A 60,948-nucleotide genomic window follows, 5' to 3' on the forward strand; every position below is an offset into this window, starting at 1 on the left:
GAGCCATTGGTATGGCGTAAATAACACTTCGCCCCGGCTTCCAGGCCCTGCTTAGCGGTACCGAGGCCGTACCGTCCGCGGACACACAGGTGAAAGCGGCGACATGCAGGTTTGCGAAGCGGACTCCTGGGGATCTAACACGGAGGAGTGGCTGAGGCCCGTCTCTAGTCGCAGCAGTGCATCGGTTTTAAGGACAGCTAGCAAACTTCTAGAAGCTTTTAACCGCCAAGCTTTAGTCAAAACTGTTATGTTATTATAATATAAAAGGCGTTTCACGAATTGGCAGTTTCACACTCGACCCTTCACCTTTTTCTCATCATCCCTGCGAGATGAATGACGCGTTTTTCTTTATTTCTGAGATTTTGCCAATTTTCCCGCCCGAACTATCTGCAAAATCCACACCGTGGATTTCCAAGTTGTCTGCAGAGAAGCTTTCGTATAGATCAACTCCCCCTTCCACCAGCGCCAGGAATGATGATATTCTTACTAAGTAATCTTACAAGCAAATCGAGTAGAAATCAACCCGCCCTTGTCAAAAGCAAACAATTCAGGGAGAATTTCGTTAACAGCAGGAAGCCCCCACGCCCAAAGTTGAAGCAGAAAGCCGGGGGTCCTTTGCAGAAAGGGTGACACATTCTCTTTATCTTCCTAACGACCACACCAAAGAGAGCAAATTCATCCCATCGCTTACGACCGTCTGTACATAGAGAGGCATGTCATTTCTGCAACGTGCTTTGGAGTTTTTTTTTTTTTTTGCCTTTGGTTCACGACTGAGCATTTCAGTAAATTCTGTTCACCGAGTCCTTGCTCGCGTTCTCGTTCACCTTCTCCCCTCCTCTTCCCTGCTTTGTTATTTCCATTTTCTCACTTTCTCCCCTCTTCTTCTCATTCCCCCTCAATATGTTCACCTATTTCTTCCTTTTAGCGGCCCTTTCTTCTCGTTTGACGTCTTCTCTGCGGGAAGCCATTCCTCAGTGTTTGGGTGATTTGCACCTCTGTGTCTCTGGGCTTTTGTTTGTGGGAAGGGAGATAGGGTCGGAGCAAGGGAAGGCATCCTTATCTGCTTGCCCTCGGGCGAAGGTCCTGGGTTCCTGCCGGCAGCGGCCGAAGTCACGTTTCCTGTGGAAGTTTGAACATTTTCTTGCTACTTACCTTTTGGATCTCTCCTAAGCAGGCTTGAATAGGCTGTTAGATATGGAGGTGGTCAAAAAGAGGTGGAACTCGGGGTAGGAACCCCACTTATATAATCTCTCTTGCTCTTTCTATTTTTGGCAGGTGATACCCACTCCTCACTGGTATCAGATATTCAGGGATTTTGGTGGCGGTGTCACATTTATCTTTCCCTTAACTAATCGAGGAACACTATTAATAATCCTTGGCGCTCACCTTCCCCTGGCTGTGAAAACCCATTACCTCGGCAAACTGGCGGTCCGCTCGAAACCTTATTGTTAAGGGGAGAGGCAGGCGGTATGAATGAGCTGTCTGGGGGCAAATAGGCGATTCATCTTCCATCCGATGAAGGTGGCGTCGGGGAGATCACGATGAATCAGGAAGTTCAGTTCGAGAGATGGGACTCTGCTCGGAAGGAAGGGAATAGGGAGATGCAACCTCCTCATCAGTGTGAGGGAAAGCAAAGACACGCTCGGGGTTTGTCCTTTTCTCCCTTTAGCCCTGGCAGATACCACTCGAAACAAGAGAGAACAGCCCTAAACTGCCTCCAGCACCTAAAGCTGCAACATTGTGTGTTACCTCTTGGCCTTGAAGGAAGGCAGAAATAATTTTTCCCGCAGGCAACAGCAAACTCAGTTGTGTAATTCTGCTTGCTCATACTTACAGGGGCATACAAAATCTCCATTCCGCGCCCCGTTGGGCAAGGTGCTGCAGAAGTCTAAAAAATTTACAACCTGGGGTTTCTTGGGAGAGGCAGGGCATTGTAAATGAAGAGATACTATATATACAGTCATAATACATTGACTGTAACCTTTTCACAATATAAATTCTCTTTATGCTGACTTGCTCATTCCAGGGAAAGACGCTTTTGAAGACACCTCTATTTTTACTCTGTCAAGCAATAATAACAACAATAAAAATGCCATTGAGACCTATTTGCCATTCTGTAATGCATCTGGGGACACTTTTCCTGATATTTAATGTTTTTCTGGCAAGGGGAAACATTTTATAAAGGACTATGAATCACATTTATCTGGAGTATATTTGTGAGTAAAAAAAAATCTTTTCTGTTTCAGGACCTGAACTCAACAGTTCTTAAGTCAAAAAGCAACCAAGGCTGTTGTGATAAAACTGAAATTATGTTTTGGGAAAGACAGGTGCTGCAAAAGTGAGATTTTATTTTTCTAGCTTGATTAATTGATCCTAGAAGGGAGGAAAGATAATTGAGGTAGGTATGGGATAGGAATATTTAAAAATATTTCTCTACTGCCAGTATCATTTTAATGTCGAGTTCTGTGATAAACTGGAAATCCTCCAGCAGCTTTAGATAATTTCTAAAGAGGAATCGAACATGACAAAGGTTAATTCAATCAGTTTAATATTCTCTCTCTTATTTATTTTTTTTACACTTCCTGTAGTGGTTTTTGAATTTTCAGTGTGCTACAGTAGTAAGGGAAGTAATATTACTTCGCAGGCAGCCTCCTTTATTTCTCACAATCACTGGGCCTGTGCCCTGGCCCCGAGCAGGTAAGATTCTGTATCTAACTACAGTGTGAGATAGGCAACTCTTTGGGATCCAAATGTTTCAACCAACTGGTGTATTGATGGTGGAACAGTATGATTCGTAGTACACTGTTCGCTAGACTCAGTGATGTGGGGTTTGTGTTACGCTTTCACATATTATATACCCTTGATGTAGTACCAAGATTAGATTCTGATTTAGAAATACCAGTATCTCAGGGTTGGACGCTCTATTTCCATTTTGTAGCTGGCAGAACAACTTTTCTCTTTTACCTTCTTTTGGCAGCTTAGAGAGGATAAGGATTGTAGGACTGTCTTTTTTGGCTATTGGAGTGTGACTTCCATTTCTGTCTGCTCTATTGGAATGAGTGTGTTTGTCCACTGGTGAAAGGAGAGCAAGCGCAGGGCTAGTCATTGTGATTCCTCTGTGTAATTCAGCCATGTGAAAGCAATCCTGATTAGTGGAAATCCTTTCTTATCCTTTTAGTTAGTTCCTACTAATGCTTATTTACAAAGAGAGAAGCAGATTTATGACCTCATTGGGCATATAGTAAGGTCTCTGCTACATGTCAAGTATTTAATTAATTAAAAGGATTTTTTTTTATTGGGACTTTTTTGTAGTAAGAAGAATACAATCAAAATCTGATACTTATAGGTTATTTGTACAAATCTGCCTGAAGCTGGAAGACATGGAGTGTTGTGGCAACAGGATCACTGAGAGTTCACCTATGTGAAAGGACAGAATTTAGGGAGAAAGTTTGTGTTATTGATGTTACTAATCAGTTTCAGTAATGTCATTACATATTTACTGTCATCTCAGTCAGGTTCATTCAGGAAAAGATTAGGACTGGACTTCCCCTTTAGGATACATATACACAGCAGAGTTAATGGGGATGCTCATCCATTATAATTTCTTTTTCTCTTTCCCACCACACATAAATAACTGTAATCTGAATAAGAAGGTGTTTCAGGTCCATATCAGCCAATGTACCTGAAATTTTTGATGTTATCATCATAGTGTTAGCATAGCACTTTAAAAAAGGAGGCTTGTCCTGCTGCTGTCTCCCATGTCTGGTACATGTGTTGTGACAAGCAACTTCAGTCTTCAGGGATACCAGTCAGCCATTTTTCACTCACTCTACATCTCTTTTCTTACTTATTTATTAAAGAAGACATATGACTTCCTTTATGTGAAAGCATATTCTAAAATTTAGAGGTTTCACTGATAAGAAACGATTCTTGGTTGCCAGTTATAATTTCTCTTATATGTATTTTTATCTCATTAATATCTCATATAAGTCTCTGGGTCAGCCTTCTTTTTCACTTTCATCTTGGTGCTTAAGCCTTTCATTTGATTTTACCGTTATGATATCCTTCAGCCCTTGGGTTAGCCAAGCTATAGAGAATTATTTATTTTACATCTTTTCTCATGAATCAGCCTCTCTAGACCTGTAACAATTTTTTTTTTTACTTGTTTTTGGTATTCTTCTGGTTTTATTGGCATCTTCTTGGTATTGTGGTGCCCAGCAGAATATGTAGTTACTTTGCTGTCTGACATTGTAGAGTATTCTAACGGGTGTCCAACCCGTTACATGAATGATAAATCAGTTTCAATTTGCTGGAGTCCAAGATGTATGTACAATCTAGTACCCATCCACACTGCATTTAGATAGGGAAAGAATTCAACGCAACAGTTTAAAATATTTTAAAAAATATTTTGTATACCTGCACCGTATTTTGGTTAAAACCATTTTGAAGCATTTCATAGCCAACATTCATTATATGGGAACTCCTTAATTTTCCTTTAAGGCAAAGCTCAGTGCTGGTCTCACCTATGTTTAGAGGCAGGATAGGCATCCTTATGATGGCAGTATTTTCTTTGGTGTTTTGCCTGTAAGTTATGACATATGTATGTTTCTTCTTCCTGCTCCTGCTATCAAACTTGCCCCTCCTCACAAGGTCCTAGGTATATCGTCCTCTTTCATCTTACTTCTAAAAAAAGGAAGAAATACCATATTGTTATCCTTCTTTGCTGCAATGAGATGCCTTAAATGCTCCATAGAACCAAAAGCCATACGATACTGTGATTCAGGATTCCAGAAACCCTGTACCAAAGTCTTTTGGAGAAGTAGGAGTAAATATGAGTTTAAATTAATGTAACACAATTGGGAATTGTTAGGAATATGAAATGTCGATACCTACATTAGAAATTGTCCAGAATTTTAGGACAAACCTCTGCCGGCGAAAGTACCACTAAGTACTTTCATGTTGGTGAGTACAACTTGTAGTTTTTTCAAAAGATATATTTACATCATAAAGAATGTAGCACCTATTACATTTAGTCTGCCAAAGATGTTGTGATGTTTAGAGCTTTTATGTGTTGGGGAGAAGAATGGGCAAATTCGGGAAAGAGAGACCCATTGAAGGTTTCCAAACTCATACAGACCACATCCAGCTTGTGAAGTTCCTGAGCTAAAGTGGTTGGGATTTGGGATAGGATTAGGGGAAAGTGTCATAAGGCAATTGCCTTGTGCTTACATTCTTCCAAAGGCTTTTGTCTATGTCCACTGTTGGAGACAGGTTACTGGGTTAGTAACGTGTGAAAAATGGAAGGATGAGGTGGACAGAATGTATATCAAAAATAAATCAGTTGAAAGAATGACTCACATACAAAAAAAATATTTTTCTTCACTAATATAAAACAGGAAACTTCAGTCCATGTTTACCATGACTCTTTGCTTATATGCTGCTCTTGAGTTCATACATGCCCTCTTCAGGCTGCATATGAGCATATTTGTTCAGGTATATATATATTTTATGCTACTACCCCGTGACTGAAAATCCTAGTTCTTTTGTACATACTAATTACCATTTCCTTCTGCTAGGTGGAGTATATCAGACTGATTGAGGCTTTTTAGGTTCCATTACCTCTTCATAGTCCATGCAATGGACTATTCTTTAGTTTGCCTGAGAGAAGTCTCTATTCCTAAGATCAAAGCTTAGTGGTTCCCTTTTACATACCACTCCTCTGGTAATTGTCTCAAAAGTTGGAAATAGCAAAATCGCTACAAGAGATACCCCAGAGGCTAGAAGTAGGTCACTAACAGTCCATGCTACCAGTGGGCTTTGGGGACTCTCCAGTTTGTATTGCAAATGATGTAGAAGACAAACGTCTTGAACAGTATCACCCAAAGGAGATAATACAAATGAAAAACAGTGATAAGTGTTTCTGTGTAAACCCCTGGTGAGAGTTAAACTCAGATTACCAAACAAGAAAAAATCTCACACTGAAAGAGTAGGTCTGTGTATCATAACACCTCCTAGCAACTCTCAAATGGATACTTACAGCAGGAAAAAAAGCTGTTAGTCCCAGTGGGAAACCCTGACCCCAAGGTTAAGAGAATGGAAACAGTTGGTTTTCTTTACAACAGACACTTGTGGGTATCAGACATTTGTCATAATTGACACTCTGGTGTTGTTCACACTGGGATGGGTAAGCCCATGTAATTATTACCACAGGGGTTATATTCCAGAGAAACCAGCACAGCAGAAAGATGACTTCATTACTTATTCCCATTTGTACTAGGCTGCTGGTAGGAGAGCAGTGAAAGCATTTAGATCAGGGTAAACATCTTTTGGGGAAATTTGACTTCAGTTTTAGCAGTTGGAATCCTGTGGTAACCCAAATTTGGATATTATGTTATTCTTTAACGAATCTGGTGCGCTTTTTTCTCCTTATGCTCTTATAATTTGTTTCAGAGCTGTTAGTGCACCGTGAGATGGATTTAAAAGTCAGAGGATTGTAAAGGAGTCATATTTTTCTGGGGAAACAGCGAGTGGGAAGAATTTTTATAGCAGTGATGCTCAAATGGCAAGTTGGGGCTTTTCCTGCCAACCTCCCAAGTGGAAATTCTGGCTAAGAAAGTCTATAACTAGTAGCAGAAAAGGAGCAGAGTTGTGTCAGCTGTTTATTTATCGTTAGTATTTCATTAGAAAACAATTCTTCAATTTACAAGATTGGGAGATGAGATAACTTCTCATTATTTGAATCCACCCAAGGAGAATATCAGTAAATAAAAGTCATTATTCTGTAGTATGGTTTCAGTCACCGTGATGAAGTAAGTTGAACAGCCCCAGTTCAGTTGTTAATAAACAGATACACACAAAACAAACTTACTGGCACTAAAAGAGTATCTCTGTATAGTTCATGGCCTGAATCAGACCCCAACACTGAATTCTCCTGTACTTTCTCTTCTTTATCCCTTTAAGTCACATAAAGGGAGGACTGCAGGAAGGAAATCTCTACTCTTGTTACCTTGTGAAGAAAGTGGACAGACATTCAGGCATTAGCTTGTTCAGCAGCGTTCACTTCTGCTGCATCTGGGTAAATGTCAAATTGAAAATTTGAGTTTATATTTTGTAACATCCTTATCCTGTCTTCTGGATAGAATTTTATTAAAGAAAGACTCCCTGGCATATTCGTAAAGGAAGTGTATTTTCCCTGCCATTACCAGTGTACCACAACTACTTCTTACAATTCCCTTTTAGATATTCCTTCTGATAATCATTATCTTGTTCACAATCTTATGTATGGGGTTTTCTTTTTTTTTCCTAGGCATGTGAAAAAGTTTATTTCTATGATTTAAAACAGTATTTTCAAAAAAATAATTGGTTTTATTGGACTAACCCATTTTATAGAAACTTACATTACATTTTTTTTGTATTCTGAATTGATGCTTATTATGGGCATACTTTTTTTTCTTGGATGTTTGCATTTTTTCTCCTTCCTAAAAAGGTTCACAGTGGTGATCTGTTACATAAACCACCTTATTGCAGGGCCTTTTTTGCACTCCTCCTCTCAAACCTTTGTGAATATTCCTTGTGTAGGTAAAATAAATGTTGTAATCCAGAAGTGGAGCTTCAACATAGCACGTGGTACAGATCTGAATGACACGCAACAGCAATTTTAGCTCATGCTATGGTACTTTGACAGTTATTTGTAAGAGGTAGTAGCTCCCAGGCACTTTGAATTTTGATCCCAGTGGGACACAGAAGTTGCTGTCTTGAAGAAGAATGAGATATTTCAGTAAATTGATCATTAATATCTTGCTTTTGGATGAAGCAGAGACTCGCAAGATACAAGTGATGTGCTGATTGGAAGTGTTTTGCCTCTTTGAAATGTATCAGCTCTGTTATTTTTCTGCGCTTCTGTTGACATTTCTACCCTCTAATTTGGGAAAGAAAAACCAAGTAGCAGGTCACAGTGAAAACCTTGTTGATCTCTGAGGTAGTGTACCTGCATGTCTTCCATTACTGTCGTCTGACTGTCTTGGGATTTATTTTTCAAACAACACTTTTTCCTGTTAAAGGGCAGACAGCTGAAACACCAACAAATCAACTGTTTGCATGAGACCACACAGTATAGTGGCTTAAGAAATTGCATGTTGCATCCTGTCCTGGGATAATATCTTCCAATCCTTTTCTTTTTTGTTACTCTAGATCTTGATTATGAGAAGTATAGTTTGCGATAGCAGTTTCAGTTGGGTGGAGCAAAGGGATCATCCCTTTCACAGAGATGATCTGTTTGTTACTTGACCTCTTCTTTGCTACCAGTTTCACCCTGTGTATTGCACAGAATGTGGTTTCTTTTTCGGTTGGGCTTCTCTTACCCTTTCTTAATAGAGCTAGATTTTTTCCCAGTTATTGATACTATTCATAAGTGTGTATATGATAATAATGCTTAAAGCTATAATCACAGGAGGTAGGGGAAGGAGAGTGGCTCTTCCTTCTCCCAGGAGAGGGAAAGTTTGCTAATGCCCTGTGAGGGAATGACAGATGATTTCTCTCTCAGGTTACATACGCTCTAAATCCTCCTCACCGTTTCTCTCCAGCAATGAGGCGACAGATGCTACTGTAACAGCACAGAACTTGTGTGAATCCCTTACAAGGACCCTTTATTACTGCTATGAGTAAAAACAAGTGACTTGCTTAGCCTTTCATCCTATTTTTAGAGAGGTTTACATTTCTGAAGGTCATTTGATTCCCTTACATGGCTTTGGCTATTTTTTTTGTTGTTGACTTCTTTTTTTCTTTTCTTTTAGTGTGATATGGGAGGATGAAGGTGGGAGAAAGCAAGCGTCTGTTTCTCTGAGCTGTTGTGTTGGAATTTGTTGACCTGACATTTTGTGTGCTGCGATGTGCCCAATTCCCTTTCTAGCTGTTTCTAGTAGCCATGGGGATACAGACAGCAGAAATCACACTTCTCACACACACTTTCTCTCCTGAAAAAAAAGCTGGTGAAAATGATAGACAAATTATTTTGGAAACAGATATTTGATGTGTCCTCAGAGTGAATGCTATGAAGTCTTTGGAGAGGAAGTTTGGTTTTATTTCACCAGTTTACTGTAACCTGGTTTGCAAGAATTGCTTTTACATCCAGAGAGTTGTAGTCTCAAGTCAGTCATCTTCTACAGTTGTCACTGGGACTTCTTCTGTTGTTTTTAATGGAGATTTCACCAGGCCCCTCTTCTAGAGCTTTTTATAGAAATTGCGAAGAAACAGGGATCAATTATTACTGCTGAATAATTACTTCATAGAGAGAAGGCAAATCTGTTAGGAATTTGATTGTCACCATCGATCTATGTGGGTATTGATCTCTTGTTAGATATCTGTGACTTCTGAAAACTACTGATGGTTTAGACTGCAATTACTGACCCACAGGTAAAAAATCTGTGTCTTATGCCATTTCCTCTTAAGCATCCATGTTTTTCCATATGTATTTTTCTTTTTAAGAAAGATTACATACTAGACTGTCCCTTTTAATGTTTTGTTTGTTGTTTTTTTTTTTGTGGGTTTTTGTTTTGCTCTGGTTTTGTGTGTGTAAGGATAGATAATTGTCCCTTTTATGACATGGAAGTTCACAGTTCTGGAATAATAAGGGATTATCATATATTGTCATCGCAACTAACCAGCTATTGATGTTGACATGCAAATTATTTTAGACCCTGTGTATTTTACTACTTACTGAGAGCATGAGTGAGAGCAGGAGGGATATCTGTTCTGATAATTACTGATGAATGGCAGTGAGAGAAGCAAACAAGGGAATGATTGATTATGTGAGGTACAAAGACTGGGGAACAGATACGTACATACATATATATACACACACATATATGTGTGTGTATGTGAGAGAGAGATATATATGTTAATAAATATCTTTTCTCCTTCTATGTCAGTTGGAACAGATGTCTCAAGCATGCATGCAGCCTTAACCTAAGTATGTGTGTACACATACCTCCTCCATATATAATATACACACTTGTAGAGGAAAATATGTACCTGTGTGTAAATTTGTGTGTATCTATGCATGCACACACCTGATATGGAGTTAAATGACAAGTTGTAACTTGTCAATAGTTGAGTTCTTGCTTTTATCACAGAATAGTAGGGGGTGGAAGGGACCTCTGGAGATCATCTAGTCCAACCCCTCCGCTAAAGCAGGTTCACCCAGAGCAGGTCGCACAGGATCACATCCAGGCGGGTGCTGAATATCTCCAGAGCAGGAGACTCCACAGCCTCCCTGGGCAGCCTCTTCCAGTGCTCTGCCACCCTCAGGATAAAGAAGCTTTTCCTCATGTTGAGGCGGAACTTCCTGTGCTCCAGTTTGTGCCCGTTACCCCTTGTCCTGTTACTGGGCACCACTGGAAAGAGCCTGGCACCATCCTCTTGACACCCACCCTTTAGGTATTTATAAGTGTTGATAAGGTCCCCTCTCAGTCTTCTCTTCTCCAGGCTAAAAAGCACCAGGTGTCTCAGCCTTTCCTCATGAGAGAGATTCTGCAGTCCCGCAATCATCTTCGTAGCCCTCCGCTGGACTCTCTCCAGTAGTTCCCTGTCCCTGTTGAACTGGGGAGCCCAGAACTGGACACAGCACTCCAGATGTGGCCTCACTAGGGCAGAGTAGAGGGGGAGAATAACATCCCTTGACCTGCTGGCCACACTTCTTAATGCACCCCAGGACGCCATTGGCCTTCTTGGCCACAAGGGCACATCGCTTGCTTATGGTCAACTTGTTGTCCACCAGGACTCCCAGGTCCTACTTTGCAGAGCTGCTCTCCTGCAGGTCTACCCCCAGCCTGTACTGATGCACGGGGTTATTCCTCCCCAGCTTCAGGACCCTACACTTGCCCTTATTGAACGTCATCAGGTTCCTCTCCACCCACCTCTCCAGCCTGTCCAGATCTCGCTGAATGGCAGCACAGCCTTCTGGTGTGTCAGCCACTCCTCCCAGTTTAGTATTGTCAGCAAACTTGAGGGTGCACTCTGTCCCTTCATCCAGGTCACTGATGAATATGTTAAGCAAGGCTGCACCCAGTACTGGTCCCTGGGGAATACTGCTAGCCACAGGCTGACAGCTGGACTCAGAGCCACTGATCACAACCCTCTGAGCTCTGTCCTTCACAGAATCACAGAATGTTAGGGGTTGGAAGGGACCTTGAAATATCATCTAGTCCGACCTCCCTACCAGAGCAGGAACGCATCCAGGTGGGTTTTGAATGTCTCCAGAGACTGAGTTCAGTCTTCAGCCAGTTCTCAATCCCCTTCACTGTCCAGTCCTCTGTCCCACACTTCCTAAGCTTCTCTATGAGAATGTGACGGGAGATTGTGTCAAAAGCCTTGCTGAAGTCAAGGTAGACAACATCCACTGCTCTCCTCTCATCCACCCAGCCAGTCATGCCATCTTAGAAGGTTATCAGATTGGTCAAGCATGATTTCCCCTTTGTGAATCCATATTGACTACTCCTGATAATCTTCTTTTCCTCCATGTGCTTAGACATGACATCCAGAATGAGCTGTTCCATTACCTTTCTAGGGATGGAGGTGGGGCTGACTGCCTGTAGTTTCCTGGGTCCTTCTTCTTGTCCTTTTTGAAGATTGGAGTGACACTGGGTTTCTTTCAGTCCTCAGGCACCTCTCCTGTTCACCATGAACTTTCAAAAATGATGGAGAGTGGCTTAGCAATAACATCTGCCAGCTCCCTCAGCACTCTTGGGTACATCCCATCAGGGCCATGGATTATAAAATCAGGGAAATTGTGGTGACCTTGAAAAATGTGTGGAAGTTTGAGAAACCTTTAGAGAAAAGCACGGTTCTCCTACCTCTTTGAAAGTGGAACATTTGGAGCTTTCTGCTCCCACCTCCCTTACCAGAAGTGCATCTGATACACTGTACAGGGATTTCAATGTTTAATTTAGCTTAACTCTTGGCTGCAATCAACTGCTGATAAATTTAGTTGGGGGATTAGGGAACCTTAAAGACTAATAGCTCCTTAAAAGGAGCCTGAAGAAGAGACAGCAAAACAAAAACATCTGCTAAAATCTCCCTTAGAATGGTAGCATACCATACAGTCTTGGTTTAGAGAATTAAACAGGTTGTTTTCATACAGAAGGGATTTTTGTAGATACAGACACTTGGAGAAAGAAAACAAAACGTGTAAGTATTTAAGGCACTTGTTTCCTTTACAAAGTGAAGGAAAGGGTGTCCTGGATGGAATCAATAGCATATAGCAAATGCCCTTCTCCTGTAGTTCTAGATAGTTCGCTAGCCCATAAAAAAATAGCTATTGTTAACTCCTTTTCCCCGTTACATCTTTTTTATAGACTGTCATGTTTAGATAAAGTCTTTGCACTTCTGTGTCAGCATTAATTCAAGTATGAATTCTTAAGCATGGCTTTCCCATCTTCTTAACACTGCCTGTGGATAGTAAAGTAGATGGGTTGGCCAGTGCTTCATATGGGCAATCAAAAACAGAGACTCAAACCAAATCAATACAAGAAAACTCAGTCAGATATTTATTTGGAGAATACTAATTTCAAATATTACTAGAAGTTTCTTTTTCTAGTTGCTTCTTTCTTACTTATTTTTAATACTGCATCAGATTTTGTAGATCCAACTCTAACTAGGGCCTTTCATAAGCATTGTACTTATATATCTTACAGTGAGAAACAATTCTTGTGCCAAAGGCACTGTGATCTTGAGCCTCCTGCTTTATACTTAACTTTTAAACTATGAATAGTCCCTCTGTATCCAGATTTGGAGCCTAAATGAAAATCCAGTAACTATTTAATGCCTTTTTTTGTTCCTTGCTTTCGTCTGCTAGCCTACAGTTACATTTATAGTTTTTCTATTGCCCAAGGGCCCAAGAAAGGACTTAGGTGAGAAAAGGTTAAAAAAATAAAGTATTTGAATAATTATTATTCAAATTAAGATGGAGTAATCATTTGATAAAATTTAAATCTGCTTAAGAAGAAATGTCCTTTCATAAGTGTTTAATTATCTTGCGGGTTTAGCAGCTGGATGGCTATTATTTCAGCAAAGAGTTTATTGAGATTTGAAGAAGGATTATATGTGAAAGCAGAGTATCTGCTGTTAGCCTGACTAAATCTGATAGACTTTGAAAGCATAAGACAATCATCAGTAAGAGAACAAATGCGAACTACATTGCCAAGGCAAGCAAGTGTGGTTTGTATTCAAATTTTTTTTCTGCAGCATATGAAATAAAGCACTATTGGAAAGAAAGTAGTCACAGTAGGAATATAGGTCTGCTCTGATGAATCAAAATATAGATTCAAGAGTGAGAGAAACTAATAATTTCTCTAGTATAAAATTTTCTGTTGTTCATGAACTCTTTGTATAGTTACATCATGACATAGGTGAACTGGTAAGCATTATGTCTGGCATTCAAACATACATGAACATTGACTCTTCTGTAACTGAGAGCACAGTTACACTGAATTTTCAAATTACATCTCTGAAATACCAATAGGACTTATGTAGTAGTTAGATGGTAAAACTGTTATCTTCTGTGATTCTTATTCTCTGAACCAGGTATTTTTGCAAAACTCTGCAGCCTTTCTGATTGCTCACTAGTTAGTGGTCTTAAGAGTTCAATTTCAAGTTGTGTAAATTTTTCTTCAGCCTTTTTTTCACTGTGTCAGACATATAGTCAGGCATGCTAAGTTTCTATAATAATTTGATTTCTTACAGTAAGTCTCTTGGTGTCTAAGGCCACAGCACTAAGACAAAAGAAAACCTGAAGAACTATATTTTTTGCAGGTCTAGTGCTTGTGTGGTGCAAAAGTTTAGTCTCTCTATTAATTTTCATGGTAGCCATGTTACCCTCCTCCCTCCATTTCCAGCACTGAATACTTGATGTGTCAGGCAACAACTGAAGGCTGCTCTAACGTCCTTTAGGGATCAGACTCTCTTGTTTATTCTACAAAGATCAGTAATGCAGACCAGGCTTTCCCTGGCATTACCAGATCAGTTTATTGGTTTCCTGGTTGTTCCAGAGCTTCCCTGCACACTTGATGGACCTGTTGACAAGAGAGAGCTGACAAAGTAGGAGCAGACCCAAAGCCAAATAACTGGCTGCTCTTTCGGGGAGGAGCCTTGACGAATTCTTTTCCAATTCAGGATCAGAGATTTACTACTAGAAGAATAAAGTGTGAGACAGAGATAAAAAGGGATAAAAAAAGGTGATCTGGAGAGGAAAGTAGGTTGAGGAGAAAGATGGGCCTGGAGAATGGTGAGTGCCACAGGGGGAAGATGGTGAGGAGGGAAAAGTCGGTGTTCAAAGAGAAAAGAATTTGCAGATGCCTGAGGCAGGTAGTATAAGCAAGGCACAGAGGTCAGCTGATTGCTTCTTCCTGGCAATCCAATCTGAGAATACTCATCAATATATTTTGCTATGAAGTTATTAAAGGTCATGTTTTAGAAGTCTTGATTTTCGGAAGACTTGTGTTTCCTCCTATTCCTTTTTTTTTAAATTTATTTTTTATACAGGAAATTTAATTTTTACAGTACTGTACTGTAGACTGCCTGAAATGTTCACAGTTGCCAAATGCATGTGAGATTTTAGTTTAGGTCAAGCAGATTGTCTTGAATAAGGTGACCAGTAACTCTGATGGAGACTTTGGTTAGCTGAATACAGCATCTAGTATCTGAACATAGAAGAAATAAGTTTAGAAGGAGCCACTGGATGTCATCTATGCAATGCCTTGCTCAAAGCTGGGCTAATATAAAAGATAGGTCAAACTTGTCTAGTCAAAGTTTGCAAATCTCTCTGAATGGAGATCCCACAGCCTTTCTGAGCCCTTGTTCCAGTGTCATGTTGAATTATTTTTTCTTACATCCAATGAGATATTTCCCTTGCTGCAATTTGTGATTCTTGTCTCGTGTCCTTTCATTGTCCACTTAGGAGAAGAGTCTACATATGTCTCCTCTTTAATCCCACTTTGTTTAGTTGGATTAGCAATTAGAACTCCCTCCCAGTCTTCTCTTCACTAAGCTAAACAAACCCATTTACTTCAGCCTTTCCTTGTATATCATATGCTCCGGCCTTATTTGTCCTCTGTTGAACTCTGTCCAGGTTGTCAATGTTTCTCTTGTTTTGGTGGCTCCAAAACTGGTGATAGTATTCCAGATACAGTCTTATATGCATTTAGTAGAGAAGAAAAATAATTTCTCTTGGCCCACTGGCTACTGATTTGCTAATGCAAAAAAAAAAAAAAAAAGTATATATATAGAGAGAAAGAAAGGAGATAAGCAATGAAGATATATGACAGAAGAGGAAAATGCAAGGATTTGAGCAAAGCTTGGTCAGCAAAACTGCAAATATCATGGATCTGAAAGTGTAGTTGTGCTAGGCAGCCATGCTGTCAGGCAGTGGAAAGAAGGCTCTGATCTACTAGCTTTTATAATAGAGATGTCTTGGCAAGGAATATTGCCACCTCAGGACACCTGCAGATTTTCAGGTGCCAACAGAGCATATCCCAGGCAGTGCCCTGGAGGGCAAGGGCAAGATTCTTACTTGTCAGTTTTCCCTTCCTCTCTCCTAATGTAAATCATCTTGGCTTATCTAAGAGAGATAATTTATGGCCAGCCTGCTGGCTGGTCAGCTTCACGTCTCATAAATTAGATAGCCAGACACATGTGGGTCAAATTTGGAAATGCAATGCGTGCCTTTAGAGGAGGGATGGGCTCTTCCCAATCCTTCTTTATTTGCTTGTTTCCATACATCCCTATTTTTTTCTTTTTATGTTCCACTTTTTCTCAGCTGTGCATTGTCCCTATTTTTCCTCTCATTCTCTTCTTTTTCTCCAGTTGATCATGTTGATGGCTGTACCAGATCAGTGTATGAACTCATCTGACTTTTATGCATAATGTTTTGTTTATTTCACACCCCTGATACGGAATAAAGGACTATGTTTCTCTTCCCAGTCTTTCCTCCCTTTTTCTCTCTACATAGGCATGTATTTCATGATGAGAGGAATGCAAAGAAAGTTCTCTGGATGTCAAAGCTCATGATGTCCTGTTGCATCTGAACAGCAGTAAAAGTCCCAGCTCTTCTCAAATGCTCAAGAAAGATTTTATTTAGTGTCAGATAGGTCTGTGGGCTATAACAGCACTTGCTGTACAGCAAGACCTAAGATCCGTTTTGTTTTTTTTTTTTAAGACCAGGTCTGTAGTTAATATTGCTGGTCAACATAACTATAAGAGAAGAAGCATTAATAAGGAGAATGCTATACGATCAAAAGAAGTCTTTAGACAGTGAGGTTTATTTTGTTCTGGCATGAAGTGTTTGCAGTAGGAGAAGGTATTGATATAATTCTGTTATCAAAGTTCTTAAAGTTTTGTTTTTTTTTTTTTTTTTTTTTTAACCTGTAGTTCTCTCACTGTCTATTGATTGATACGGTCAAGAGAAAGAAAAGTTGGAGTTGGTAGAAGACAGTGGTATGGGGTGTTCTCCTGTCATTATCAGCACCAGGGTAGAAGTAAGTAGTACTGAAAATTTGTCTAATGTGATACTTTTTCTACTACGGAAAGTGATGATTCCACTCAAAGGTTTTAGCAAAAGTTGGTCCAGTTAGCTGGAAGCAAAGAGGGGTGTCTGGCACAAAGGCTTTTCTGGTCAGTCGATGGAGATACATCCAGAGATACATTCCCCTTTTGAGTATGATCAGGCCAGGTTTTGAAGGTTACTTGTCCATTCTCATTTTAGTGGAATATATTACAGTGCAGACTGTCTCTGTGAGATGTAGAGATGCTAACCAAGGTGAGGAAAAAGACATGACAGTTTATCTTTTAAATCCTTGATTATAATCTTACAGAAATCACTTCTTATTCTGTTTCAAGGTAGTGTTAAAAGAGCCTTGTGGCCAACAGCTTGATTTAGTATCAGAGGCAGCCAGATAGAATGTAATATGGGAAAAAAAGGGAAAAGCGAGCACCTTGACTGAGTTTTTGTAATTTCTGGCAAAACAACTGGACCGGTATGTTGACAAACAGAACAGAGAGAGCTGGAGACAGATCCCTGCTAGACCTGAGAGCCAAAAATCGCCAAACATCTTGGACAAGTTTGGAAGCTTGTTTCTTGTTTCTTGTTTGGCTCATTTCCTTCTCCCTTCCCCCATATCTCTGCAGCAGAAGCAGTGTTGAAGGGTGTGTATTCTGTCTGGCAGGCTGTTGGAGGAGTCTCTGGCCTCAAATTACACAGCATGAGAACTCTGTGCATAAAATTAGCAGCAGAGTTCTGTGTATTAGGCGCCAGGGAAAAATGTCACATTCAGCAGAACTCAGAGGCGAGAGGTGGAACAGAAAGAACTGGAACGGGACATCAGACCCCCTCTACTTTTTACTGTTTTGTGGCAGACATATCTGAGAGTGTCATAACCAGGTGGCTTGAAGAAAAGATTATTTGGGTAGTAAATAGATTTTATTGTATATCTTAGTAACAGGGATGTTTGATTTTTCTTCCTTTTTTCCCACCTTCACTTGCTCTTTCATTCTGAAGATTTCTTAGTTTTTGTCTTTTCACAAGGAAATTGCTTTTCACTCATGAAGTACTATTGACATGTAGTTCTCTGCCCTCCTTTCTACCCTCCTGTGGTCTGATTCCTGTTGAGAAACCCACTGTAATGGCACTACATTCAGATTGTGCAACAGCTTATACAAGTTTATAGTGAAATCTGGAAAACTAAATAAAGTGCTGACAAACAGGGCAAAGGCACTAAAGCAGAGAGAAGCAGCTATTCAAGGTCTGGATTCTTTAAATACTATCTCAGTAGCAGCTATCTCATTCAGAAAAACTATTACAGAAAAGGTCATAGTTTGAGGGTGTGTTTCAGCTCCTTCCTTGCATCATAAAAGCGGTAAAATCCTTGTCCCACTCGTGTTCCATTGCCGTGAAGCTGCATTAGCAACCATATGTGGAGATGGATTGCCAAGAGTCATAAATGTACAGTTGCCTGAATTTGGGGATGTACATGTGCACACATACATTCACTGTGTTTTCAGAGTGCTTTCGTAAGACAAAGTTGTCAGGCAGCAATGCTGGTTTAATGTGTTTCTCCCCGTTCATTCTCCATATTGATGTCTGTGCTGTGAGCTGGGCTGGGAAATTGATCCATGGCTTAAAAAAATGTTTTTACAGCTGGATTAGTTAGCTGATGTATTTTGCAGCAGGGCCTCAGATGTGCCATCCTGTGGGGCAGGAAAAATCAGGATTATGTGAGAACAGGGAATTCCCTAAGCTGATATCCTCACCATATACTTATTTCTTGAAATCACAACTTCAAAGTCCCCCATTACCTTTGTTTGGCTCAGATTATTGAAGCAATCTGCAAGCAAGATGATGTTTTCCAAGATTAGATAGCACTCTGGGACAGAAAGCTGTTCTTCATTTTGTTTCCTTGCTCTTTTCCTTAGTAGGGCAGGCCCATTTGCTACTGCTGTTTAACATATGTGATAGTTTAGCAACTACATTCTTTTTTAAGGTTTGGGAATCAGTTCTAAGGCCTGGCATCAGAGCATTACTGGCATATTTTTAAAGAGCTACATTTTTATATTGTTTCCAGTTTTCACTGTAGGTGATATTGAGTGCAGGTGGGTTGCTAAGGATAATGGCTGTAGTTTCTTGCTTTTCACATGACTTTCCCGAAGAATAATACCTCTATTGAGCGTTTTTCCTCCTTGCTCTCTCCCCATGAGAAAAGTATTACTGTCAGCCTCATTTTACAGATGGCAAAGCTGAGGCATAAGGAATCACATACCAAGCCAGTCGCTGAACTGTGTGCAGTTAATTTAGACGTCTCTTATTTAGACCCGGCTGCACATAAAAAGGCAGCCTTCTGCCTGTTGAGGTATGGGAGACACAAACTCCAGCCTTCCACACTTGAAATGGACAAACTGGCAGCTGGCTTGGGATCAGATTGCTTCTTGGTACGGTAATTGATGGTCTCATTCCACAAGTTTATCTTTCAAGGAATAATGGCTGAAGTAATAGAAGGCCAGTAGGTGAGGCAGCAGGTGAGACAAGCTATAAGTGTACACTGTGAGGAATACTGACAGAACAGAACTTTGAAAATTACAAGTTCTTGATACTTACTGCCTCTATATTTTCCACTCGCCTGCCTCTCCTAATATCTAGCCCCCTTGCCCCCCAGTTTTGTCATGGAATATTGTCCCAATTTATGAACCATTAGAAAATAAGCCATAAACTCTCTGTAGTGAGCAGATTTGATATGTCTGCACTAGAAAATTGTGCTTCTTTGACTATATCAGTGTAGCTTAAGTAGTACAACTCCCCTAGGGTAAAGACAATTATACCAGTGTAAAAGTGCATATCCAAATATAGCTGAGTCCCGAATGGGAAGGTACCTTTATACCAGTCATAAATAGGTCCACAGTAAGGCACAGATTTATTTCCTTAACTTTAGGAAACTGAGATGACAAAATTGGCAATATAAGTACTTTACAATTCATGCATGTTCCAAGGAGACAGATAAAACCTTCAGATGGGGAGTTGGCCCACTTGAGGTCTGATTTACTGGCCAGTGGTGCCTGTCTTTCTTCCCTGTCTGTTCAGCACTTGACTAAAGGCACTTATCTAAAGTTTCTAAATTAAGTAAAAGGAATTTGATCACAGGATTTCATCAAATAGATGGGGAAATTAAACTATTAGGAACAGTGTAGAATGGTTTGAATGCAGCACTGCACAAATTTTAGCAAATCCCAACCTTATTTTGAGATTTGGGAAAGTTCAGTGAAAATTTTTTTTGAGTAATCTTGATAAGCCTTTTGAACTTGTGAAACAGGTGAAACAGGATTTTCTTTGTCTTGAGTAGCAATAATTCTGACAGATTTTTGACTCTCAAGGTGATTAGGAGACTAAAACACAGAGACACTCCTATCACAAAGGGTGACTGCTGCTATGCACTTAAAACTAGGTTTTAAGCTTCTGGGCAAATGGTTGTAGGCATAGTTCACTCAGGAGTTCTTGGATGGAGCTATCCTACTTCTTTGTCTGCAATGGCCATTTACCAGATTTTGACATTGATAGTTGACTGGGGCATACGGGTCCACCTCGAGTCCACATCTGTCATATACAGTAGCAGTGGCAAGCTCTGCCCTGTTTCTTCCTTATTTGCCTCTTTTATTCTGGAAGTGATATGCTATCTGGATGAAGAAATGTTCTGTTGCTGTTTCTGAGCTTCCATTTTTCTCACTTAGCCTCATCTTAGGCATCGATGTCCATCTGAGCTCTGCAAGAATAAAAAGCCTCATTGCTCATCAAGGAGAAGTTATTTCTGTTTTAGCAAGACTTCTTCTAACTCTTCCAATCTTAAGTGACCCTACTATATCGAAGAGAAATCCTGTTTCTTTTAAGAATATTTTTAAAGGAAGTAGGTTTATTATAAAGGAAGAATTGTTTTCTACAGAGAGGAAGATCATAATACTGCTTGTGATACTGCTCTGAATAAGAAAAGCTGGTAAGATCAGGCTATGGCATCATGAACTAAGAAAACCCAGAATAATATTGTTGAATGCATATTTCCAAAATAGCTGATAATGACTAAAGAAAAACCTCACTTTTTGGGGTATTTTTCCCTGCAATTGTTCCTTGTTTTGCCCAAGCAATCGAGGTGCAACAGCAAGATTCAGTTACGGGATTTAGTTTGATGTCCCAAGAAAAGCATCATTAAAAAAAAGGCTGCTGTTTCTTTAATATTTGGTTTCATAAAGCCCTTTCGTATTCAGTAGTAATTTATTCTAGAATTGACACCATCAAATTCACTGTCAGTAACAGTGGTAGATGCTGACTTTTAAATTTCTTTAGTTTATGATGGATTGTTTAGTCATGTTTTTTATCAGCAGGGCATGGTCATAGTCCTTTTCTGCAAATGCCTGCTAGTTACTTTTCACCCTAAACAAGCAGTCATTGAAACTGTGTCCAGGTTTAAATCAAAGCAAATTTCCAAAGTTCTATTTATCCATACTCCTGTGCCTTTTTTCCTCCCAACACAGGGAGGAGGAGCATCCATGCACACAGCCAATATGGATTGAGCCACTATATAATGAACAATATAAAACCAATATCAGCTCAACTTATCTCCTCTTTGATTTTTTTCAAGAAGTTCAGAAAGACAGAACAACTTCAACAACTTTTTTTTTTTTTTTTTTTATGGCTTTGTTTTCAACAGTCCTGAAAGTATGTGTGAAAGAAAGAGGGTCTCATTACTTACTATTGGACCAACTGCCTTCTAGGGATTTTGTAGCACTACCTGCAAAAGAGCACTGAAGATTACAGGGCAGACATGAGTAGCTTATCTTATGTAACTTTTGTCCAAAAATTTTGCAGACCTGTAATTCATTATTCATGTGCTTTATAATAATGACAAGGAGTTTAAACATAACTATTTGAAAAGAAATACTGTAAAAGTGTATTAAAGCATTCTGTAAAGCTGATGGTAACCATAAAACCAAAATGTATACGAGTATGTGATATGAATGGAAAATGGAATATAGCCCCAAATAATTTTTCCCAAATCAGTTACCAGTTGCAGCTCAGTGGCAAGCAACCACAGAAGACACTCAACTGCTAATGATGCGTATGCTACAGAAACAAATATTCCACATAACCTCTGGAAACAATAGGTTGAATAAAAGTATCTTGCAAGCCAGCTCTGCTGTATGTGTTTCTATTTGATGTTCAGCTTCCTTACAGTGATTGTTAAAATGTTATTTCCTTTACAGATCAATCTGTGATGAGACATCTTTTAAGAATATTATTTCTTCGCTATATTCTGTCACATAACAAATTTATTCTATGGCTGGTGATTGAACATAACTATGCAGCACTTTTCTAACATCAGTTGCATCAGAGAGAAGCCATTATTCTAGAGTGTACAGACATGCACAGCCAAAATGATACAGTAGCTGCTGCCCTAGTAGACGTGGTATGTAATGCTGCTATCATAGAATCATAGAACAGTTTTGGTTGGAAGAGACCTTCAAGCTCATCGAGTCCAACCTTTGTCCTAGCTCTATCAACACCGCTAAACCATGTCCATAAGTACAACATCCACCTGTCTCTTAAACACCTCCAGGGCTAGTGACTCCACCACCTCCCTGGGCAGCCTGTTCCCAATGCCTGACAACCCTTTCAGTAAAGAAATTCTTCCTGATATCCAGCCTGAACGTCAGAATTGATTCAGCTGAGTATTTTTGCTGTGTTCCTTTGGTTTGCCTTTTATTAGTTGTTAATGTAACTTTAGTGATTTGGGACTACATTCCCATTTTCCATTAAAATTCCACACTTGCTCTGGCTGATTGGTTATAGCTGATACTCTTAGATTTCCAAGATGCTTTGTATCCTTGTAAAAGTATTTTCTAATAGCACGTAGATTAAACAGAAGGCCACAATTTCACAGCTCACAGGCCTACACAGCCAAATAATATAGTAGGTGCTGAAATGCGAAAGGTACGTAACGGTGTCAGCATATAGTCTTGATTCAATCGTCTAAGGATTTTCTTAGTAGTCTCCTTTAATTAATTAATTTGTTAGTATTTCTTGCACCTGGATCCCTACTTTCTCTCGGATAAGGGTCAGTGCATAGTGCCATAATGACCATGCCACCTGTGCTGTATGGGTGGGTTTTCTCAAAACTGAGAGCTGATCATGTCAGCTGATGAAATTGGATACTTTCCTAGTGCAGACCTATCTCTTGACTTGGGTACTGTCATTATGGTGTCAGTTTTGTAATGGACATTTATTTCATTCATCAATAATAAAGTAATTATTTGAGCAGAGAGGGAATGTGGGTTTGGCTAGTCCCAGACTATTTTCTCAGCCCAAATAGTAGAAATTGCTATTTCTACTATAGTAGCACAATAGTAGAAATTAAGAGAAAACACCCGGTAGTCAAGACACTGATTTGGCACGGAAGAAGACGGCAAAGCAGCGTAACCAGTCAGCTATCCACTCTTCTGAGGTAAGAATCTGCCTCTTCTTCAGAAAAGAAGGTCTTGGTTTTGGTTTAGTTCAGAACATGAAAATATTGCAGAATCAGAAACTTTCTTAGCAGGTTTAGCATTATCCTGTCAGTTTAGTATTATTACTGGCTATAATCTCTAGTAGAGAGTGGTGGAATTAAGGAGCTGCTCTCAAATTCTTTTACTCAGCCTACAGCAAAGCGTAGACAATTTGTCTGTGAGGTTGTCTGTTGACTTGTTCTTGAAAAGACACGTCTCCAGGTAAACAATGAGCAAGTATTTTTGCACTATGTCATATCCTCTGTCTCTTAAAAAATGTACCTGCATAGTATCTAGATTATCTTCCAAGAGATTGAAAATATTAGAGTATCTTTTTTTATGATTTTCTTGTCAAAACTATGATATGCATCAAATACAAGCAGCTACCTCAAAAATACTTCTCCAGCTTTTCTCTTTCACTTCTGTTAAAGTTTGCACAGTTGTTGTGCTTTCCAAATATTTTGTATGTGTTGGGAGGGCCCCTCTGAATTTTCATGCATTCATATATATTGGTCTTGTGACTAAAAGTTGTGGTCAAGGTGATCTGTTTCTATTTCCTTCTGAAAGTCAGGAGAAAGCAAGAGGATTGCAGTTAGAAAATTTGATTATTGTCTGTCTGTTCAAGGCAAAGCGGAGAGAATAATGAGCCTGACTTCAAGTTACATGAGGACCGAACATTTAGCAGGCCTAATCAAGAAAATGGGATACACAGCAGAGGATGAAGGTCTGGGGACATACTTATATCCAACATCAGCACTTAAAACTATTCTGTTAAGTCTGTGTGGGTGGCACAGAGTAGCAGATCACTCAGAAAATACAGTTCAGAATTTTGTAGCTTCTCCTGGTCCCTTCTGATCAGGAGACACTATATCCCCTCTCAAATTCTATACATGTGCCTTCAGTTATCCACAGAAAAGAGGTGGGTGAAGAAATTACTTTATTAAAATGACGTGAAATGCAGTTCACTTTCAAGGCTGATGATTACGGTTGTAGATGAAGTTTTATTTTGAAAGATGCTTGTTGACTTTTGCTCCATTCAGATGAGAATTTTTGTGCTTGACAGCAGGAGGAGAAGAAGGAACTAAATAAGTATTGAACATGAAAATGGAAGAGAGTCAAAGACTGAAATGGGGAGGCAAAGATACTACCCATGACAGCTTTTGACTAAGGCAGATAAGCTATGCTGCAACTTATCCGCACTGTTAGGAAAGGATGGTTTCCTCGTCACCTTCTTCCTTTTATTTTCATCTTGAAAGATTGTCTTCTGATGTTACACAAATGCTATATCCCTACCCTTTGTGTACAAGTCAGTGCAGTCAGGGTTTTCTTTGGGTGAGCCATTACCCTGTCTTTGTAGGTGGCAAATGTGGATTGTTTTGAGCACATGAAGCTGAAAAGACCTCTGCTGTTTCACTTGCATTGATCCATCCTTCAAAATTAATTTCCTTATCTCCTGTGCCTGATACCCTGATGCCCATATGTTTGACAAGGTTGAATTTCCTGACCATACTTTCTGCTCCATCTTGAAAATTTATTCTTTAACTCCACCTCCTGGCTCTTGGTCCATGGAAAGGAGGATTCTCAGGAATCATAGAGCCTCGAGAAGGGATCTGAAGCATTCATCCTAGTTTACAAACGTTAGTGTAGAGGTGTATATGGGGACATTTTACTCGGGGCAATACAGAATTTGTTGAGCTCACTCATTCTGGCTTCCACAGAGGCAAATGTTTTAGTGAAGAGGTGGACAACGTATTATGTGGCTCATAGTTGCTGGTTCTTGTTGGGCTTTTTGTTTCTCAACTGCAGCAGTTTCGATACATGACAGACATCACAAAACGGTCTTTATGACTGTTTTTTCTCTAGTACTTCCTCAATCTCATGGGGGTGGGGAAGTACAGAAGAAATCGTCTGACACTGAAACATTAAAAAAAGATCTCTGAGGCCTTGCAAAGGAGTCTTGATTCGCTCAGGGAGAATTGCTTTGACTGTGTTCATCCTATTCAACCAGGAACTGCCCAAGAAGTGGAGGAATAGAGTTTAGTCATCTGGATTTAGGCTGAAAATCATGTCTCTTCCCCGACAGCTGCGAGAAAAGAGGTAATGTGTCTCTTCTTCCTCCCGCCCTCCCACAAGCCTTCATGTAACTGCTACGATCTGTTAATTTAATTTGGATATGAGCTTCTTTGATGATTCTAAAAGGCTTCTTATTATTGTAGCTTCCAAACTATTAGGCTACTCAGAGTGGAGCAGACCATTTCTTAAGTTGGAGTGGACTTTCTTCTTTTTGTGGGGAATATTCATCACCTAGGACAATAGTGGGTCATTGTCCTCTTTATAGCTGCAAACAGTTTCCCTTTTACTGGGTTTGTGATATGAGTGTTTGTGATATGACTAATTATATCTCTTGATCTTCATAACCACATCCCTCTTCACAGTAAGTGGTAGTATCTACAGCATTGTGGGTGGTGCTGATTCATGGCGTTCTCGTACAGCAAGCTATTGCAACACTTTGCATCATTACTTTAGCCTTCCGGATAGGCTATGCATTGTGGAAGTCCCTGCTTGCGATATTGTCCTAGCAGAATAAACTGAGCCAACTGCCATGTTTTTCATATTATCAGAATATGTAACATTACATCAGCTTGGCATTTCTTAGATGATCCTTTTAAAAATTTCTCTTTCTCTCTACGTCATTTGTTATCCTTTCTTCCTCATTCTTGATCTTTTTTTACTTAAGTGTTAATATAAATACCACTCTAACAACATTGAGTTGTAAGATTGAAGCAAAGGTGAATTTGTCTTCTGTTTGTCAAAGATGTTGTACCAGGGAGAAGTTACCAGAGGAAAAAGCACCTGCCAATCCATGCTGGTTTATTGTGTGGACAATATAGACAAGAAACATGAGAGCATGGCCATATGGCTGCTCTTTAGGTGCTCCTGCAGGGATCCTTCCTTCTCTCTTGCTTAAAATCCAATACTTTCTAGAATCTGCAAAGCTTATTCTAACCGTGCCCCTACTACCATGTGTTCCTTCACACATTTTTGACATTTTCAGACAAGTATCTTTGTGCTTGCTTCAGGTTATCTGCTGTGACTGGGAGGTCTCCCTCTACAAATATTTGCTAGGCTACTCATTCTTTTTTTCAAAGCCTCTTTAAGAGTCTGCTTTACTGTAATGTTTACAAGAAAACTTAACATTTTAACAGCTGGTGCAGACACCACTAGTTATGATATAGAATAATACTATGTCTTTGTGTCTTTGCTTTTTTATTCTGTTTGTGCTTATCCTTCTGTTGTTTCTTATCTTATGTGTATAGGGTATATCGTATGTATCATACACATAGAGTGTAAGGTTTTTAGGAATTAGCTTTGTGCTGTCAGTTTCTACAGCACCTGGCACAAGCAGCTCTTTTCTCAGTATGGTTTCCTATTCCCTACAGTAATACAGTAATAATAACAGCATAAATCATGGTATATAATGATGATCTCTTTAGAATAAGAGATATTGCTGCATTTATTATTGCAAGTCTACTGGATGTTGTAGGAAGGATTAAGAATGCATCCACAGTTGATCACATTTCTCAGGAAAAGCTTACCAGCTTATGTGTTTCTTTTGTAGTCCTGCTACTCTAGCAAGTCTAGGAATGATAGGGATGTTTTTCAGGCTTGATGAGTCTTCACAATGGTCACTGACTTCTGCTGAACTTACAGAAATTTGACATCTCAAGATCAGACATCCAGAGGAAGAGAATGACGCCACGAGTTTCTAACTTAATGGTTTTCATACTAGATAATGTGATGTTGCCTAACTATCTTCGTTCTGTATGGCAGAGAGACTTCTGAGGGCTGATGCCAGTCTGAGTAACGAGAATCTTTTGTTCTTGTTTCACAGTGACTTTGATCAGCTCCCAGATGATGTACCTGTTTCAGCTAACATTGCAGATATTGAAGAGAAGAAAGGCTTTACTAATTATTATGTAAGAAGGGAGATTTATACTGTCTCTGTATGCCCTTATCTGTGACTGGTTTGGTTGTGCGAAGCAAAATTCAGTTAATCTGTTGTAGTTGCTTTTTGGCATGAATAGTTCCATGCAGAGAACTTCTCAGTGCGTCTTTTTTTCTGGAATGGAGGTTAGTCTATCGCAGATCTAGTCAAAAAATTTGTCTGGGTGAAAGGTGACGGAAGTATCCTCTAACATTGCTTGTTTTCTAAAATCTTACTTAATTTCTGAGTTATTTCCTGTGCTGTACCTTTGGTGAAGATAATGGGAAAGGAATTAAAAGAGGGTAGAAGGGCAGGGTCTTGTCTTCATTATTGCATGGTACTGGCAAGTTAGACACTCCCATCTCCACAGAAATTATCATATTAATAAGTCATGAAAGAGCACACAGGAAGGGAATAGTAGAGAAAAGTATTGTGAGATTTTCTGAAGAGGGGTTTTGGATAAGACCAGGTCTGACTTCTTCAGGGAAAGCTGTTTTGACTGGAGACATTGCTCATAAAACCTTCTCACTGCAGTATGCAGGTTTTACTCTGGAATATAGTGATGTTTGATTGCTCTGTCCTTATGTTTTCTGAAGGATCTGGCTGCAATGTGACTCAGAGGTCAGTGCATGGAAATTGTGGGCTCCTTTAGAGCAAAGCAATTTTGGCAAGAGATAAGAAATAAGCTAATAATTGGAGGAGATCAGACCATAATTTCTGAAATGGTGTACTTTAGAGTCAAAAAGGAGTGTGAATGCCTTCAACTCTGAAAATCAGTTCATTTAGATGTCTGTCTATAGATTTAGATGTCCAAAGCATCCTACTGTAAAATATTTGTGTTTACCTCCCTAATAGGTTTTGTTTGTGTTATCATGAAGTAGCATCTGGTCATTTCAGGTTTCCTTTTAAGATTATGTAATAGAAAGTGGCCACAGGGACATGGTCCATAGGAAAGCTGGACCCACACATACACCACACTGTCTGGTGATAACTTATTTTCTAGTACTTGAGTCTGCAGAGGCTTAGTTGAAGGCTTGCTTTCCACTCTGCCCCTAAGACAATATTCGCACTACCAGAGCACTGATCTTATGTTCCTATTGTATGCCTCACTTTCATTTGGTAAGTATTTATAAGTATGAACATTAGCCTGAATGCCTCTTCTCTGTTTCAGATGTTTGTCATTGAAGTAAGGGTTAAAGGTGGAGGCAGATACCTGATTTTCCGACGCTATCGTCAGTTCTATGCCCTGCACACCAAACTGGAGGAGAGATATGGGGCAGAGAGCAAAAATAGCCCTTTTACCTGCACACTCCCCATATTGCCAGGTAAGCTGTCAGTACCAAATCTGTACATGATTAGCAGATTTCTCAGCCTCAAGCTGTCCTAAAGAGGAGTACATTGTAGGGAAATAGTTGTGACAAGGAACTATTACCTGGGTGTGGATGCTGGAGAAGTCAAGTTCCATTGGCAGTCCCTCCATTTGTGGTAAAGTTCACTTAGAAACCTAAAATCCTTTAGAAAATATGGATTTTCTTTGGGATCCTATTTTCTTCTGATTTCTCTGACAGCCTCCATTTATTTTTCCTTCAGTAACTGTCACATATTTTCCAGGAAAAGTTTATGTTGGGGCCAAAAAGGAAATTGCTGAAAACAGGATTCCTATCCTAAATGTCTACATGAAGGTAAAACTTAATTTTAAGGTAGAGATTGCACTGAGCACTGCAGATACTTACCCCTTGAAATCAGATAAAAGAGAGACAGTACTGTTGTAGGTATCTGCTTCTCTCTGTATTGTTTTTCCTGACGACACAGTGTCCATACTGTGGGACAACCTGCAGTCCTGTTCCCCAGATTGTTCAGACTAGGATCTGCTGGAATACACAGTTCAAAAAGGCTCACTCCCTGCCTTCATATATAGGTAGATATCCTTACAAAAGAAACCCAAGATGTATGACGAAATGGTGAATCTCCAGGTATTGCACAAATATGGAGTTGGTATGTGCACCTAAGGGACTAGGAGGGTGGGGTGGGCTTCTGCGTGTACCTGTTCTACAGTGAAGACACAGCCAGTAACACTGAGAAGAGAAATTCTTTGTGTGCAGGTTAACTGAAGACTTGACTTTAAATCACTAAAAGTCTGAAGTACTGGTCAGGACTTCTGGTACTTAAGATTGCCTTCTTTCTATAGTCATTCATGTCTGAAGGGAAACACAAAGAGCAATTTACTCCTTCTGCAGTAAATCAGGTACAAAGAGTGAAGTGATATATTGGCCAACTCCAGGAGTAAACAGGAGAAACTGTCAGCTGTTCAGCCATGTCCTGCTGAGTGAGAAGGGAGAGGAGGGAGATTTCTGGCAGTAATGCATATCCTTCATGATCCTGTAGGTCAGAGAGGCATATTTCTTACATGTAAATAAATAGAGAATTGGTCTCTCCCACTGTTACACTCTGCTTCCTACTTGCTCTTGGCACAGAACCTACTCTGCCTACCCGTTTGGGTGTTGATGGACGAAGAGGTACGGCTGTTCTTCTACCACTCAGTCTTTGATAGTGAACAGGTGCCTCGCAGACTGAGACGGCTTCGCCCACGGACACGCCGAGTGTAAGTGATTGATGTGTTTTTCAGCATTGCTTGATGTAAGAGATGCTGTCCAGTTTTGGGGGAAGAGAGAGATGAGGATCACCACTGTGTTTCCCAAGTGAATCCATGAATTCCTAATATGAGGATCTTTGTGGTAGAGTGAACACAGGTATTTCTTGTTTTCAGTAATCTCGAATTTTTAAAGTGAATGTGGTACTCGTATTAAAGGAAAATTCAAAAATAAGAGTATAGCTTGCTTTTAAAAAAATGCTGCTCAGCTCTATCTGTTGGTAATTCTTTAATGGTAATATCTATAATAATGTGCAGAATATACAGGCTAAGCTTAAGGACATAGGCTTGCACACTGAAGTCAAATGTGAGTTTTGGCACTGAATTTGGTGAGATCCAGTTCAGACACTAAATGAAACTGAATACTTAATTTGTTCCTATCCTTTGTCTAAACAGGGCCCTGTCCTACATAGCAGCATTGACACCCCTTTGGATAACTGCTAAGTAGACATCATACTTCATTACCCTTCAGACAAATTAATTCTTCTTTCAACATAACAAAGATGGGCCCACTTCCTTTTCACTTACCTCAAACGGTGCAAAAACTGATGTGTGTATGCTGGCAGAGTTTGAACCAAATGCCATAAATGCTAGAAACAGGGATGCCCAGAAGGCATAGTAGGGGGGCTGAGCAGTGCTGTGGAAGAGAGTTTCAGGATACTGACTGTATGAAAATTCCATCTGTTCTCAGCAGCAGACATCATCAGATTGCTGCTGCTTGAAACTGAGAGAACTAGGGCAATGTTGTTGCATCCATATTTATTTACTTCACTGCTGCACAGATTCTCATGCAGTTTCTCTGGTGATCTATGGCTTGCCTGCCAGTTAAAAAATGAAAATGCAGACACTGTACTACTGATCACAGAATCATAGAATCACTAGTATTTTTGATGACTAGAAAGACATATTTACCTCCCAGTTGTCTCCTTTCTTTGCAGTAAAAGCATTTCACCTCAAGTACCTATTTTTGACCGCACGGCAACTCCACGGGCTGAGGTGAGTACTCTGCACAATCTGTCATAGGATAGGAGATTAAACTCTGTTTTACTTTGGTGTCTCATCTATCAAGTTGCCTTTTCCAATTAGAGCAGGGGGAAAGAAGGGAAAGTGAGATCGACACAGGAAAGCAGCTGATTTTAACATCAGGGAATGAAACAAGGGGTGGAAATAAGTGTTATGTTCCTCCTTACTTGAGTAATAAGAAGATCCACTGTGAAGTCAGAAAGATAGGAGGTTCAAAATTGGCAGTGATATACAGTTTACTGCCAAAGGGTCCACATTTACACAGTGATGACCCTAAATTAAATTTAAAACAAGCAGAAGCTCCAGCATATGTTTAAAAGCTTTACAGGTAAAGCATCTTAGTATCATAGATTCATAGGATGGTTTCGGTTGGAAGGGACCTTAAAGATCATCTAGTTCCAACACCCCTGCCATGGGCAGGGACACCGTCCACTAGACCAGGTTGCTCAAAGCCCCATCCAACCTGGCCTTGGACACTGCCAGGGAGGGGGCAGCCACAGCTTCTCTGGGCAGCCTGTGCCAGTGTCTCACCAACCTCACAGTGAAGAACTTCTTCCTTACATCTAATCTAAATCTACCCTCTTGCAGTTCGAAATCATTACTCCTTCTCCTATCACTACACTCTCTGATAAAGAGTCACTCCCCATCTTTCCTGTAGGCCCCCTTTAAGCACTGGAAGGCTGCAATAAGGTCTCCATGGAGACTTCTCCATGCCAAACAGGCCCAACTCTCTCAGCCTGTCCTTACAGGGAAGGTCTTCAGCTCCCTGATCATCTTTGTGGCCCTCCTCTGGACCCGCTTGAGCAGGTCCATGTCTCTCTTATGCTGGGGGCCCCAGAGCTGAACACAGCACTGCAAGTGGGGTCTCACCACAGCAGAGCAGAGGGGGGAGAATCACCTCCCTTGACCTGCTGGCCACACTTCTTTTGATGCAGCCCAGGATGCAATTTGCTTTCTGGGCTGTGAGTGTACATTGCTGGCTCATACTCAGTTTTTCATCTGCCAGCACGCCCAAGTCCTTCTCCGCAGGCCTGCTCTTGATCCATTCTCTGCCCAGCCCGTATTTGTGCTTGGGATTGCTCCAACTCATGTGCAGGACCTTACACTTCACCTTGTTGAACTTCATGAGGTTTGCATGGGCCCACCTCTCCAGCCTGTTCAGGTCCTTCTGGATGGCCTCCCTTCCCTCCAGCGTGTCAACTGCACCACACAGCTTGGTGTATCAGCAAACTTGCTGAGGGTGCACTCGATGCTGCTGTCCGTGTTGCTGACAAAGATGTTAAACAGTGCCCATCCCAATACTGACCTCTGGGGAACGCCACTCGTCACTGGTCTCCACTTGGACATCAAACTGTTGACCATGAGTGTGACTCTTTGAGTGTGACCACCCAGCCAATTCCTTATCCACTGAGTGGTCCAACCATCAAGTCCATGTCTCTCCAGTTTAGAGACAAGGATGTCATGCAGGATTGTGTTGAATGCTTTGCACAAGTCCAGGTAGATGACATCAGTTGTTCTTCCCTTATCCACCAATGCTGTAACACTGTCATAGAAGGCCACCAAATTGGTCGGGCACAATTTGCCCTTAGTGAAGCCATGTTGGCTGTCACCAATGACCTCTTTATTTCCATGTGCCCTAGCATAGTTTCCAGGAAGATCTGCTCCATGGTCTTGCCAGGCACAGAGGTGAGACTGACTGGCCTGTAGTTCCCCCGTCTTCCTTTTTTCCCTATATGGGGGTTATATTTCCCCTCTTCCAGTCAGTGGGAACTTCAATGGACTAGTATCTTCTGTACCATAGGTGTACTGAAAAATGCCTATACCCCTGTCTTTTGCTGTGTATTGTCTTGGTATTAAGCACATGGAACTGCTCTGTAACCAGTACTTGTCTGAGTATAGCCTTGCTTCCTGGAACATGTGACTTTGCCATGTAAGATTACAAAACCCATGCAAGTGCTTTGAGGTTTGTTGTTTTTGTGTTGTACACTGAGTATGACAGGTCTTGAATCAGTCATATCTCTTGGGTTTTATGTATTAATTTATTAATATTGAATATACCTACCAAAGCTTTTCAATAAATGAAAAAAGGCTCTTGAAAGAGCTATTAAATAGCCATTGTCTTTTTTTGTATTAGGTGAACTCTTGGCATTAACAAGACCAAAAGACCCTTCTCAATCAGAACAAAGAATACCTTTTCACTTTTGCTCCTCTAAGAGCCTTCAAATGGCTACCATGTTCTCTAAGGACAATGGAGGAGATGTGCATTTTTGATAAATCAGACACTTTAATTATTCAAGAACAGCTTGTTAGGGTAGTAGCATGTGGTTACCTCCTTTTTTTTTTTTTTTTTTTTTTTCCCCCCCTGAAGAGGTCATCTAAGTTCCATTTTAAGTACATGTCAATTTCCCAGACTTCCCCAAATCTCTCAGTTCAACATACAGGCCTGAAAGCTAGATGTAAAAACAACAGTTAGTTACCCTTATATTAGGGCACAACACTTCTGCAATTTTTAAAGGATCTTTGTGATATTTTGCAGCAAATCTGAAAGCTGTAAAACAGAAACCAGAAATAATATTTATTTTTTCAGTTTTCAGGTTGTCAGTTGTCTTCAGCTCTGTTGACTTACTTGCTCCTAAGTATTTTCAACTTCTTTATATTTATTTCTTTGGTGCTCAGTGTCCTGCCACTTAAAGAATCCTAGCATGTAGCTCTTTCAGAGCCATGCTTATCCTAGTGCTTTCACTACTTCAAAGCATTTTTGTGTGTGCTAAGTAGGAGAAATTGTGAGAACTGTAGACTGCAGTAATATATATGACCTTACCCCAGAAATACATCTGTGATGACAAAGTGCATGCTATCGTGCTGCTTTACGCTCTCACCCCAAGAACAGAACAGAAAGAAAGATTCACTTCTGTAATTCTGTGAATTAATAATTTCAGTGTTATTACTTTCCATAGGCACTGTTTGATTTTTCTGGAACCAGTAAACTGGAACTCAGCTTCAAGAAGGGAGACTTGATCTATCTACTCAGCAGAGTAAACAAAGACTGGTTGGAGGTAAGACTGCAATAGCAGTACTGAGTTATTAGCATACCTTGAAATATATGAGTAGAAAGGGCTCTCGTAGTCCCTGGGACCTGTCTCCTCCTTTCAAGGAGAAACTGTATCATAATTAGGTCTTACTGTCAAGAATAAATCCTTAACTCCAAATTTGAAATTGTTTCCTTCCTTGATGGCTTTTAGCTTACAAATTTTCTGCCCTCTAGACTTCAGTTTTCATTTGCATTTGCTTCTGCTGGAATGTTTCTAAATTCTGTGGAAGTGATTAGAACACAAAAAGGCCAAGAAAGGAGATGGAAACTCCATTTCAGCAATTAATTGGTTTCTTGCCTCAGGGTGAGTTGCTGTATGCTTTATGCTTTGTACCACAACACACGTCAGCCTGATTAGAGAGAACTTGGGCAATGCAGCAGTGTTCTGAAAAAGGATGAGGAGAACATACTGTGTGTTTGCTGATATGATATCTCTTTTTGCTCAAACACCACAGCCTTCTTAGTAACCATCTGACTTCCATTTTTTGCACAGTGTTTCACTCCCCTGCCTTGTATTTGACTATGCAATTGTGTAATCTTTTTGTAGAGATGCCATCAGGTCACTTCCATAGCCTGTTTATTCATGATTATAGTAGAAAAATTCTTACTGTTGTTTCCATGGAAATTAATTGAATTCCAGAATTTATTGTACATGGCCAAAATGGTATGGTCTTCTTCATCCTAATGCTTCCTATTATTCCAGGGAACAGTTGATGATGCCACTGGGATTTTCCCATGTGCTTTTGTGAAGATCATAAAAGATTTACCACAGCAGGAAGACACAGTTAATAAAGTTCGCTGTTATTACCATGATGAGACTGTGAGCACTATCAGGTAATAAGAAAATAGTCTTCCAGTTTACTGCTGAAAAAATGCTGACAATTCTCTTCTAATGATAAGGAATGATTAGATTTGTTCTTATTACAGGGATATCTCAGTGGAAGAGGATCTGAGCAACATTCCATCATTCAAAGATCTCATGGAACTGATGAGGTACAATGCAAGCAGTTAGTTGTATGTTTAATATAATTTAAACATTTGTCAAGTTCCTTCCAGTCCTAGATTTTCTGTATTCTACTTGGTCATCACCATGTTTTGCATGTGAAATAGTTTTTAGGTGTCCTGAAGAAGTTGTACTTTGACTTGGCCCAGGGCTGTCTGTGCAGACACTAGTCTGCCTTGGTATTGTCAGTAAGTATGGAATACTATTTCTAACTCAATTATGCTGGGTAGAAGTTTCCATTTCTTGTTCTAAGATCAGAGCCATACCCCCATGCAAGGATCCTTTCTCTAATATACTTCTTCAGGATGCAGGACACCGCCTCCTAACTCCTGTTAAACTAGTGTTAAACTAGATTAGTCTAACGTTGAACATTAAAGCATTAGAACATCAAATATTGGTAACAGAACACCTACGCTAATATTCTTCCATTTATAACCTGCCCTCCTCTCAAAAAAGTGACCATAAGTAGGCAAAAGTGAGTAGTAAATACAGTCAACAATTATGTATGGGAATTGCATCAAAGTCACAGATTAATTATGCTGTGCATGTGGTGTTACTGGAAGAGGTTCTTGGTTCTGACAGATTTCTTAGTTTAAACACAACACAGCATGAATGTGGCTGTATGATTTCTAGTACTAGTTGTACCAGGAAGCCAAGACACCCAAGGCTTTGTGTGGCTTTTATCAGAATGTATTAGATTGCCAGTGTGTTGTTCATCATGCAGCACCTCCCAGGCATTCCTTGATTTCTGGGGATCAATCAATTTCTTTTCTGCCAGGCAGGAGTTTGACCAAGATGACATTGTTTTGAATTACCGGGACCTTGATGGTGATCTGATCCGACTGCTCTCCGATCAGGATGTTGAACTCATGGTGTCTCAGAGCAGGAGAAGGCCCTCTGAGAAGCATTTCTTCCCTTGGAAGTTGCACATCACTCACAAAGATGACTTGAGTGTCTACAGTAATAGTCCAGGAATAGGTTCTACTCAAACAGTAAGACCAACGTAAGTGCTATATAGAGATGTTCCAGTAGGTATCTATACAGTCCTTCCGTAATCCCTCTCTGCAGATAATTTCCTTTAACAAGCCTTTCAAGTGAGCTTGAAGAGAGTAATTTTTAGTAATATATTACCATTCAATGTAAAACCTGTACTTAGTTAGCTTCTTCAGCTTTTTAGCACTCCTCTGTAATACAGACATCTACGTAGAGACCAGAGAAAGTGAGGAATAGAGAAATAAAATCACCCGCCAAAGTAAGTCAGTGTTAGCCTGCAACAGAGGTTTAGTGTCCTGAGCTCCAAGACCTGCTCTAATCTCTATTCTTGCTCCAACAGCTAATCATTTGTCCAGAATGTCTTCATAAGCTTTTTTTTCTAGACTGCCATAATTTTCTCTTCATTTGCTGATAAGAAGGTTTGTGCTTGTGAATGCACAATTATTTCTGTCAGGTTGTAGTCTGACTGGGCATTCAGAGTTTGTTCTGGAAGCATCAAGAAAACATTTTCATATTTTGGTGAAGAAATTGCAGCCCACCTTTGCTTTTTTCTTCTACTGATCATTATTTTGAATTCTGTGAATCAAACCTAGTACACTTGTGGTGTTCCTCATAGACCCTGTTGTAATTGTACAGTCTACTTCTTTCTGCATTCTGGGAAAACTTGTGTGTGATGCCTATTCAAATACATTTTCTTCTCTGTTTATCATCTGTTTTCTGACACCTCATTGCAAAGCAGAACTAACAAGGAATTACTGTATCAGATTCTTCAACAAATTAAGTTACATATGAGTTTATTTTATCAATTTCTATACAAAAGGCTTTTTGTGGGGCGATGAAATAATTCTGCTCCTTTTTTTTTTTTTTTTTTGCATGAAAGTGAGATAATTTTGAAGAAGAGTTGATTGTTACCTGCTCAGCTTTCCTTAAGGAGGAGATCATTATCGAAAAAAAAAATATATCTTGCAATAATATCTTTAATGGTCACACAATTAAAATATTTTCTTCTTGAACAAATTTATTGCTGCTTGTAAGAAAAACAAGTTATGTACGTGTTACATAAATTGTTTGATACATAAAATACTGTATTTTAAAAACCACCATGCAGTCATGGTGTTAAAAAGATACCACGAAGTATAAATATAATCAGAAAAAAGGAAGAAATTAAAAGAGTTTTCAAACACTGTGCTTTGGATTTGACTGTTAGTTTCTGTGGTATTAAGCTACAATTCCTCATTTAAAAAAAACTTTGGTTTTGACCTAATGCTAAAATTTGTGCAGATAAAAGGGAAGAGCGACAAGTATTTGAAGGCTAAGAAACAATTAAAAAATGATGCATAACTAAACTACCAAACCTCCCCAAACCAGCAAAATAATGTTTTCTCTTTTTCTTGGATATTACCAGTAATGCCATAGTAAGATCTTCAACAACAACAAAAGTATTTAAGGTGACTTATCCTTTAAACTTGTCTTTTATTCTTCTTGGTGTATATATCTAAACCTATTTATATATATAACCTTTAATAATCTGTTATCTGTAGCCCTGCATTTATGCATATAAGTGTATTGGAAATAAAGGAAAGCATTTATATTTAAAGATAAGCATATAATTGGCTATATTTGGATCCATAAATCATTTTATTAAGTGCCTCGTTCTAGCAGTAGGCCAATCCTGTACAGACTTGTATAAGAAAATACACTGTCCTTACAACGAGTTGTAAGATGTGCTACAGGCCGTATCTGCTTTCCAGGTACCAAGGTCCCACCTGAAGAATCCATGCGTATTACATTTCAGAGGTAGGCTACCTGTCTGCAGAAGAGAGATGGGTTATGTCAACCTTTTTCCCAATGATGGATGGTTTTAGTTGACACCATTTTCCTAAAGTGTTACAAAATGTAACTTCCCGCTTCAAAGGCATTGTAGTGATGCGGTTTAGTAAGGAGATGGAGCGATATACAATGATAATGTTAGTAATCTTACACCTTGTGATGCACAAGAGAATGCGTTGACAGTTTGAAACCTAACTGGCATGCACGGCCTGCAAAGCTTCTGGCATGCAGGGCTACTTGTTACCTGTTCCTGGAGTTCAACAGAGCAAACAACGTCTGAAGATTTTCCCTGGCAGCTAGATCCTATGGTGTAACCAGCAACTCAGCAAGTCTGTCTAAAGATGGAGGAACTGTTTGAGTGAAAGGGAAGGAAAACCTCTGCTGGGAAACAAGAAACCTTTTTTCTAAGGGCGGGGAAGAACACACATCAACTTACTGACCTCTGAAAATCGGAGCGGGAGAATTCCTTTGTGCCTTTATACTGTAAAGCAAAGTAAATTCTGCCCATCCAGCAAAGTCACATATTCCCCTCCTTGTCTGCAGGTTTTATATGCACACCTCCTGATGGTCCCAATGACACACAACTTCCTCAGATACTCTCGTATCCTCCTTCTTGCACTGCATGTTTCCCTTATTCACAGTACATATTTTTTCCCTTGTATATTGATGTGGTGCTGGTGAGAGCCTAACTGTGCTACTTATGGTTTTGGTCAGTACTACAGGGATTTAGAAAAGGGGTAGTAGCAGTGCAGGACAGGCAGACTCTGGCAGTTAGAGTGTGCATCTGGGGACTCATCTTAGTCCCCATAGTTTAGCCCTGAGAGCGCAAACCTGAGTGTGTTTTCCCTTATGGCCACCCAACTTTCCTATAGTTGTTCTTATTGAAAGCTAGGGGGCTGGCCAAGTTTTAAATCTGGATTTAAAACAGCGTGGCTGCCTTGGATGTAGGGTAACTTCAGATCAACTCTTCTCACCACTTTTATTTCCTCTATGTACGTAATTAGTATTTAAATATTAGTCAAATTCAGGGGTTACAGAGATAACAGGTAGTTCTTGCTTTCCCCGCCTCCCCATATATGTACAAACAAAGTACAAAATGATCCCTGCTTTGAAGATTGCCTTGCCTAGAGTAAAGCAAGAAACAGCCCTGGAGTAAAAACCAGAGTATTCTTTCGTAGTCTTTCTCACTTCTGCTGCAGTCAAGCATCTTTTTTTTTTTTTCTTTTTTTTTCTTTTTTTTTTTTCAGAAAAGACATTAGTCCCATGCCCTGGTAACTGTTAACGTGTTGATTTGCAATGACAAACTTCCTTCCTCTCCCTTTCCAGTTAAACAGTCCCGTCTTAAGTAAGTGCTTTGGGGGCTAAAATAGGAAGTGTAGACTTCCTATTTTACAGGCAAATACACAGGCTTTCCTTGAAAGGGCGTGGTCTGCTGCTTTGAAAGTGGCATTTGAAGTGCATAGAAGATAGAGTAATTATTTTGAAGACTTACTTGTCAAGAAAATCCTGTGGTTGGTTTATACCTTCTGTCTCCAGTTTGAGGGAAGTGTGGTTTTGCTGGTTTCTGCATCAGAGGGTTCTGGTGCTGTAGGAGGAGGCTGGACAGGGAGAGTCACCTGTCAAGTTCAATCATCTGCCTCACAGACAGCTCTGGATCCAGGTAAGGAACTGCTTCGGCTTTAGGGAAAGCAAAATGGCAGAGTCTGCTCTCCTAGAAGGGCTTGTGAGTCATTAAGGTATTCGTTGGCTGTAATGATTATTCAAGGGCTCAGCCAGCTGTTTCTGGTGTAGGGAAGTGGCATTCAGGAATCTGAAAGTCAATAAAGTCAATTTCAAAGGAGTTTTCCCCATGCTTTCTTAATGTGGAAAGCAGTCTCAGCTCTGTAACATACCTGAGTAGGTGAGTTTGTTATACTTTTGAGACAGCAACGTGAGATGGCCAAAAGGTCTTGAATTTCAGTAGTGAATGACGCGGTCCGTGGTTTCAAACCCACCCAATCTACTCTCAATCTCAACAATCACCACGAAAAAAAGAAAAAGAAATAGTTTCTTTGGTATCATTTCTACAAAGCTATGTGGTTGAGCATGATACTTTTAAGGAAAGGTAAAAACCAGAGCACCATTGCAGTTCATTAAGAAGGCTTTGAGCTTGAAGAGCAGAAGGAAGAAGAATTGGAAGGCTGAGTTCTCGTCACAGGTTAGGATTGTTTCTTGTTGCTACTCAGCTGAAAGAATCCATGCACGTCCCTGGAAACGTACATTTACTTCTTCATTCTTTTCTCATATTGCAAGCTCACACAATAAGAAGACATGGATTCTGTCCTACAATAAATACTTGGTAGACTCAGTTCTTTCTGAGTCTACCAAGTCTACTAGTCACTCCAACGCAAAGCCTAGAGAAGTTCCCTAATTCAGTTTTACTTCTCTTTCTGTGGAATGAAAACAAGAAGCTCCACAATAAGCAGCGCAAGAGAGTAGTCAGTGGGCGATGAAACCAATTATCTTCTGAATTAGGATCAAGCTTGTGTGCAAAGGACATCATGAGCCTGAAAGAGATTTCCATCCTTCTGCTGAATCTGTATGTGGTCTTCAGCGTCCAAGCCATTCGAGGTGGGTTTCAAATTTATATTCTTTTATCCTCCCGTCATTGCCTCTCTTTATGTGTCTGTCTCCTTCTTTCAGTTAATGCTCTTCCTCATTTTCTGCTTGCTTTTCTGCTTCTTTCTGCCACCATCTTCTATGCTGTAGGAGAACAGATGTCTTGATGAAAACCAGTGCACAGCAGATGCATGTGCAGACAAATCGATTGTGTGCTGGTGGCACGGACAGGTGAAATACTGGGCAAATGGATGAGACGAACAAGCTGACTGGTTATTGAGTGAATAGGAAGGAGCAATAGACCCTGACAGTGAAAAGACAGATAAATGAAGGGCTGTGTGATTCAGATGGTAGTGCACAGGAGTAGAGACAAAGAGACAAGCGGACAGGCAGAAGAAAGGGGTGGGGTGTGGGGGGGCTACCAACAGCAACACCCAGATGATCTGATTTTCTTATTGTGGAATTGCTGACAGGTAAAGAGGCCATCTGCCATATCCATTGCTTGTGTTTCTAAGTTTAATGTCTTTCCTCCTCTGATGCAATGAAAGCTATTTCTTTCTTTCTTTCTTTCTTTCTTTCTTTCTTTCTTTCTTTCTTTCTTTCTTTCTTTCTTTCTTTCTTTCTTTCTTTCTTTCTTTCTTTCTTTCTTTCTTTCTTTCTTCCTTTCTTCCTTTCTTCCTTTCTTCCTTTCTTCCTTTCTTCCTTTCTTCCTTTCTTCCTTTCTTCCTTTCTTCCTTTCTTCCTTTCTTCCTTTCTTCCTTTCTTCCTTTCTTTCTTCCTTCCTTCCTTCCTTCCTTTCTTCCTTTCTTCCTTCCTTTCTTTCTTTGACTTCTTCTTTCCTTCCTTTCTTCCTTTCTCTTTCTCTCTTTTGCTCTCTTTCTTTCTCCTCTCCTCTCCTCTCCTCTCCTCTCCTCTCCTCTCCTCTCCTCTCCTCTCCTCTCCTCTCCTCTCCTCTCCTCTCCTCTCCTCTCCTCTCCTCTCCTCTCCTCTCCTCTCCTCTCCTCTCCTCTCCTCTCCTCTCCTCTCCTCAACGGCAGGACATCTCCCTGTGAGATCTCTGAGGGAAATGCATTACAGTGTAGGTCAGACTGGTCTCTCAGCATTCCGAGTCTCAGCCTTACATTCAGACCATCCCTTTCTAGGCAGGATGCTCCATTTTCTGCTGATGCAAGGAATACCATACAACTCACTTTGCACTGGTTTTCAGCAGAAGATCAAAGTAAGGTCCCTCTTAATCCTGCTAGCTAAGACACCATCATACGTTGCTGATGGGTTTTGCCTGTAAAGAGACCGTCCACCAAGCTGATAGTAGTTCTCATAAAAAAACACTCATGTTTGCACTCTGACATCTCTGTCATCTGAAGCTCATATCCCAATAGTGCAGCACAGATACTACCTTCAGACAAAATAAAGAAGAAAGCAACTTTCTTCATAGTGCATGTACCAAGGGTGGCCTTTATTTCACCACTTCATGGTTGTGAGGTTGAGAGGTTTGGCCATTTCTGGGTCATAAATCTAGTTCAAACAAATTAGTCTAGGCATTCTTCTGAGTTATTACAAGATTCCTCCTAGAGCATCTCGCTTTTAAATACACTTTTCTTGTATTATAACCCTTACTAGGAGGTTAGTGGCAAAGAAATCCCATTCAGCAACACACGAAATTAAATGATCACCATATTATTGCTGACCATTGTATCTAATATTCCCTGGAAACAATTAGTATTTGAAAAGTGATACCTTGACTAGAGTTATGTGCCTGGCAGGCACGAAGTTCCTACTTCGTTGTTTTTACGTGTATGTGGAAATGTGCAGAATGGACGCTACTCTACCTGTTTTCACCAAGAGATATTTTCCAATGCCATCAGGAGAGTACTGTTATCATTGCCTTCCCCATTTTGCTAGTAGAATCACTGTACCTGCTGCTGTATCTCACTGTTTACATTTGTAATCACTGTGTCTTTTTTTTTCCCTGAATTTCTTTCTCAGAGAGTATCCCTATGAAAAGCTTGAGCTGCTACAATGACTACAACTCACAGGTGACCTGCACATGGATGGAGCATTCAGAGGCTCATGCCCTCGTTGGTATGATTCTTTACAAAAGGGAAAATGCTACAAGGTAAGTACCTGAAATGTACTGTGCTGCATAAAAGTCCAATGGGAATTTGACTGCAACTTGGAACCCTGGGGACCAGCAGTCTGATTTTCAGAAAGCATGGCCACCTCTTTCTGTCGTTGGGTTCATGCAAAAGTTGTGCCTGCTTCTGAGGCGTCTTTAAGGAAGGAAGGAAGGGATAGGGTGTGCTAGTAGAGTTATATTTATCACCTCTACAATTGTTTTTCCATAATTTTATTGTGGGATCATAGATATGAAATAAGATGGGGCATATAGGTTGATGTAAATGGGGTATATAGGTTGATGTTAATGGGGTGGAGAAGGTGGTGTCAGAAAAAGTGTGAGCCGGAGTGTGGTTTATAAATGGAAAAGAGAGGAGGCATGCCCCCTGTTATCTCGCCCATTTAGGAGCATCACTGAGCGTATGGTTTTGGTAATTTTCTGAGAAACATGTATGGACCGTGTGTTTGTGAGATAGAGAAGGCTGGTAAGTTCATCTGTGCTATCACTTTTCCTGCCAGAGATACCGGTCTGCTTATGACAGTGTCTCTCTATTACATCAGTTTCCTTATGAAAAGGGAACTGAATCACCGGGCTGGATCAATTGTGAGGATAAGGAAGGACAGAGAGGGACTAATAGTCAAGAGCAGGAGGAAGACAAAGGTGCAAAGCTGACAAGAAAATGGATTAGAATCTGGGGACAGAGGAAGGCAAGAAAAGAGAAAGAACTCTTGATTTTATTGTAAAGAGGAGAGAATTAAGAGACCTAAAATCAGGTAAACTCAGTTGAAGGTCTTTGGAATAAGACCTTGAAAGTAATGTTTCTGGGAAAAGGTGATACAAAATTTTTGGGGACCTTTGGAGGATTCTCTGGAACATTGTTACATGATGGAGTGTGTGCATCACACAGGAAAGATGACTGAAGATGCCAATCAGACAAGCAGGTATTAAGTGGGGACAGACACACAGCTGAAGTCAAAACGGCCAATGATTAAGCAAGGACAGCTCATAGGTGAAGAACAGCTGGCTAAATCCCAAACTGTAAGATAATGCTGATGAGTAGACAGAAATATCTTCAGGACTTCACAACCCTTGGGCTGACTCTTTTGTTCAGGGGTACCACCTGTATGGTCAGTTCCACCCACACTCCAGGAACATCCCTGGTTTCCTCGCTAATACCCAACTTTCAAAAACAGCAATAGTGCTGAATAATGCTTGCTGACACATAGTTGGCTAGGAGAGTCCTTCCTGTCCTGGAAGACAGCATTTGGCCTTAGATATTCACAACTTAATATTTCTCATCTGAACTGGAATAATAGGCCATACTGGGCATGAAGCCTTAAACAGAAACAAAATTCCAGAGGGTACAAAAGAAGCAGCACATCTCTCCAGCAGCTCAGCCTACTGCAAGCACACAAAGCTTATCCTCTCCTGTCTAGCTTAAAATATGGCTTCTAATTTTCATGATGCTCCTTAGCCTGGAGAAAGGCTATCTAAAAGAATGATCAACATTCTGGATGAAACCTTTCATGAATCTGTAAGGTCCCTTGGCAGAACAGAACTGTAAGGATACAGAAGTACATTTTAGTTGGAGAACTTTTTGTAAGTGTTTTTCTGGGAGTGTCTTCAAGAAGCTAAAGATAATCAGAAACTTTACTGCCTTTCACTCTGAGTAAAAACTGCATTTCCATGAAAATTATTTTTCATCCTACTATTTCTCACATAAAAATTACATAGAGTTAGCCTAAACCTCAACAAAAATAGACTCGTAGCAAAATACAACATTCTGCTGCACAACTTCGAAATGGGAAGGCATTTGACAAAAATCCTGGTCTTGAAAACATTTGTCACATTACCCGATGCAAAACAGGACTAATAGGTACAGTGAGAAGAGGATACACGTGCCCGAGTAAATTCTAACAACAGAATGGGATGGAATTGGTTTCAGGCATTTAATTTTGCATTAAGTATACGTCTCCAAATCAGATCTTTATAGATCCCTTTCTCTGTACACAGGGAGAATGAGGAGATGCTTTGCAAACGCCAGACAGAAAATGACTTACCTGAGGCTCCAGACTCCTACGTGCACTGGGTTTGTCGCAACACTACAAATGATTTTGGAATAGGGGTAGACGATATTTACGGCTTCAAACCTAACAAGATGCTTCAAGCAGAACTAGATGTTGATCTTTTCCAAAATGGTAAGGATTAAATAGCAACTTCTCTTTTTCCAATGAATAATAGGGATCTTTGAGAATGTATTTGCCATTCAGCCAGGAAGTTAATTCCACTTCCATTGTGAAAACTGCCAAAGAGTTCCACATTAAGAGGATGGGGCAGAGAGGGCAGAGGGCAAGTTTCTGGGAGCAGCAGGAAGGGGAACTCAAGCAAGAGCTACTTGGTGTGGCAGGGATAAGCTGCTCTGGAAACGGGGAAGCTTACCTAGGCATTTTCTTCCCCTCCTCATGTCCCTATCCTCACTCTCTCCTCTCATGGGTTGTACCTTCACTTTCCAGTTCAGACCCTCCCACCTCAAAACCTCTCAGCCAGCTTGATGAAGCCAGGAGACTTCTTGCTGACCTGGAAAGCAGCTGATGGAAGCCAAGGGCTGGGCAATGCCCTGGAGTATGAAGTGACTTACAAGCGGGTGTGGGAGTCCTGGGAGGTAGGAGCAGAGGAGCTGGGCTGTCCTGGTTTGGGCTGCACCCTTTTGGACAGGTGACAGCTCGTGCTAAAAGTTGTGACAATGAATAACCTTTCTGTTCTCAGGTACTATAAGGAGATGCAGCAAATATTGTTTCAGGTCAGGCAGAAGGGGCTCTTTTTTCTGTTTGGAAGTGACTTGCCCAGTGAAATACCATTTGCCCTGAACTGAATGCAAAGGTCTGTTCTTTGCTGAAAAAAAGCACTCGACTTGGATTTTGAGTTGAATGATTTTGGCCCGAATCCCTCCCAAATGGAATTAAATCACATTCCAAGAGTAACCTGTGTGTTCATGTGGGAAAATGGCAAAATACATTTGAAGCTGTTTCCCCTTCCAGGAGGATATATTTTGGTTTTATTTTTTTTTAGTTTTTAAGAGTCCATATCCTTTGCCCTATTGTTTCCCTAGATCCACATATGTTTCTGTTCTGTACTTGTCAGCCTGATCTTTAGTTTTTAAGAGAAGTATCTTGGCCAGATTCCCACAAAATTCTGCACTGAGCAGTGCAGTGAACCTTTGTAGCTGGTACAGACCTGGGGTCTTGAATTTTGCAGGAGCTGCCCCACGTGCTGGGGGAGATTGTGCCCTACAATGCTTGTGCCTCACCCTGCCTATGCCATGCTGGTGGCGTGGACACAGAAGCCTCTCTAACATGGGAGCATGGATCACTGCATGGCAGCATGTGCATGGACCACCACGTGCATGGGACTGCTGGGAGGGGCAGCCTGGCAGTCACCTCCTCTCACTCTTTCACTGTCTTCCCTCCACCCCTCTTCTTCACTCCCCAACTCCCCAATTACTTCCCTCCCCACTCTCCCTTCTTCCCCCCAACAACAGAAAGCTGCCTCGCTCTTGCTCTCCAACACCACACGTTGCCGTCTCGGCCACAAGGACCTTGTCCCGGGGAGCAGCTATGTTGCCCGTGTGCGAGCCAGACCAGGGCGGGCCAGTGGCTTCTCTGGGCAGTACAGCGAGTGGAGCACAGAGGTGTCATGGGAGACGCCTGAAGGTAGCGTGGGATGGAGCAGGGCCATGCAGGGGTGGAAGCGCTGCCTGAGAAGACAGATCTTTCCTGTCACTTAGCTTGCTCTCATCTTCTCTGAAGGTGGCCTTCAGCCCAGGAACCTTCGCTGCCTCTTCAATGGTGCAGATCGTCTGCCATGCAGCTGGGAAGTGAAGAAAGCCATCACCACCTCTGTCCTCTTTGGCTTGTTCTTCAGGGCCACTCCAGCATCAGCGTACGTGCTCTGCCCATGGCACTGTGCCTGCCTCTCTTCTATGGACTTTCTGCTCTTCCCCATTCCCCCTCATCTCAGCACAACCTCTTTTTCTCCCCTCAGAGAAGAGGAGTGCTCTCCTGTGCTCGAGAAGGCTTTGCCACACGTCCCATATGTGGTCCAGAGCTGTGAGATCCCTGTTAGCAACTCCAGCAGACAGAGCCAGTACCGTGTGTCTGTCCGGGCCAAGACAGAGGAGAAACTGATTGAAGCCTACAAGAACAGTGAGATGCTGTGTTGTTTCTTGCTTCTCCTGGTTGTTTCTTCGACAGATGCCTGTCTGGGCAAGCGGGGCTGAGGACAGCAGTAGTGAGGAGATGTGTGTGGGAAAAGGAGGAGAGCAGGACTGATGAAGGATGGAACTAGATGCTGTGTCAGGTCAGAGGTCTGGGAGAGGTGGCTTGCAGCTGTGGAGTTCCTCAGTGGCACTTGTTACTCTGAGGAAGTTGGCAGCAGTCGAAACTGCTGTGCAGAAATTTGGGTTGTGACCCAGAGCTCCTTGGTGAGCAACTGTCGCCCTGCTGGCTTCTTTGTGATTGAGTTTCATGGGTGTCCCAGGTGTCAGGGAGCTGTGGTGAGAGGGATTTGTGGGAGCGTGTCACCATGTGATTTCTCAAGAAGCCAGCGGAGCTCTTGCAGGTTTGAGCAGTGGCCCCTGCAGCCCTGGATGAGGTAGGACTGCTCTGCTGAGTGAGGTGTGCCATCTGGATCATCTCTGCCTGCATGTATCTGGAGGTACTGGTGCTACTTTTCACAGACTAAAGCTGGGAGAGGTCCTGCAGTGGGTGAAATTTTCATGTAGTAGCTCCCAGAGAGCTGAAAGTCTCTGGAAATGTGGTGGACCAGTACAGATGTTTCAAATAGTGCTTTACTGCTTTTCTGCCCACAGGGAGTGCTGTCAATATTAATGGATAGGGATTTTCTGTTATTTAATGTGTCTACTGGTTTATTGCATTTGACAGGAAAACAAAGATGTGGAGAATTAAGATGTGTGAGAAAGCTGAGACTTCTTATATTGTGTAAAACAACATTGTTTTCCCTCTCATTGTTTTCCCTCTCTGGAAAGTATTCACAGTGGTGAAAGGGAGTGCTGACCAGTAGGTTGGTAAATACTCTGAGACATTCCATGTGTTCCAGTTAAGGTGCTGCCGCCTGCAAATGTGTCAGTAACAGTGACGGAGAGCCAAGATTATGAACTGAGGTGGATAAAACACACTTTGGCGTATAACTTCATAAAACAGAGATACCAAGTTGAGTACTGGAAAAACAACCAATATGAAAAGGTAAGTCTTAGGAAGTGCAGGAGTCCTGGGTTTCTCTTTGCTGGGCAAATGGGAAAGACAGTTCCTCTGACCTCTGTAATTTGTGCTTCTTTCTTCTCCCCAGACGCTCCAGAAGTTAAGTATCAGCAACGATGAACCACCCTTCATCTTCACCCCGCAGATGCTGGCATCATCTACAGAATATAGGGGGAAAATGCGTGCAAGGGTGAATACGCCTCTGGATTATGAGGGGCCTTGGAGTGAATGGAGTGAGGAGTTCACCTGGAAGACTGAGAACGGTACTTATTTGTGCAGGCTACTTCTGTAAGGTTTTGTGGTCTGTTAATGGCTGAAATGCCTCTATAGAAAACCACATTGTCTCAGCTGGGGTTGAAGTTAGGGCCAGCCATGAGCTAGCTGGGGTTACTTAACAAAGTGGCTATCCTGTCTGCATCCTTGCAGTACAGCTGCAATGCTAATGAAGAACATGAGCAGGAATGACCTTTTAAGCTTCTTTCCTCCTCCCCTTCACAAGGTGAGTACAATCAACCGTAAAGTTTTCCACATGGAGAATGAAGCAAAGATCCTGCCTAAAAGATCATCCTTGTTTCCTGAGTCCATAGTCCACTCTGTTATCAGTGACTGAAGAGCCTGAGATTGCAAGAAGACAGAATATAAGCCCTCAGTCTTTTATATTTACAGAGCGACTATAGGGTTGCATAAAACACACAGTAGCGTCTAGTGGAGATAATACCTTCACATGTTTTTGCTGTTTCTGGACTTAGAGGCTGAATGTCTGCTGTCTTATGGTCTTGTCTCCAAAGTAATATGATATAACATGATTTGTGCTGAGGAAGCTTATAGTGGTAAGAGAGTAGGCAAATTTTGATGAGTGTACTCAGGAAGAAATTGGTGTGTTGTTGATGGTCAGTTATGGCTATTAGCAGAGGAATCACTTTCTTAGAAAACCTCTGAAACCCATGTCTTCAGAACTGTACAGAGTAAGGCAGACCTAAGATGCCTGAAGATATCCTGTTTTTCATGGTGGAGTAAGGTACCTAACCATTTTTTTAAGTAGCATAAATTGTTTACTCTGATGTCAGTAAAAAATAAAAAAGGATCAGTGAAGGAAACCGTGAACTCCTTGGGTCAGCAAGGTGTTCAGGCTACGTCTGGTCTGTCCCACTTTGGAGGGTATCCCAACAGTTTGAAGGCCTCATGATCCTATCCCCAACACATCACTTACATTTCCCTGATCTGCTTGCATGAAAAGTGACTAGAGTGAAAAACTTGTTACAGGAAGCAACCACTCTGCAGGTGGATACCTGCTTTTCTTTTCTCTCTTTCAGTTCTGCCACCAATGCTTCTCCCAGTGATGCTCCCAGCTGTCATCATCATTTTGCTAATAGTTGCCTACTGCAGCTATAAGTATTTCCTCAGGTAAGCTTGCATTGTTACTAGGAGATTTAGCAGCATGTTGGCAATGGGAGTGGCATAAAGGCTGAGGTGCTTCTTTGTCCCCCATGAAAGATAAGCCTTGGTGTGCAATGGGCAGCCTTGTGCACGTCTGAGCAAGGGTGAGAGTTGGGTGTGCCAGGGCCTTGGTGGTGCCTTGCTGGGCAGAGCAGCATGGTGTATGGGGTGCAACCTTTTCTGCTTGCAGCCATGTTGAGAAGCAAATTTTGAAAACTCTGTGTTGTTGTTGCAGGAAGAAGAAAATGTGGGAGGAAAAGATTCCAAACCCCAGCAAGAGTCTCCTGATCCAGAGCTACCTTGGGGTAAGAGGGAACTGTACCTTGAAGGGTTTATTGTTTCTCCTTTTCATGGTTTCCAATAATCTTAAGGGCTCTTCTTGTCTCCTAGTCCACAATGAACAGATATCTTCATTAGTCTATGGCTTATTTTTAGGAGAAGTTCTGGTCTTTAAGATAGATACTTAAGAAGTATTTAAGATAACTGTGTTCTTATATTTATACTACTAGAGTTCTTTGTGTTGTGCTTGTCAGCATCGCTGTGATTTAGAATCACAGGATCATAGAATCATTTAAAATCAAGCTGGAAAATTTTCAGTAATTTAAAATTTTAACTGACTGAAATAATCTAGTGTCATTAGCAAACTTCATCATCTGGTGCTTTCATTCATCTCCAAATAGTAACCAACACAAATTCAGAGCTTTTTAGCATAGGATGGTAGCCCTATTAAAGAAAATTCTATTCTAAGAGGCAGGATTTTTTGGAATAAGTGTTACCACATATCTGTTACCAGGACAAGTATTCTTTATTGGAAATCGAGGCACACACTTAGATAACATTTGGTCAAAGCTGTGTAAGTAGAACCTCCCTCCTTATTCCTCCCTTCCAAAAAAGCTCAGTGTCTGGAAGGGGTGGTATAGGCATCTCCAGATTTTGTTGGTCTTCCAGTCTTGCAAGAATAGCTAATTGAATAATGTGCCCACTCAATGTGTGCGCGCACACACACACACAGAGGGACATATTTTTGTGTAACATTTGATTTTATTCTATTTTCATAAGGGGTGGGTTACAGTAAGTATAGACACATGGCAATCCAAGGAGCATAATTTACAACATGGCCTTTGTGTGAGGTGAATGAGCACTTACAGTATTTACATTTGTGTGTGAGTGAGAGGTAACACATTGGTTATCTATCGCACCTTTGTTTAGTTGCTGTAAAATGGACTTTCATTGTAATGACCTGGTTTAATATATAATTTTCAAATAGATGGAAAAGACTAGGCATGGATTCTTTTGTGCCCGAAGACAAACTGATTATGCCTATACTAAAGTCTCAAGTTAGTTTCTTTTGCCTGATCTCTACAGTAAAAACTGGAAAATTTTTCCTACTCTAAGAAGCACCTTAATAGCTTTGTTTCCTATCCCCTACCTGTTTCTCCATCCACAAGCACTCACTGCCTTAGTTTCATGGTTTTGAAAGATTCCAACCCTGCACTGAACGACCTTATTCTGAGTTTTGTGAACATCCCAATTCTGTTTCTCTGGTCAGCTGATACAGAAGGACAGTCATTATAACCCTATAGGTGAGATATCGCCCAGAGTGTTCCCATATGGTGTTGGGAAAGAGTAAACACTGCACAAAGCAGTAGCTTTGATGTTTATTGTGGTAGGAACCTACAGCATCTCCATGAGCTCTTTAAGGGAGCAGCTCCTGACCCCTATGCTATGTAAAGTTAGAATAGAGTAGAATAGAACAGAATAGTTTGGTTGGAAGGGACCTACGATGATCATCTAGTCCAATTGCCTGACCAATTCAGGGCTGACCAAAAGTTAAAGCATGTTACTAAGGACATTGTCCAAATGCCTCTTAAACACTGACAGGCATAGGGCATTGACCACACCTCTAGGAAGCCTGTTCCAGTGTTTGACCCCCCTCTCAGTAAAGAAATGCTTCCTAATGTCCAGTCTAAACCTTCTCTGGTGCAGCTCTACACCATTCCCATGCGTTCTGTCCCTGGATGCCAGGGAGAAGAGATCAGCACCTCCCTCTCCACTTCCACTCCTCAGGTAACTGTAGAAAGCAAGGAGGTTTCCCCTCATCCCCTTTTTCTCCAGACTAGATAAATCCAAAGTCCTTAGCCACTCCTCATAGGACATTCCTCCCAGCCCTTTCACAGCTTTGCTGCCCTCCTTTGGACGCATTCAAGTACCTTAAAATCCTTCCTAAACTGCGGGGACCAGAACTGCACACAGTGCTTAAGGTGAGGCCACACCATAAAAACAGCAGGATAATTGCCTCTTTTGACTGGCTGTTTACGCTGTGCTCGATGCACCCCAGGATGCGGGTTGCCTTCCTGGCTGCCAGGGCACACTGCTGACTCCTACTGAGCCTGCGGTTCACCAGCACCCCTAGATCTCTTTCTGCAGGGCTGCTCTCCAGCCACTCCTCTCCCAAATTATACTTGTGCCTGGTGTTACTCTGTCCCAGGTGCAGAATCTGGCATTTGGAGCTATTAAATTTCATTCCATTGATGATTGCCCAACGCTCCAATCTATCTAGATCCCTCTGCAAGGCCTTTTGTCCCTTGAGTCAACTGCACCTCCCAGTTCAGTATCATCTGCAAACTTGCTAAGGTGTCAACTCCTGCATCCAGATCATTTAAACAAATATTGAACTGGCCCTAGAAACGAGCCCTGAGTTACATCACTGGTGACTGCTCACCAGCCAGATGTAGCCCCATTTGCTACAACCCTTTGAGCTCCGCCCTTCAGCCAATTCTTCACACAGCATACTGTGTACCTGCTCATCTCACAGTTCGACAATTTGTCCAGAAGGATGCTGTGAAAGACAGTATCAAAAGCCTTACTAAAATAAATTAAAAAAACACATCCACTGCCTTCCCTTCATCCACTAGGTGGATGACCTTCTCACAGAAGTATATCAAATTAGTTAAACAGGACTTCCTCTTTGTGAACTCGTGTTGACTGTGCCTGATGATTGCATTGTTCTTTAAATGCTTTTCAGTAGCACCCAGTATGATCCTCTCCGTACTTTTTCCAGAAACTGTGGTTTGAATAACAGGTCTGTAGTTTTCTGAGTCTTCCCTCATGTGCTTGTAAATTGGAATAACACTGGCTAGCTTCCAGGCAGCAGGGACCTCCTCAGACTTCCAAGACCTTTGGTGAATCATCAAGAAGGGTCTTGCTGTAACATCCACTAGCTCCTTCAGTACTCCGGGGTGAATCCCATCAGGCTGCACGAATTTAGGAACATTCAGCTGATACAGCTATTCCTTTGCAATTTCAATGTCCACAAATGGAAAATCACTGTTCCTGCACTCATAGTCTTCCAACTCAGAAGACTGGGCAGCCCAAGGTCTATCAGTACTATTAAAGACTGAGGCAAAAAATGCACTGAATGCCTCTGCTTTTTCTTCACCCCTATTAGTCAGGTGATCATCATCATGTATTGGTCTAATGTTTCCTTTAGACCTCCTCTTGCTATTAACGTACTTAAAAAAGCCCTTCTTGCTGTCTGGTACAACACCGGCCAGCTTCAACTCTAATTGAGCTTTGGCCTTTTGTGTCTTCTCCCTGCACATATGAACCACAGCACTGTATTCTTCCTGTGAAGCCTAACTTTGCTTCATAGAAATCACAGAATTTCTTTTTCATCTTGAGCTCCAGAATGAGTTCACTGTTCAGCCAAGCTGGTCATCTGCCCTGCTGCTTGACTTATGACACACAGAAATTGCCTGCTCCTGTGCTTTTAAAAGGTGATTCTTCAAAACTGACCAGCACTTGTGGACTCCCAAGCCCTCAAAAACAGATTACCTGGAGACACTGCTAAGTAGCTCCCTGAAAAGCTTAAACTTTGCTCTCTTGAAATCCAGGGTAGCAACTCTACTGTCCTTTTTTCTCATTATTCTGAAAATTTTAAACTCAATCATTTCATGATCACTGTGGCCAAGACAGCCACCTACCATCACATCTCCCATGAGTCCTTCAATGTTCACAAATAAGTCTAAGAGGGCATCTTTCCTAGTTGGGTCACTGAGTAATTGTAGTCAGGTCAGTGGTAAGGCAATACGTGTTTGAAGTAACCATCTTCTGGAGAACAGAACACACCTTCTAGTCATATCGGTGAACCTGTATCCCTATTGCCAGATGCTATAGACTCTTCTATTTGTTTTCTTTGTCCTTGAGGAATGTAAGGTTCTAGATTCTACTGAGTGTCTCAGCCACTGAGACACTGCTCTTTTGTCATGTCTCCTTTTTCATTTTCAGAAAGTACATTTAGGAAACTGGCCAACAAGCAGCCATCTGGACTTCAACAAATACAACTTTTCAGAGAAGATGGAGCAGGCTAGCATCCTTCAAGTTGTCGACAGGTGAGTGAACAGCACATTATAGGGACACTGCGGATGACAGTCTCAAAGAGATCCCTAAGTCATGGCAGGATATAATCAAATGTTCTGTCACTAAAAAGCCTATAAATTTGGTTTTGAGGAAGGGATACAATTTTTTTGCTATCTGGATTAGCCTGTTTCTCCAAGAAAGATTTTTTTCTGACCCTGTGTGTAGCTATGTGTGTTTTCGACTGAGCTTGTTTTATATTTAATATTTACCACAATAATATCTCTCATGAGCAACTTTTAACTTTCCCACATTCAGGCGGATGAAGACTTTGGCAGAGTCCCCTGAAGGGCAAGCTAAAAAGACAGATGCTTCCCCTGTTGTACTGGACCTACAGAACTCATACCATACTTTGAATGAGCCAGAGCATACCCCACTTGTCTGCTCAAGTCATATTGCTGGTCACTCGCTTCCTGTTTCAAGGAGAAACAGTGTTGATGCAAGTATAGCTTCCCAGACAGCAATTCCTTGCTTTGCTTTCAATGGTCCATACTTGTACAGCCCAGTGATGTCCTCCCAGCCTGATACGCGTCAGACCCTGGAAGCGGACCCTGTGGGAGTTTGTGAGAAATCAGTTTCCCTTCAGTATGTGACCCTCCCAAAGGAAAACTGTCCCCAGGCTCCACAGAGGCAAGAACAGCCAGAGGCCTGTCCTCCAGAGCCCTTCCTGATCCCAGATCAGAAGGAAATGATGCAGCACCTCGACGTCTCACCGGCCCCACCAGCCTGTGGGAAAGGCACAAATATGCAAACAGAAGAGCAGAAATCTCCAAAAGCTCTTCGCTGTATCACATCTCCTCAGCAGTGCCCCTTGGAGTACATCACCACCGAGAGCCTGGTACTGCCACCAGGCAGGGACTCCACCCATCCGCCACTTGTCACTGCTGGGGAGTTACCCTGTGACTCACAGGAGCCCCAGCCCCACAGTAACCGCCCTTGCCATGAGTTTTCTCCTGGGAAAAGTGGCGTCATAGACCCAGTTTCAGGTCAAGCACCGACCTCTTCTCCTGAATTGCACCTGGATACATTTGGAGACTATCTTACTGTCCCTTCATGTCCCCATGGACATTCAGAACCCACAAAGATTTCTTTGCCTGTCTTACAGAAGGGAAACGACCTTCTTAGAAAGCAGCCATTGTCAGCAGGTAACTTGGTGGTGTTAAACCCTGACAGCACTGAGCCAGTTTTCCTTTGCCAGGTTGGTGACTATTGCTTCCACAGCCTAAAATCCACTGTGAAGATGGACAGTAGTCAGGAAGACCACCAAGTCGAGAATCCTTCTGAAGGGAAGGCAATATCTGGGAAGCCTGTATCTGGTGATGAATCTGTCACTGGCAAGGAAAAGGCTGTATCAAAAATGCAGGCTATTCAGCTTTTCAAAAACCTGAAATCAGATGATTACTTTTCCTGGCAGCAATCGTTGAGGATCACAGAAATATGTTAAATGGGAAAATATTGGTGAATACCAAAGCTACAGGTAACTGAAAGAGGTTGCAACTCTCTGATGAAAATGAACCCTCAAACCTAGGAACAAAACCAAACATCAGTTCCCTTTTCCAATTTCCAGTCCAACGTGCTGAAAGACTTGAAGTAGCTCCATATTCTTCTCAATGACCTTCACAGATTTGGCATGGAAGACAATATGGATATTGCCCTTTGGTGTTTTTCAAACTTTTTGGCTTATCCACAATGGACAATTTAGCCTCCTCATGCTCCTGTGACAGATCAGTCATCTTGCAGTAATACCAGATTGCCTGAGGCAAAACTCATGTCAGCAAACGCAGACTTAACAGCATGAAATGCTATCAGAAGAAGACAGACTTGGAAACCTTGGAAAGGAAACTTGTATTCTTAAGAGCAATTTTGTTGAACTTTTGTGTGTAAAATAGATCTAAGAGTAACGAGGAGCTTTCATATATCTACCCTTCCACTACTGGCACGAAATAGGTATTGTCTAAGGTGAAAAAAACCCAGGCAGTAATAGAAGGGTAATAAAAAACGAGAAGAACTTGTTGAAGTCCAGAAACCCTTTCTTAATGTTAAGGTGCAGTGTAACATAGCGTATGCCAGGGGTATGAAGGAAACAGCACTGGGATACATCAAGTAGGCTGTAGAGAGCCATGGGGAAGAAGATACATTACTGAAAGAAGACCCAAGCACTTGTAAGGTGCAGTGAGGAAGAGAGTGGGGCAGGCAGAAGATGACAGGCAGGAAATGTGATGGTGCACAAGCCTGTGTTTGCTGGGGTTTTTCTATTTCTAAGTGTTACAGTGTGGGAAAACTGCCCAGCTTGCCATGTAACAAAGGTGCAGGCCATTGAGCGTGCTCTTCTTGTACCAGCCTGGGACAGAAGGCAGACGAACTAGCGAGCTTATCGTTGGAACAGGGGAGGAAGGATGAGCATCCTGCTTGTCTGGCCAAGACACTGCACACATGTTGGAAGTTTTACAGCCTGGCAATTTGGATGTTTTATGAACCGGCCCAATTACTGCAACTGCTGGGATGAGGCAAATGTCTTATAGCCAGAGGTTGTATCAACAAGGCTGGAGACAGGGCCTGTTTGTCAGAGGTTGTACCAATAACACCAGAGAAGGATTCCACATCTGGAGCGAGCGCTGGCTTTCCTTTCCCCCTGCCTCCACTCAACTGGTAGCACTATCAGCCTGTTAGGAGCCAGTCAGCACACCAGATAGGACTCAGTCCCACCTCATCAATAGGTATAAAATTAGTCTTTAGAATCCTCTGGTTTGAGGGTGAGAACTGCAACCACTGGATGGGCTGACGGGCCTGGACCTCTCTCCTCCCCAGGCAGGGACACCTTCTTGGTGAGAATCGTGACACTCAATTATCTTGCTTATTGTAGGGTTTACTTAATCTATGCTTCCTTATTGTAGTGCTTACTTGTTATATTGTGTGTTTGGTTGATGGTAGCTGATAGAGGTATATATTAATATTTTGGGATGACCCAAACATACCTATTTAAATTTATATTTGTGTGAGACGGTGCATTTATCAACAGCAATGCTGAACTTGTTACATCTGTCGCCTTAATAAATTACCCATATTTGCAACTTTGTGAAGCTGTTTCAGTGAAAGTCCCTGAGAGGGCTCTGACAGGCAACCATTGACTCTAACATGGGGCTTCTGAAACTGTCCCAGTGAAAATCCTTTGAGGGTTCTGGGGTAAGATTAATAAGAACCACAAGGAGTCTGGAAGTTAGACACCACCACGACATATACCTTTAGACATAAACTGTTGCCCAGGTCTGGGACTAATGGTGGATCTAGCTGCACCGAGGTTCCTCTCTGAGAAGGAATTTAGAGAGCAGTGGGGTCCACTCTGAACCTCGTGACCAGATGGGAGTGCCTCCCTGATCACATAACCAGCTCCTATCCTTAACATAACACCCCTTTCCTTATTCTCTGTATTCTTGGACATAAACCATGGACCAGTTCAATGGGAGGGTTTTCCCTACCTGCCTTCCTTTTCCTTAGATACAAACAGTTCAGTGAGAGGGCCTCTCTCAACCATGTATCAACCTCACTACCCTTTTACACAATATAAAGTACTATATGATTTTCTTTTAAGGTTATTGTCTGTTTATGCGTGTATAATTAATCTTAATTATGTAATTAATTCTTAGTTGTTTTTTTTTTTTTTTCTGAATAATAAGCTATGTTGTGAAAGAGGAGCCATTTTTTTTTTCCCAGTTCTGCTGTAAAGAAAGTGGTGCAAGGTAAGAGCATTTGTTCAGAGCTGCCACTCAGTGATCCATTAAAGGCTTCAGTTTCAGACCCGAAAGTGGGCTTGTATTAAAAAAGACCCCATGTTTCTTTTTTCATGTATAAATTTTGTACTAATAAAAAATGTAATTTCTTCCTTTAAATCTTTCCTTTCATATGTTAAGATCATTGTGGTTACAATAACATTACTATTAGCTCAAGTGATCAGGCCTCAGAAAATTCTGTAGGTGCAGCTATGTCACCTGTGAGGTAGGATGTTTTCTCCTGACTTTGCTACTTTATTTGACAGAGGTAATGAGAAGGTGTTTCATGTTTGTGCCAGCTGATTCCTCCTACTGAGTTAATGGGACAGTGCTGATTCAGAAATTGCACTGAAATGCATAGTTTTTTCAGAACTAAAATCCTTATAAATACCATTTTAAATCTGAAAGGTGTGCAAATTCAGTTTGGTGCTCTTGAGAGCAAAAGGCAGGCAGTTGCAGACTCTGATAGAGAATACTGAAGAACACTTTAAATGATTTTCAATTTAGTCCTTTCTTAATCAATGGATTTTTTGTTAGTCTCTTCTTTGGCCTTTTATGAGTAGCCCAAACAATTTCTTCCAGGCTGTATGGTTGTGCTTTATCTAGGCATGTACTAAAAGAAGGTGTTCAAATTAATATCTAAATTTGGTATCTGGATTCACATCTTAGGCATGAATCACCTTGCTGGTTCTTGAATTGCTGTGGTTTTAATAACCAAGAAGAATAGCGAGTGAAAGCTTGTATTCAGCTCTGTGGCTTTTGGGTGAAGCCCATTTGCATTGTGATCAGTACTCTAAGAGTTATCTGATCCTCCTATCCTTCTGCACTTCAGTGGGCATTTGCAGAGGCCACTTTTGGAGACAGGATTTATAGATGCAAGAAGATTTAATATGACCCCACAGAGCAGATATTACAATCTGAAGATTACTTCAGGAGCCTGGAACTTGCAGAGTAACATGCCATTGTCAGGCTAGGGAGCTGAACAGTGGTTTTCTCTTGCAAGTATAATGATTGTTTTAGGGCAGAATGAGTTTCTGCTCTAGGGACTCATTGTTCAATATCCACCTAAGCATCATGAAATAAACAATGTAATGAACATTGGAAGCAGGGATCACAACCTACGGCTGTGCTGTGCCAGAGGAATCTGCTTCTTACTGGGTTACAGAATCAAAGCTTCCATAAACTTTGTCTGTTGCTGATCCTGTAAATCTTCCATTCTCTTCTGCATGAGGTCCAGCTGCAGTAGGGGTGGTAAAAAGCATTTTACAATCCTGTAGCCTGGTAATTCAAGAAAGGAGCTGTTGTAAGTCCCAGGTCTTCAACTTCCTGATCAGTAACTTGAGCCACAAAGTTATTGTGCAAAAGAAGATTTCTGCTACCTTCTCCAGTGCTAGGTATTGATGTGCAAGAGAGGAATCATCATTCTGGTGATTCAGGAGGTAAGCAGGCATCTCAATTAATACTGTAAATCACATTTTACAACTCTCTGTTTACATTGAATATACAGTTATGAAATCATTGCAACTCTTTCCTTAGTGTATGCTCAAACATCAAAGGTTCTGCCTGTGTTTATTAGCAGGTATTTTTCTCTTCGTTGCTCTGAAGTAATCAGTTTATTATTCCCTTATCATAATCTTTCTCAGTCAGAAATAAATTACCTGAATTTGCATGAGATTAGGGTAGTAAATATATTGTGACCTCAATAGTTCTAATTAAGATCCATGCTGAACTAGTCTGTTGTTCTGTTTCTGCTAGCCTGGGGGTTGTCTTTTATGTAAGGAAGGAAAATGAGGCTGAATGTTTTACTAGAAAAGGAAGCTTTCAGTGGAAAGCACTCTAAGGCCTCAAGGAACAATAGCTGGAGAATTTCTGAGAATCTTGTGTCTCTGCATGGTAATGGAAAACAAACGCAACCCATCCTGCCAGTCCCTGTGTAGTTTCTTGTTCATTCAGTGCAACACATTTGTACACACAATCTTATTCCCATACAGCTCCAATGAATGATCTCTGCCTCTTCTCCTCACTCCCTACATGCTCCCTCCACTCTCACTACAGAGCTGAGATTTCCATGAAAAGAAACCCCATACGTCATGTTCTGTACATGGGGAATAAGTAGCACAATGACTTCATGCCTGGTTTGGCCCTTCTTAAGTCCTTCCAAGTGTCTGCCAGGATTCTGTATGCCGCAACCTTGGTCCTAACAACTCCTCATATTACACGATGGATGTGCACCCTGGCCTTAGGCAGGTCGACCCAGACTCCTCAGCAAACTTGCTCAATATGAGCCAGCTTTAGGGTAAAAGCTTTGTGGATTCATTGTGTCCTTTCCAGTTTGTTGGAAGGGGAGCATATGGTTTTCATTGTTAGAGGCTAATTTGTTCGTCTAAAAAAGTACACACGTAAATCTATCTGAAAAAATTGGATGGCTTTTCCTATTGTCTTTTCAAAAATTTTCCAGCATCTTGTTCACAGCATGCACATACATTGCAAATTTTTGAGATGAGTAATTTGCATCTGCTGTGGCTTTGCAGTGTACTTCTGATCTGTTTGTCCTTCTGCTGCATTCAAGTTTATTTCACAGAATCACAGAATGTTAGGGGTTGGAAGGGATCTCGAAAGATCATCTAGTCCAACCCCCTGTCAAAGCAGGACCACCTAGAGTAGACCACACAGGAACGTGTCCAGGTGGGTTTTGAATGTCTCCAGAGGAGACTCCACAGCCTCTCTGGGCAGCCTGTTCCAGTGCTCTGCCACCCTCACAGTGAAAAAGTTTTTCCTTATATTAATGTGGAACCTCCTATGCTCCAGCTTGCACCCCTTGCCCCTTGTCCTATCATTGGCCATCACCGAGAAGAGTCCGGCTCCATCCTCCTGATACTCGCCTTTTACGTATTTATAAACATTAATGAGGTGACCCCTCAGTCTCCTCTTCCCCAAGCTAAAGAGACTCAGCTCCCTCAGCCTTTCATCATAAGGGAGATGTTCCACTCCCCTTAATCACCTTTGTGGCTCTGCGCTGGACTCATTCAAGCAGTTCCCTGTCCTTCTTGAACTGAGGGGCCCAGAACTGGACACATTTTTCCAGACGTGGTCTCACCAGGGCAGAGTAGAGGGGGAGGGGACTCTCTCTCGACTTGCTGACCACACCCCTTCTAATACACCCCAGGATGCCATTGGTCTTCTTGGCCACGAGGGCACATTGCTGGCTCATGGTCATCCTGCTGTCCACCAGGACCCCCAGGTCTCTTTCCCCTACACTACTCTCTAACAGCTCAATCCCCAACCTATACTGGTACATGAAGTTGTTCTTTCCCAGATGCAAGACTCTACACTTGCACTTGTTGTATTTCATTAAATTTCATTCACTGCAAATTCATGGTAGATTCATGATGCTGTTGCAGCATCTAAAGACACTCTTTTCTTCCCTTCTACCTGCAGCAAAGACTGTAATATAGGAACATAAGACTAACACATTGGGTCTAAACAGTCATTCCATCTTGCTCAGTATTCTGCCTCTGACAATACTTGCAGTGGATGCTTAAAGCCAGGGTGTAGTAAACATGGAGAAGTATACAGTAAGTAATTAAATCCTTAACCGATATATTTACCTGATATCTCTCCCAGAGCCTTACTGAGCTGGAGATTACATCTAAACTGTTGTAGGTAATAGGTAATTAATGGCTCTGGCCTTTAGAGATT

At 41.3% G+C, this 60,948-nt stretch overlaps 2 protein-coding genes across 3 annotated transcripts; both read left to right on the plus strand.

The window, feature by feature from the left end:
* Positions 1 to 25,129: 25,129 nt before the first annotated feature.
* NCF4 (neutrophil cytosolic factor 4) lies at positions 25,130 to 35,823 on the plus strand. Its single transcript, XM_009947653.2, has 10 exons — positions 25,130 to 25,161; positions 26,957 to 27,041; positions 28,221 to 28,374; positions 28,661 to 28,731; positions 29,524 to 29,651; positions 30,638 to 30,695; positions 33,680 to 33,778; positions 34,517 to 34,647; positions 34,741 to 34,806; positions 35,595 to 35,823. Exons 1-10 carry the CDS (start codon positions 25,130 to 25,132, stop codon positions 35,821 to 35,823), a joined length of 1,053 nt encoding a protein of 350 aa, XP_009945955.1.
* A 4,293-nt stretch (positions 35,824 to 40,116) lies between these two features.
* Positions 40,117 to 56,553, plus strand: LOC104347207 (colony stimulating factor 2 receptor subunit beta). Of its 2 annotated transcripts, none has more exons than XM_086468777.1 (13): positions 40,117 to 40,249; positions 42,224 to 42,353; positions 44,367 to 44,551; positions 44,867 to 45,015; positions 45,892 to 46,063; positions 46,160 to 46,292; positions 46,395 to 46,555; positions 47,469 to 47,614; positions 47,718 to 47,892; positions 48,943 to 49,033; positions 49,302 to 49,371; positions 53,354 to 53,457; positions 53,741 to 56,553. In XM_086468777.1, exons 1-13 carry the CDS (start codon positions 40,180 to 40,182, stop codon positions 54,924 to 54,926), a joined length of 2,772 nt encoding a protein of 923 aa, XP_086324903.1. In that variant the 5' UTR covers positions 40,117 to 40,179; the 3' UTR covers positions 54,927 to 56,553. The 2 variants fall into 2 exon arrangements, with proteins under 2 accessions (XP_086324903.1, XP_086324904.1); XM_086468778.1 differs by having other exon boundaries at positions 42,224 to 42,345; positions 44,371 to 44,551.
* Positions 56,554 to 60,948: the final 4,395 nt, after the last annotated feature.

Source organism: Leptosomus discolor, chromosome 1 (genome assembly GCF_034619465.1).
Source record: "Leptosomus discolor isolate bLepDis1 chromosome 1, bLepDis1.hap2, whole genome shotgun sequence".
NCBI classification, from domain to species: Eukaryota; Metazoa; Chordata; class Aves; order Leptosomiformes; family Leptosomidae; genus Leptosomus; species Leptosomus discolor.

Bases quoted from the DNA above. Each gene is read 5' to 3' on its own strand.
- NCF4 (XM_009947653.2), top strand. From the start codon at position 25,130: ATGTCTCTTCCCCGACAGCTGCGAGAAAAGAG. The intron at 28,375-28,660 runs GTAAGCTGTCAG...CATATTTTCCAG, and splicing joins CACACTCCCCATATTGCCAG to GAAAAGTTTATGTTGGGGCC. The intron at 30,696-33,679 runs GTGAGTACTCTG...TACTTTCCATAG, and splicing joins CGGCAACTCCACGGGCTGAG to GCACTGTTTGATTTTTCTGG.
- LOC104347207 (XM_086468777.1), top strand. From the start codon at position 40,180: ATGAGCCTGAAAGAGATTTCCATCCTTCTGCTGAATCTGTATGTGGTC. The intron at 40,250-42,223 runs GTGGGTTTCAAA...TTTCTTTCTCAG, and splicing joins CAGCGTCCAAGCCATTCGAG to AGAGTATCCCTATGAAAAGC. The intron at 53,458-53,740 runs GTGAGTGAACAG...TCCCACATTCAG, and splicing joins ATCCTTCAAGTTGTCGACAG to GCGGATGAAGACTTTGGCAG.